Below are 72,089 nucleotides of genomic sequence, written 5' to 3' on the forward strand. Positions count from 1 at the left end.
ATAGGCCATTCGGCCCATCTAGTCAACGCTGCCATTTGATGTTGACTGATCCATTTCTCCCTCAACCCCATTCTTCTGCCTTCATAACCTTTCACTCACCTCCTTATCAGGAATCTATCAACCACCATCTTAAATACTTCCATGACCGGCCTCCACAGCTGTCTGTGGCAATGAATTCCACAGATTCACCACACTCTGGCTAAGAAATTTATCCTTCTCTCCATTCTAAATGAATGTGCTTCTATTCTGAGGTTGTGTCTTCTGACCCTAGACTCCCCCACTAGAGGAAAATACTTCCCCAGATCCACTCTATCCAGGCCTTTCAAGATTTGATAAGTTTCAATGAGACCCTCCCTCATTCTCCTTCCCTCAATGCTAGCGAGTACAGGCCAAGAACCATCAAATGCTCCTCATATGACAAGCCTTACATTCTTGGAAACATTTACGTGAACCACCTTTGAACACTGTCCAATGTCAGCACGTCCTTTCTGAGATAAGAGCTCCAAAACCACTCACAATACTCCAAGTGAGGCATCACCAGTACCTTATAAAGCCTCAGAATTACATCCTTGTTTTTATATTCTAGTCCTCTCCAAATGAATGCTAACATTACATTTTCTTTCCTCACCACCAACTCAATCTGCAATCTGCAAGCTAAACCTTCGGGAATCCTGCACGAGGACACCCAAGTCCCTTTGCACCTCTGATTTTTGAATTCCGTCACCATTTAGAAAATAGTCTATGCTTTTATTCCTTCTATCAAAGTGCATGACAACATACTTCCTGGCACTGAATTCCATCTGCCATTTCTTTACCCATTCTCCTAATCTTTTGCAGCCTCCCTGCTTCCTCAACCACCTGCCACTCCACCTGTCTTCATATCATCTGCAAACATGGCCAAAAGCCATAAACTCTATCGGTTAAGATGCCGCCTGCGTACAATGCTCCTTTGGTCAATATCTTCTGTATCGATCATGAAACCATATATTTCACTTATTTTATGTCATTTATGTTTGTTTTTCCTGTTGAATGTGATTCTGGAACTGTTGGAGCCTGGGATTAGTTGTTTGAGATAGTTTGGGTGTTTCAACGCTCTGCAGATACTAAGGGGACTCTGTGACGTAAAAGCAGACTGCAGGAACCTCATGGTGATAAGGCTGCGAGCAAATATGCAACTCTGTTTCACCAATAAAACATTGTTTGCTGTTTAAAGTGATGAGGGAGATTAGAATACCAGCTGATGCGTTGTTATTGCGGGAGGTTGCTTTGCTGCCAGAGAGGGGAAAATGCCTTCTTATCTGCTACATAGTGGGGGGACTACATTTTTGTCGCTCGCTCATGAGATTTCTCTGCTACAGAGTGGGGAGACGGCCTTTCCAAATGACTCTGCCACAGAGATGGAGAAAGTTTCCCAGGTTTTCTGTGTTTTTGGACGTGGACTTGGACTGCAGACATGTTTTTTTCAGCCTTTTTTTTTGTACTCTGTGTTTTTCGCCCAATCTTTTTCATTTTTTGTGTGTGCAGGACAGGGATTTGGGGGTCAACGTGCCTCTTCTGCTTTTGTTCATTTTTTTTGTGTGGGTTGATGATCTCACACCATTCTTTTCTTGCTTGGTTTCGTGGCTATCTGGAGAAGAGGAATTTCAGAGTTGCATACTTTGATAATAAATGAACCTTTCAATTCTGTCATGCAAATTATTGACATACAACTTAAAAAGAAGCAGGCCCAATGCCAACCCCTGTGGAACACCACTAGTTATTGGCAGCCAATCAGAATAGGCTCCCTTTATTCCTACCTTTTGTCTCCTGCCAATCAGCTAATGCTCTAACCATGCTAGTACCTACCTTGTAATTCCATGGGCTCTTATCTTGCTAAGAAGCCTTATGTGCAGGACCTTGTTAAAGGCCTTCTGAAAATCCAAGTGCATAACATCCGCCATAATCCTTTGTCAATGCTGCTTGTTATTTCCTCAAAGAATTCCCACTAATTTGTCAGGCAACATTTTTACTTAAGAAAACCATGCTGACTTTGGCTGTTTTATCATGTGCTTCCAAGTATTCCAAAACCTCATTCTTAGCAATTGGCTCCAAAGCCTTTCCAACCACTGAGGTCAGGCTAACTGGCCTATCATTCCTTTCTTCTGCCTCCTTCTCCTTTTGAAAAGTGGAGTAATAGTTGCATACCAGAATCTAGTAATTATTGAAAGATTATTACTGATGCCTCCACAATACCGTCAGCTACCTCTTTATGAAACCTGAGGTGTATTCCATCTGGTCTAGTTGATTTATCTAACTTCAGTTTTTTTAGTTACCCAAGCATTTTATCCCTAGTAATAGCAACTGCACTCACTTCTGTCCCCTGAAGCTTTTGAACCTTCAGCGTACTATACTGTCGCCTAAGGGTTCCTTTATCTTAAGCTCCCTAACCAAATCTGGTTCATTATACAATACCAAATCCAGAATTGTCTTTAACCATTTGTGTAGAGCTCAGCCACAAGCTGTTCTAAAAAGCTATCTCATAGGCATCCTACAAATTCTCTCTCTTGGTATCCAAAATTAACAACTATCAGATTTTCCCAATCTAAATGCATATTGAAATCTACCCTCCCCCCATTACTATTGTATCACTCATTGCCCTTCAGCCCAAATCCTGGCTACTGTTTGGAGGCCTGGATATACCACCCAGCAGGGCCTTTTTACCCTTTCATTTCCTTAACTCTACTCACAATGATTCTACATCTTCCGATCTTATCTCACATCTTTTTAAGGATTCATTGTCACTCACAATTGATCAGGATGACTCATGCCATTTCGTATACTACAACAAAATGTATTATTGAAGATTTGAGATCAATTTTCACATGATTGAGCTTCTCATCTATTGAGAGAATATGAAGATAAAGGATCACTGTTTAAAAATTAGGTATTACCTAGGAGAGGTAGGTACGAAGCAAACATTTCAGCTTTGAACATCTCTACCTCAAGAGCAATGGAAATTGAATTATTTCAAATCAAAGTCAAAGTACATTTATTATCAAAGTTTGTATACAGAATAAAAGTCTAAGATTCATCCTCCTGCAGGAAGCCATGAAAAAAAGAAACACCATGGAACCTGTTCAAGAAAACATCAAATGCCCAATGCATGGAAAAAAATGTGCGAACAGCAAAAAGTGAGCAAACAACACATAGTATATCAAACATCAAACCAGGATTCCAGTAGCGTTCGAGCATTCAGTTCGGCGCTACACCATCAGCCGACTGCAGGACACAGAGCCAGTCTTCACCAAGCACCCAGGTCCACTGATCAAACCACTAAAAATGGTAAAAAAAAATGAGGAACTAGAATCCAGAAACAGAAGCAACATGAACCTCATAATCCCCAAAATGATTCTACAGCTGATCTATCCTTGCAGTATGGATCCCAAGATGCCTGCACCTTCCAACAACAGCAGCTAGTGAGAGGGAGAGGATGACCAACCAAATGCAAGCAGATGGCAATGAATACCCACATATCCTCTGCTCTCGTCCTCATTGACTTCAACCGTGCTCAAAGCCTCAATTGAAGAGAAGCAATGGAGTCAATCACGGACCTGTGCCCCGTCTCCTGGCTTCCAGATCTTCAAGCCATACACTCCACTCCCAACCTCTCAGAACTTCCTCGGAAGCAGCAAAGAGCCAGATCGCTTACTTGGCCCAAAAATGTGCCATCAAAATATAAATCACAGGTTCTAATTTCACGTGGTTGAGTAGTAGAATCATATTTGAAAGAAGAAGAAGTAAATGAAGTAGTTTCACAAACTGCCTATAGGACATTGTCTTGGGTCATGTTGTTCGTTGGTGCCACTGTGAGAACAGTAGTAGAAAGATACTTAATAAGCAAGTCCATTAGTACTTACGTCCACAGAGATGAAGTGTTTTGAGAGGTTGGTGATGAAACACATCAACCCCGGCCTGAAAACCAACTTGGATCTGCTCCACAGCAGAGGCAATCTCACTGGCTCTTCACTCAACCCTGGAACATCCGGACAACAAAGATACATGCATCGGGATGCTCTTTATCGACTACAGCTCGGCATTCAATACCATAATCCCCTCAAAACAATATGCTTTAAGACTTTGTCTTCAATACCTCCTTGTGCATTTGGATCTTCAATCTCCTCACTTGCAGACTCCAGTCAGTTTGGATTGGCAACAACATCTCCTCCATGATCTTCCTCAGCACAGGCTGTGTGCTTAGACCCCTGCTCTGGTATCAGAGTCGACTGTGGTCGGGTGCTTCCAATGCATCAGCAGTTGTTGGTGCCTGGAGGTTTATGGCAGAGAGTCTCTCCCTTTGCCGCCTGCTATCAGGGACTCGAGAGTCAATCGACTCGGGACTTTGAGACTTTCTTTTACCGTGCCCATGGTCAGTTCTTTATCAAATTATGGTATTGTTTTGTACTGCTGTAACTATATGTTATAATTATGTGGTTCTGCCAGTGTTAGTCTTTGGTTTGTCCTGTTTTTCTGTGATATCACTCTGGAGGAACATTGTATCATTTCTTCATGCATACATGCATTTCTAAATGACAATAAACGAGGACTGAGTGTTCTCATAATCTAATCTAATCTACTGGCATTACACTTATGATTGTGTGGCTGAGCACAGCTCCAATGCCGTATTCAAGTTTGCTGATGACACAGCTGTCATCGGCCAAATCAAAGGTGGTGACAAATCAGCAGATAAGAGGGAGATTGAAAATCTAGCTGAGTGGTGTCATAACAACAACATCTTACTCAATGTCAGCAAGACCAAGGATCTGATTATTGACTTCAGGAGGAGAAAGCCAAAGGTCCATTGGCCAGTACTCAGAGGAGCAGAGGAGGAACAGGTCAGCAACTTCAAATTCTTCAGTGTTATCATTTCTGAGGACCTGGTCTGGGCCCAACACATACTGTAAGTGCAATTACGAAGAGAGCATGGCAGTACCTCTACTTCCTTCAGAGTGTGCAAAGGTTTGGCATGACTTCTAAAGCTTTGACAAACGTATATATAGACTTTGATATCAAATTTGCTTTGAACTCTGAAGAAAGATTCCTGTGGGCAAATGGGAATTGCAAGCCTAGGGTTACAGTCAGAACTGTCATGATCGTAGTAACTGCGAAGTGAGCTTGAGAGCACAAATGGCCTGCCTCAGTATTTCATGACATAATGCCTGACATCAGAAGGACTATCTTGAATAGTTGCTTATTCCTTTCTATTTCAGTGTTTTATGGAAGAAGATATTCAGCACACAATTATTTAATCATAATTTTCAGCACAGATTTGTGTAGCAAAGTGTTATGCAGTCATAGAATTGTACAGCACAGAAGCACATCCTTTTACCCAAATACATTATTTCCATTTGTACAGTGTTCACTTATGTATTCCCCATAGAATCTCGGTCTTAATGTTTCTTAACCTTAGTTAACAGGGAGGGAGGCAAAAGAGGTGGGGGTGTGGCACTGTTGATCGGAGATAGTGTCAGAGCTACAGGAAAGGTGGATGTCATGGAGGGATTGTCTACAGAGTCTCTGTGGGTGGTTAGGAACAGGAAGGGCTCAATAACTTTACTGGGTGTTTTTTTATAGCCTGCCCAATTGTAACAGGGATATCAAGGAGCAGATAGGGAAACAGATCCTAGAAAGGTGTAATAATAATAGAGTTGTCATGATGGGAGATTTTAATTTCCCAAATATCGATTGGCATCTCCCTAGAGAAAGGGGTTTAGATGGGGTGGAGTTCATTAGATGTGTTCAGGAAGGTTTTTTGACACAATATGTAGATAAGCCTACAAGAGGAGAGGCTGTACTTGATTTGGTACTGGGAAATGAACTTGGTCAAGTGTCCGATCTCTCAGTGGGAGAGCATTTTGGAGACAGTGATCATAATTCTATCTCCTTTACAACAGCATTGGAGAGAGATAGGAACAGACAATTTAGAAAAGTGTTTAATTGGAGTAAGGGGAGTTATAAGGCTATCAGGCAGGAAACTGGTGTCACAGAGGGTGCTGTGAGTGGACCCAAATGCAAGACACAGACATTGAAGTACTAGGATTAGGACTTGACTAAAGAGCTGGGTCAAGAACACAGACTTGGGCTAGGACATTGGCTAGGCAAGCAGGACCAGGACAAGGAACTGGGAACTAGGAGCCTGGGCTTGGACTCCGAGTTGGAGACTGGACAAGGACCTAGAACCTGGGTCTTGACTCGGGCTCAGACCCCGGAACTAGGCAAGGACATGACGTGGCTACAGGACTGGACATGGCTTGGGTTCTTCATGGTGAGGACATGATGAGGCTTGAGTTTGGACTCCAAGCCAGAGACTGGAAAGGATCCAGAACCTGTGCCTTGACTCGGGCCTGGACTCTGGAACTAGGCGAAGACATGACATGGTCTTGGAAGACAGGACAGGAACACAGAGCCTTAGTCTAGAGCACAGGAACATGGAGCCTTGGGCTTGGTCTAGACGAGGTTCTTGGACATGGCTTGGTCCAGACGAGGTACTCCTGGGCTGGGCAAGGCACAAGGACAGGACGAGACCCCAAAGCCTTGACTTGCTCTTGGGAGACAGGGACGCAGAACACAGAGCCGGGACCCCGCCTTAGGAACAGGACATAGGACCGGGACTCATACACAGGACACAGAGAGACAGTTCCTAACACAAGGTAGTGGCAAATGGCCAGACCTACCTAGCGAAGGAATGGACACAGACGGTACCTAACACAAGGCAGCAGCAAACAGCTGGACCTACCTAGCGAAGGCATGGACACAGAGACAGTTCCAAACAGTGAAAGATGGTTCCTATCTAGACACAGCAAGGCTCTGGTCTTGCTCCCATGGTAGAAGTTGGCAGCGAGAAGAGGCGAAGATGCAGGCAAGGGTTGCAGGGCAAGGCCTTAGGCAGAGGTTACAGGTAAGGCTTCACGAGGAAGGGAAGGGAACAGTCCGGCAACTGAAGCTGAACCCAGGAGCTGTTTATGTAGCCAGCCCAAGATGAGAATCATGTGCCTCAATTAAGGCACACACAGGGCAAGGGAAAACTAAAAAACCTAGAATAAGAATCAATGGACCGGACCGTGAACCGGAATGCAGACTTCACGGACCGGACTGTGAACCGGAATGCAGACTTCATGGACCGGACCATGACAATTGGAGGCTTAAATTGGAAACAGATGTTCACAGGGAAAAGTACAGAAGAAATGTGGCAAATATTCAGGGATATTTGTGTGGAGTTCTGCATAGGTAAGTTCCAATGAGAGAGGGAAGTTATGGTAGGATACAGGAACCGTGGTGTACATAGGCTGTAATAAATCTAGTTAAGAAGAAAAGAAAAGTTTACAAAAGGTTCAGAGAGCTAGGTAATGTTAGAGATCTGGAAGATTATGAGGCTAATAGGAAGGAGCATAAGAAGGAAGTTAGGAGAGCCAGAAGGGGCCATGAGAAGGCCTTGACGGGCAGGATTAAGGAAAACTCCAAGGCATTCTACAAGCATGTAAAGAGCAAGAGGATAGACATGAAAGAATAGGACCTATAAAGTGTGACAGTGGGTAAGTATGTGTGGAACCTGAAGAAATAGTAGAGGTACTTAATGAATACTTTACTTCAGTATTCACTATGGAAAAGGATATTTGTGACTTGCAGCAGACTGAAAAGCTTGAGCATGTAGACATTAAGAAAGAGGATGTGTTGGAGCTTTTGGAAAACATCAAGTTGGATAAGTCACTGGGACTGGATGAGATGTACCTCAGGCTACTGTGGAAGGTGAGGGAGGAGATTGCTGAGCCTCTGGCAATGATCTTTGTATCATCAATGGGGACGGAAGAGGTTCCGGAGGATTGGATTTTTGCGGATGTTGTTCCCTTATTCAAGAGAGGGAGTAGAGATAGCCCAGGAAATTACAGACCAGTGAATCTTACCTCAGTGGTTGGTAGACTGATGGAGAAGATCCTGAGAGGTAGGATTTATTAACATTTGGAGAGGTATAATATGATTAGGAGTAGTCCGCATGGCTTTGTCAAGGGCAGATCATGCCTTACGAGCCTGATTAAATTTTTGAGGATGTGTCTAAACACATTGATGAAGGAAGAACAGTAGATGTAGTGTATATGGATTTCAGAAAGGCATTTGATAAGGTACCCCATGCAAGGCTTATTGAGAAAGTAAGGAGACATGGGATCCAAGGGGACATTGATTTGTGGAACCAGAACTGGCTTGCCCATAGAAGGCAAACAGTGGTCGTAAAAGGGTCATATTCTGCATGGAGGTCGGTCACCAGTGGAGTGCCTCAGGGATCTGTTCTGGGACCCTTACTCTTTGTGATTTTTATAAATGATCTGGATGAGGAAGTGGAGGGATGGGTTAGTAAGTTTGCTGATGACACAAAGGTTGGAGGTTTGTGGAAGTGTGGAGGACTGTCAGATGTTACAGCAGGACATTGATAGGATGCAAAACTGGGCTGTGAAGTAGCAGATGGAGTTCAACCCAGATAAGAGTGAAGTGGTTCATTTTGGTAGGTCAAATATGATGGCAGAATATAGTATTAATGGCAAGACTCTTGGCAGTGTGGAGGATCAGAGGGATCTTGGGGTCCAAGTCGATAGGACACTCAAAGCTGCTGCGCAGGTTGACTCTGTGGTCAAGAAGTCGTACGGTGTATTGGCCTTCATCAATCGTGTAATTGAATTTAGGAGCTGAGAGATAATGTTACAGCTATATAGGACCCTCATCAGACCCCACTTGGAGTACCGTGCTCAGTTCTGGTCGCCTCACTACAGGAAAGATGTGGGAACCATAGAAAGGGTGTAGAGGAGATTTACAAGGATGTTGCTTGGATTGGGGAGCATGCCTTATGAGAATAGGTTGAGTGAACTCAGTCTTTTCTCCTTGGAGCAACAGAGGATGAGAGGTGACCTGATAGAGGTGTATAAGATGATGAAAGGCATAGATTGTGTGGATAGTCAGAGGCTTTTTCCCAGGGCTGAAGTGGTTGCCACAAGAGGACACAAGTTGAAGGTGCTGGGGTGTAGGTACAGAGGAGATGTCACAGGTAAGTTTTCTATTCAGAGAGTGGTGGGAGCATGGAATGGGCTGCCGGCAATGGTGGTGGAGGTGGGTACGATAGGGTCTTTTAAGAGACGTTCAGATAGGTACATGGAGCTTAGTGAAATAGAGGGCAATAGGTAAGCCTAGTAATTTCTAAGGTAGGGACATGTTCGGCACAACTCTGTCGGCCGAAGGGCCTGTATTGTGCTGTAGGTTTTCTATGTTTCAAAGACTCTACAGCTTGTGTTCTCAGTTTTTTATTGACTTATTTATCTATTATTATCATTATTATTATTTGTTATTTTTTTATTTGCACCAAATTTTTTCTTTGGCACATTGGTTGCTTGTCCGTCTTTGTGTGTAGTTTGTCATTGATTCTATTGTATTCCTTTGTTCTTCTGTGAATACCAGTAAAAAAAAGAATCTCAGAGTAGTGCATGGTGACACATGCATAGTTTGATAACAAATTTACTTTGAACCATTACCTATCATCAAGCCAATTGCTGATCCAATTAGCTAGCTTGCCTTGTTTCCCCTGTGGCTTGACCTTCTGGATCGGATTACTATATACGTATTGTATTGTCGAAAACAGTTTAGTAAGAATTGAAATACAAGCCCCTCAGAAATAGACATGACAGGACTGAGATATGGATTAGCAAATTTTCATGAAGTAGGTGAGGATAGGTAGAGTGAGCTAGGGCTTTTCTCTTTGGAGAGGAGGAGGATGAAATGTGATTTGATAGAGGTGTACAAGATGATAAGAGGAATGGACAGAATGGACAGCCACAGACATTCCCAGGATAGTAGATAATATGAGGGGCATAACTTTAATGTGTTTGGAGGAAAGTATAGCAGGTATATCAGAGGTAGTTTTTAAAAAAAACACAGAAAGTGGTAGGTACGTAGAACGTTCTACCAGGGAAGGTGGTGGGGAGAGATACATTAGAGACATTTAAGAAATTCTTAAATAGGCAAATGGATGATAGTAAAATGGAGTGATGTGTTGGAGGGAAGATGAGATTGATCATAGGTAAAATGTTGGCACAACATTGCGGGCTGAAGGGCCTGTATTGTACTCTAAAGTTCTTGTGGTACATTCTTCAACAGATCATATCAGTGAATATCTCCATTATAGGTTGGAGTTTAATTCAGCCAAATTTTGTAATGGATAAACACTGTCCATGGCCATGGGGCCTTTTTGCTTTCTGACACAGCACCTAACACTTCCAGAGATCAAAGAGTTGTTTCTGAGTAAGTTAAATTTCCAACTAATTTTCTTTGTTCAGCCTCTTGTTGTAAGTGGGAGCCAGTCTTGAGTTCTTAATGTAAATTGCATGCAATAATGAGTCCACAGCTAAAAGGACAACTTTGCAAACAAACAGCATTGTCAATAGAGCACAGACTACTGGTCCACAGCACAGGGCTAACAGCTCAGGAGATGCAATGTAAAATAATAGGGTTGTTAATTGATCTGTACCAAACCAGACAACACTGGTTAAGTTACTTAGATCAAGGAACCTCACAGACCAGATTGATACTATCACGTAGCACATCAAATAGCTGATCTATCAATATTTGGAAGATATGTGTATTCAGTGTCAGCATTCGCAGCATTAATTGTGGATATTTGGTACCTTTGTCACCAGATGTCCTTGGACTATTTGTGTGAAAAGGTATTTGAAAAAATATCAGATGTGTGTGAAGTCACTCAAGAAAAATGTATAAGTGAGCAGTCAGACTTGTTAGGAATGATCAAGGAATGATAAGAAGAATAACAGAAAACTGAAGTGACTAGAATCCATTCCACTGCCTTTAATTTCTGTGTCTGAAGAAGCTGAACAAAGAGAATTAGTTGGAAATTTAACTTACTCAGAAACAACTCTTTGATCTCTGGAAGTGTTAGGTGCTGTGTCAGAAAGCAAAAAGGCCCCATGGCCATGGACAGTGTATATCCATTACAAAATTTGGCTGAATAAAAATCTCTGTGAGTTTTAAATGTGTTTTAATAATTATATCTAAAATTATATATGTATCACTAAAAATAAATGAACTGTGTTTAAACTACCTGGTTAGCTGAAATTATCTCCATCAATTAGGGAGGGGGGACCCACCACTCAGACAGTGGGAATTATCAGCATATCTCTCCATGGAAGATAAACAGGGAAGTAATCTAGCCTGGCTCCCTTTAGTGAGGGTACCCTTACCCATCTATATTAGATAAGGCTTAAGATCTTCATTTGAGTTCAGAACTTCACAGACAGCAAACCTAATACCATCACAACATTGAGGAATGAGTGAAAGAGGAATAGTTGATAGAGATAGCTATGAGCCAAGTTAGGCAGAGGTATAATTCAATCATGGTAAATTTACATTGACAATACTTGAAAACAAATCTGAATGCATATATTGAATATTAGAAAGAAAGTTGAAGTTTGTGATACAAAGACATAACTTTTACAAATAGAAATTAAATCAGAACTGCACTTCTGAACACTTAATTTCATCAAGCCATATACAACAGGGTATTGAAAATTTATGCAATCATATGTGTGTTCGAGAAGTTGACCTAGTAGGAATGATAGAGGAAGTGAAAGAGGCCTTCCTCTGGTCAAGAAGTGTGAAGAACACGAACAGCACAAGTTCCTCCAAGAAGATCAGAGTGACACAGAAGAACTAAACAGGAGTGATCTTTTAAGGTGTGAATATAGCAATCACTTTTTCAAAAAATTGGAGGTAATGGAGTGTATGTAATGCTAACAGGTACTGGGTTAATAGGTAATATCATTTCTAAAAAGTGCCCAAGGAACATACGAGACAAAGCAGTTAATGATTACAATAGTTCGACTTCATGACTGTGATAAAGCTGGAAATATACAAGCTGTAAATGAAAATGTCAAAGAATAGGAGGAAGTAGAAAACAAAGTATCAATTCCTTGATACGATGCAGACCAATAAATGGAATTGGTAGCAGAATAGACAGAAAACGTGATGGGAGTACAAATGACTGCTAGAGCACTTTGCTGATGTGTTTGAAGGAATCGAGATGTTCGAAGGACAATACTGTACTATCCATTTTAGGTGAGACTATGCAGCTGGTAACACGTGTGCCAGCTTGAGTTCTAGTAGCTGCAAAAACAAGCTTGAAACATTGTTGGAGGCAGTGAGCACTCCTTGAGCTGAGATTTATAAGGCACTTGTCAGACTGCACTTGGAATTTTGTGAGCAGTTTTGGGCCACTTATCCAAGAAAGGATTTACTAACATTGGAGATGGTCCAGTGAAGGTTCATGAGAGTAATCCTGGGAATGAAAGAGTTAATTCTTTCATTAACTCTTTTTAATGCTCTGAGCCCATACTCAATTTAGAAGAATAAGGGGAGTCTTAAACACAAAATACTCTGCAGATGCTGGGGTCAAAGCAACACTCACAACACGCTGGAGGAACTCAGCAGGTCGGGCAGCATCCATGGAAATGATCAGTCAACGTTTCAGGCCGGAACCCTTCGTCAAGACTGAGGAGGAAAGGAGCAGAGGCCCTATAAAGAAGGTGGGGGGAGGGTGGGAAGGAGAAGGCTGGTAGGTTCCAGATGAAAAACCAGTAAGGGGAAAAATAAAGGGGTGGGGGAGGGGAAGCCGGGTAGTGATAGGCAGGAAAGGTGAAGAAGGAATAGGGGAAAACACAATGGGTAGTAGAAGGAGGCGGGACCATGAGGGAGGTGATAGGCAGCTGGGGGAGGGGGCAGAGTGAAATAGGGATAGGGGAAAGGAGGGGAAAGGAATTACCAGAAGTGAATCTCATTGAAATGTACCTAATATTGAAAGGCCTAGATAGAGTGGATGTAGAGAGATGTTTTTACAGTGGGGGAATCCAGGACCATAGGGCAAAGCCTCAGAATACAGGGATGTTTCTTTAGGACAGTGATGAGGAAGAATTGCTTTAGCCAGAGGGTGATGAATCTATGGAATTCATTGCTACTGTTGGCTCTGGAGGCCAAGTCATTGGGTATATTTAAAAAGGAAGTTGATGGCTTTTTTCACTAGTAAGGGCATCAAGTGTTATGGGGAGAAGACAAGAGAATGGCATTGAAAGGGATAATAATTCAGCCACGATGGAGCGGTGGAGCAAATTCAGTGAGCCGAATGGCCTAATTCTGCTACTATGTCTCATGGTATTATCAAGCTTGGTATAAATTGATAAAAGATACATACTGAGGATACACTTGATTCCATGGTCTGAGAAAGGTTGTGAAGAGGAATGGATATTCAATAAAGGTATTGGAATATATTCTTCCTCCTATGTGCTGGATGCCATGAAATGAATGTTCCTTGTAGAATTCAAGTGTCCGAGGTGGTTTTGAGAGGCTGGAAGCTAAGGATGTATTTTGGAATAATTAACACAATACCTGGAGAGTTTCAGTGAGGTTGGAACAAATGCTTAAAGCATTTGCTGAAATAAAGACCATGGTAATACTCTTGACTTTGGACAAGAGTGGATTGCTGCAAAACAGAAAATATCAGAGGATGAGTGGCTTAATAAACAAAGAGGGGGAAACTAAAACTGAGAAAGAAGAATGTTTCCTTCCTCGATCATATGGTCACCACAAAGTGACTCAGCTCAACTCCAGCAAAGGTGAAGGCAGATGGAATTCCTGAAGCTGACAGATATTGCTGAAATCCAGTGTTTATCTGGATTTGGTAATCGTCTATTCCATCTGATTGAGGCAATCAAGGAGGAAAGATGTTGAGTGATATTGGACATACATTTATGAATACATAAGTGATTCTTACAACACAGGCAGTTCTCTTCAGTGATAGAAACGAGCTGATGGAGATCGATCCTGTCATGACTCGTAAAGATCTTATATGTTTCAGTTCAATCTCCTCTCACCCTTCAATAGATACAAGCCTGTCCTTTCCCAGCTTTTCTCATGGCAACATATCTATCCCATTTTTCTTTCTGATAACACTTTCCGTTCAAGAACTCCAGTTAGGATGTGGTATTTCTGAAGATCCACCTTTGCTCTCGTGCCCCTGACCCTCTCTGAATGGCCAAGAATTATCCTAGAGACAACCCTAACAATGACTGCTAAAAATAGTATCACCTCCGAGACACCCATTGAATGACTCATCATGAATTGTTGCATGTTCTGTGAACTTTGGAAGACGTTTGAGCAGCTGACAATCAATTAAGAATTTGCTCAATCAGATCACATAACATCAACAGAGTGTCTCTTAAGTGGTGAGGGAAGTAACAAGCCAGTGTATGTGCTCCTAGTTCCATTGATAGCATTCCCCAGTGGTTGTAGGGTGTATCTTTAAGCTCCATTTTACATCGGGAAGGCCAGAAAGGGTGTTAATTAAATAGTGACACCATTACATATGTGTCAGACACCAGGAAAGTGTCAGCCACACTAAAGTGTTGGTCCAGGTTTACAAATTGCACAATTTCACCTGAAAATGATTGTTAGCCCCATCTATTCAGCGTTAAATTGACATGTGTGTGATCAGCACTTGTTTTTTTTTTGTGTGTTAACCAATTAAATTTCCAGGCTGAAACTTCTGAAGTAATGTACAAGTTACTTTTTGTGTAAGTAACAGAGAATTAATTTCTTTTAAGAGAATGCCTGCATCATCAGAGTGAGACAATTTCTGTTAAGATAAACTTCCGTTAAGAGATAAATATCTATTAAAATTTCTGTTCCTCAGCTACTCGTATAAAACCATTGATCTATCATTAAAGGTTATACAATATCTTGTTCAGCCAACTTGCACACTACTTCCCATTAGTACTAAAGCCCACTTCCCATCAGAAGGCTTTACAATGGATGATTCCTTCCATTGGCCCTTTAACGAAATTGGTTTGCTTCTGTCCTGATTGAAGTTTTTTTTATTCCATAGTGTTGATCAAATTTTCAGTCCAACTGGATTATGATATATCATCTGAAAGTTCAGAAAAAAAACAATATCAGCAAGTCTTACATCACTTATGCTTTCTCACATCACTTTCTTTTACTCTCATTGTGCATTTTTTATATTTTACAAAATCAATTGAAACAACCGAATTCTATCTTCATGGAAGCTCACCATCTCATTCAATTCAGCCTTGTATTGACTCGTCCTCCTTTTGCCCTTTTGTCTGTATTTAGGAGCAATCTTCCCCCGTTGCCTCTTCTCTCCTTTAAGATCCTCAGTCTTTAACCAAAGTGACTTTAAATAAGAGGTACATTGGTGGTTGAGGATACTGTAAATCTCTGTAAGAAGACATTAAGAGATTGACAATAAACACAAGAGATTGTGCAGATGCTGCAATCCAGCGTAGCATACACAGACCGCTGGAGGAACTCAGCAGGTCAGGCAGCATCTAAGGTGGGTGGGAGAGTGGGGATGAAGTGAGAAGCTGTAAGGTGATAAGTAGAAAAGGTAAATGGTTGAAGAAGATAGGAGAGGAGAGCGGACCATGGAAGACAGGAAAGGAGGAGGGGCACCAGAGGGAGGAGATAGGCAGTTGAGCAGAAGAGAAGAGGTAAGACCAGAGTCAGAATGAGAATTGGAAGAATAGAGAAGGGGGAGGGCAAGTAATTACTGAATGGGAAATTAATGTTCATGCCATCTGGTTTGTGGCTACCGAGATGAAAAACAAGGCTTTGCTTCTCCAGTCTGAGAGTGGTCTCATTATGGCAGTAGAGGAGGCCATGGACCTGTTGGAATGGGAATGGAAATTGGAATTAAAATGGTTTGCCATCGTCAAATCCTGGTCTTTGCAGATTGAGTGAAGGTGCTCAACAAAGCAGTCACTCAATCTATGCCAGGCTTGACAAAGTGATCCTCCAATCTGTAAATGAATTACAGGTCCCCCAATTAATGTAAATGATGTTCAAAAATTCAAAAATTAGTTTCTCCCAACTAAAAAACTACTAACTAAAGATACCATAAAAAGTGGCAAATAAATACTGATAATTGATAAATAAACAAACGTAACTTTACTGTCACCACGTGACAGAACAGTTAACCTAATCACGAGACAATTTACAATGACCAATGAATCTACATAGTCCTCCTTTCTACTGCAGGAGGAACCCAGAGCACCCGGGAAAAACCTCGCGTTCCGTTGGGAGGACGTACAGAAAATCCTTCCAGACACTGCCAGAATTGAACTCCAAGCTCTGATGCCACGAGCTGCAATAGTGTTGCGGTAAGCACTACACTACCATGGCGCCTGTAGGACAGCTCAGCACAGCATAGGAACAGGCCATTCTTCCCACAAGATTGGGCCGAACAAATTGAATCAGTAGTCAAATATCCAACTAAACTAATCCTTCCAGCCTACACGATGTCCTTATACTTCCATTTCCTGTACATTAACGTTGTTATGTAATAACCTCTGGAGCCCATTTATTGTATTTCCTTACATCACAACCCCAGGCAGCGCAGCCCAGGTTCTCGTGTCAAATCTACGCTCTGTTGAAGTCATGGTGTCTGAAATCCTGCATTAGATCTGACAGTGCAAGTTGGTAAAATCTGTTCATAATACTTAATAGGATTACTATTCTAATAATCTACATGAATGCAAGTGGTTATTGCAACTTTACCTCTTTGACTTCCATCACTGTGCATTTAAGATTCAAGATTGTTTAATGTCATCTCCAGTACACAAGTGTAAGGAGAATGAAATAATTGTTACTCCAGATCTTACACAGAATGAAAAAGAAGGACACACACATCAAGATAAAAAACATAATAATATATATATTTAAAAAACACAATAAATACAAATACATGAGCTTATAAACATAGATTGATTGCATGTCCATAAAATGACACTAGGCACAGGAGTGTCTGTACATAAGTTGACTGACAGGAAATGATAAAGTAGGGTGGGGTAGATTAGTGGGTGGAGGTGTTGATCAGCCTTACTGTTTGGGAAAAGTAACTGTTTTTCTGTGACGTCTAGTAGTCCTGGCATGGATGCTACACAGCATCCTCCCTGATGGGAGTGGGACAACAGGACCTAAACGGGAGAGGAAAATCTGTAGCAGTTCATCTTGACAGGCTATTTTCTCTTTGAAATAAGAACCATTTTTATATTTATATATTATATACATGCTGAACCACATCTAATAGTGCCCTCGGAAAGGAGGCAGTAATGCACAGTAGAATGCTTGAATATTAAGCTATTAAAACACATTGCACACATTCTATAAAATATGAACATAAGTCACACATTGTGCTGTCTGTACAGTTTTCTACAATTCTTTAGTCCATTACTGTGGAATACAATTTACTGTAACTTCATTTCCTGTGCCTAATGAGCCCCATGGACCTGTTGTGATGCCTTCATTTCAAGCCATACCACTGAATGTAATTTTGTTTAGTGAGGCATCTGGGCAAAGATTCTGCAACACTCTCACATTAAAGTTGAAAAATTAATGGGTAGAGACAGTTGTTATGTGAAACGATTAAGGGAGGAACCATGCATATATTAAGTGGAGAAAAGGGAAGGAATAAAAACACCGCAAACATACAAATGTTCTTCCTGAGAGTGCTGTGTAATGTCATCTTAAGAGCATATGACTATTTGCCAGTGTCTTGACCATCCTAATGGTTGCTCATAGTTGAAAATGAAATTGATATTCTACTGAATATTAAAAGCAATTCTCAGAGACCGCAAATAACTGTCTATATGTTTCAAAGAAGCAGTGATCACAAACAGGGTAGCTGCTTTGTTGGATTGGTTCCAATATAATTATAGTTAGCCCCTCTAGTGACTAGTTGTGTTGGCAGTTTGAAGCTGTTTATATTTAGCTGCAGCCGTACCTCAAGATAGCAGTGGTGATACAATGCTTTTATCCAACTGGAAGGAAAAACACAATTGCAGTTATATTCCACATGGAAATTTCACAGAAATCGGCAAGTGAATGTTACCAACAAGATGCTTTGCAGGCGTATGATTCGCAGATGTTTGCAGAAATTTGCATCTGCTGCCCCTGCATATTTAAAAAAAACAAGCCTTTTGTATCTGCCGAATTTTCATGGACTGTATCCCGCATGAAACATTCTATTGAGATTAAAGGTTACTCGTATTTTTCTACACAGAGTACTTAATGGGGTAATTACTATTACTGAATATCAATTATACTTCATGAAGCTAACGTGTAACATACACCATACCGACACTAATCCATTTCTACAACACTTCTGCATGTAACCATAAGGCCCGCAATGTTAACACTGACATCTGGAGCCAATTTGTGGGCTCAATAACTCTTCACTAAATTTCTTATGCATCTTGGCGATTATTAAAGAATAAATCTCACCACCAGGTCCTCATTAAGTGTAAAAGAAAATCAGTTAGAAAAGAATTATGATGGTCATTAATAAAGAGCTGTTAAATTTCTCAAAGTTGCTTCCGTTCCTCCGGCATTGCTGTGCATCTAAAATCCTGCGGGTCTCCTGTTTACACAGGGCCCAGCTATTGTTTGTTCATTTCTGACTATCTCTGTCACATTTTGAATGCCTTTGCTTAAACAGTGAGTGATGGTGACTTCTCTGGGTAGGGGGATGGGAAAGCGCTGATGTGAATCCATTTTAAGCTAAACAGCGCGAGGGAACTGAATTGAAATGATTGCTGATGCACCCCTGGGTTAATGACTATCCCTACCTGACATTAATCCAGCTTCGTCTCACTGTCACACTCTGTAAATTTCTTCCAAATGTTGTTCACAGATTTATATTCAGAGCTTTCCTCTTTAAGCTAATATTACATACTTTTTGTAACATTAGAATGCCAAAAGAAAGACAATGTTAAAATCAATTCACAACTGATTTGAATTTAAAACAGTTTTCTCCATACACCCTGTCCTATACCTTCCGATCTAAAGATTACCATTTATACTGCAGCAAAGTTCAGTACAATGGTCATTCTTATAATAGTGCCTATATAGTGAGTATAATAAGTTTTGTAATTCACGGATGTCCAAGTGGAGCCCTATTCACACCTGCAGTTAGCAGTATAAAGGCAGGAGGTATTAGATTAAATATTACTTCACATTTACTTAATAACTACTTAATCAATCACCCATGATCAAATAACGGAGCATAGTTGATGGGCCAAATGGCCTAATTCTGCTCTTATATTTTCTGTCCCATGAGTCAATTTGATTATTACTGACTGTTGATTCTGCAGTCCTTGAAAACAGAAGTCTTATCATTTATAGTTTTCCATTGGCTTCCAGCCACAATAGCCTTCTAAGGGAGATTTTTTTCCAGGTTTTACCTGCCTGGTGAATGTTTTCCAGCTAACATGAACTGCTTTCAATGCACCATCACAGCCATTCAACATCTGAGGAAAAGGATGACTGAAGATCAAAGACTCTGGTTCTGGTACAAAACTTGTGAGCTACTGGGCAGCAGTACTGCCAAATCCACTGGAAGGACGAATGAATAATATCTGTGTTGTGTCCCAGGTGAAAATTCCTAGTAACGAAACCCTGCTTGCGCTCACTCAGCTGTGTTGAACAGGACCCGTGATTTGCAGGCCTGACAGAGTCATGAAACAAACTTTCTATTCAAAGCTTCCTTGAAGAAATATAAAAACTTCACTGATTCTTGGAACTCTCAGGCCATTGACTACTCAAAGTGGAGCAGCAGCCGAAATAAGAAAGGTATATGGAAGACACACATTGCGAGCAGAGGTCCTGGGAAGAAGCACAGCATGTTATCCACTACCTATCTGTCCACTCAACAAGGCACCTTCTTTCCTGTCTGTTATCATATTGACTTTCTCAGGCACTCAGAAGCTGCCGGAGTGGAACCAAGTAATCCTCAGTCCCGAGGGACAGCCGAAGATGTAGTATGTTCAATAACTGGACCAGTAGGCAAAATTTTCCATCCCTAGTAAAATAACCATGTGGTAACTAAAGTATCCATCTGGTGAGCTGGACTGCCTCAGCTATCGTTTTACTGATTTACATGGCTCAGTGGCATAGGACCCTTGAGCACAGTCTTTTATCAGTGGTTTCTAAAATGGGATGATGAAGTTCTTCAGGATGCCAGTCTCCATGAAGAAGATCATGTTCAATCTACCATGTACAGTACTGTATGTGCCAACATGGAGCAGAGAGTGAGTTTGTAAATCTAGCGGAAGCAAAGGATGTTGGGAATGGCGAGCAAGGAGTGCCACAGGAAGGATGTGGGGCAGATGACAGAGGAGTGCCAGAGGCAGGGGATGGTGCAGGTGCAGACACACCCAGCCCTTTGACACCAGGCAAGGTAATTTGATTCCGAACAATTGGTTCATTGATCAGTACAGTATGTCTCTCTAGTGCTTCCCAATCCCTCCCCTCTCCCGTCCCCTTTTCCCAACCATAATTCCCTGTGCCCTTCCCACTTTCAGTCCACAATACAGACCCATATCAGAATCAGATTTATCAACACTCACACATGTCATATCAGGTTCAACGTATTGTGCGTTCTGAGATTATCTTCTGCACATCAACGTTGTAGTGTGTGGTTATTTGAGTTACTGTCACCTTCTTGTCAGCTTGAACCAGTCCTGCCATTCTCCTCCGACCTTTCTCATTAACAAGGCATTTTTGCCCAAAGAACTGCCACTCACTGGATTTTTAAAAATATTTTTCACACCATTCTCTGTGACCTCTAGAAAATGTTGTGCATGAAAATCACAGGAGATCAGCAGCTTCTGAGATATTCAAGCCACCCATTCTGGCACTAACAATTATTCCACGATCAAAGTCACTGAGATCACATTTCTTCCTTATTCTGAAGTTTGTCTGAACAACAACTGAACTTGACCATGTCTGTGTGCTTTTATGCACTGAGTTGCTGCCACATGATTAGCTGAATAGATATTTGCATTAACAATCAGGTGTCCCTAATAAAGTGGCCACTGAGTGTAGTAGGACAATGCAGTGCAGCTAAACAAATAAAGTGCAAGGGCTATAATTGGTTAGATTGGGAAACTGAGAATTCATTGTTGTACATATTACCTGGAAAAGTGAAAGGATCAGACATTAACTTGACTGACCATAATCCCAGATTAGAACGGAGTTGAGGAAAAACTTTTTCACCCAGAGAGTGGTGGATGTATGGAATGCTCTGCTCCAGAAGGCTGTGGAGGCCAAGTCTCTGGATGCTTTCAAGAAAGAGATGGATAGAGCTCTTAATGATAGTGGAATCAAAGGTAATGGGGATAAAATAGGAACTGGATACTGATTGTGGATGATCAGCCATGATCACAGTGAATGGCGGTGCTGGCTCAAAGGGCCGAATGGCCTACTCCTGCACCTATTGTCTATTGTCTATTGATTTAAAAAACAACAGTGGAAATACGCATTTGGTTTGGAACCATGTGTGAAGAGATAAACTGAGTTCTCCTGTTCCCATTCACGTCAACTGGAGACACTCAGATACCTGAATATTTTATATTTTATGTGAAATATTATATTTTATGTTTGATATTATCTTGAGAACTTAACTCAAAGATAATATCAGACCTAAACATTACAGATCACAATTAAAGGAAACATTTTTTAGGATATTAATGTAATAATATCAAACCCGATTATCAAAGACCATAAATGGGAAAATAAATATCCTTAACAGTAATAATCATAATAGAGGCTATATCATACATAGACCAAAACAGATCTCATGTCACAATGAATATCAGGGTGGAGAACATATAATGCATAAACATCATTGGACATAACTTATAACAATATTCTCCTCCGTCTTCTTTCCTTAACAAGGCATTTCCACCCACTGTATTGTCACCACTGGATGTTTTTTTGTTTTTGAACCATTCTTCGTAAACTCTAGAGACTGTTGTGTGTGAAAATCCCGGGTGATCAGCAGTTTCTGATTTACTCAAAGTATCCTATCCGGCAGCAACAATCATTCCAAGGTCAAGGGAACTTAGATAACATTTCTTCCCCATTCTGATGTTTGAGCTAAAAAAGCAACTGAATCTCTTGACCATGCTTTATTGCTGCCACATGATTGGTTGATTAGATAATTAGAAAAATATTTAATTAGATATTTGCATTGTTGAGAGGTGTACAGGTGTGCCTAATAAAATGGCTATTGAGTGTATATGACTACGAAGGGGTTAACCTATGAGGAGAGATTGAGTTGCCTGGGACTATACTCTCTGGAGTTCAGAAGTATGAGAGGGGATCTTATAGAAACACACAAAATTTTGAAAGGGATAGATAAGATAGAGATAGAAAGTTGTTTCCATTGGTAGGTGAGACTAGAACTAGGGGACATTGCCTCAAGATTCCGGGGAGAAGATTTAGGATGGAGATGAGGAGAAACTGTTTTTCCCAGAGAGTGGTGAATCTGTGGAATTCTCTGCCCAGGGAAGCAGTTGAGGCTTCTTCACTAAATATATTTAAGAAACAATTAGATAGGTTTTTACATAGTAAGGGGATTAAGGGTTATGGAGAAAAGGCAGGTAGATGGAGCTGAGATTACAGACAGATCAGCCATGATCTTATTGAATGGCGGGGCAGGTTCAATGGGCCGGATGGTCTACTCCTGCTGCTATTTCTTGTGTTATGTTATGTTCTATAAACTCAGTTGTTAATGAGAGAGATCAGAGTAGAATGGCCAGGAAGGCAGTGACACAAATGACCGTGCATCACAACAATGGTGTGCAAACGAGCATCATATTGAACCTTGAAATAGATAGGTTACAGCAGCACAAGACCACACCAGGTTCCACTGCTGTACCTGAGAAAGTGGCCACTGAGTTGCCCACACACGACTGCGACAAGAGCATCTACCCCATACACATATATAGGCATGGGTCATTGCCATTTCATGTACTGAAGAGTTACAACTGAAGTTGAACATTGTGTAAACATCAGTGAGCATCCCCACTTCTAACCTTGTGTTGGAAGGAAAATCATGAATGAAGCATATGAAGATGGTTGAGTCTAGAGTACTACCCTGATGCCCTAGAATGAGTGTGACAATCATAAACAATGTCTTTTGTGTGGTTTAATTCTGGTTATTGGAGAGTTTTCCCCTTTGTTTTCCAAGGACACCTTAATACCACATTTGCAGCAATCATCAATGCATCAGTCAGTCTCGCTTCACACTGGAATTCACATCTTCGCTCCACCTTTGGACAAAGGTTGTGATGAAGTCTGGCCAAACCAAGCTGGGCTTGTCTAAACTGGTTATTGGTAAGGGAGTGGCACTTGATAACACCTCAATCATTATTTTTATGTCATTGCTGATGGGTGAGATCAGACAGATTAGGCAGCAATTAGATGGATCAGATTTATCCTATTTCTTCTGACCAGGACATACATGGACAATCTTCCAGATGCTTCTGTATTTCATATGTAATTTTTTTTTGGTCCTGTACTATTTGCTGCATTTAGTGCTCTCAGCTGTCTCATAATATCACATGGAGTGGAACAAACAAGTTGAAGAGCAGCTTCTGTGTTGGTGAGACACACAAGAGGAAACCAGGTTGGATCATCCACAGGGCAGCTTTGGCTGAACACAGACACAAGTGCTTCATCCCTTAGTTTAACACTCAGATGGTGGACTCTGCTATCATTGAGCATGTGAGTACTGCTGGAGCATCTTCTACCTGTTATCTGCTTATTTGTCCATCGCTTCATGAATTGATGGAGGATTGCAGAACTGTGGTTTGCAAGCTTCTCTGCCTGATCTCCTGAGCTCCTCCGGCATTTTGTGTGTTGCTTTGGACTTGCAGACTTTCTCGTGTTTATAAGTTTCTCTGTACATTGCTTACTATATCTTGCTTATTAGCATGCAAGTACTTGTACTGGGATGATACGTTTTTCATTTTGCCATTCTGCCCTCCTCATTGAAACAGAGCAGCTCACCTGATTTGGTAGAAATTGTAGTCGTGAGGTTCTGGATTGTGGTTCTGTACATTTCTGCAGCTGATGGTCCATAGTGATTTGTTCTCAAAATTTCTGTGCTCAAATTTCACATTTAGTATGTTTGTACCGCCTTAAAACATGATGCAGAATATCACAATCAATATAAACGTGATCATCTCTGAACGCAGCTGGAGTTAACATTAACATCACAAACTACAACTTTGGGTGGCTGGATGGAGATATGCCTCTAACAGTGGAGGTGTAAGGCACTCCGGCCCTCTGTTAGCCTACAGATCACCCTTGGGTAAGACGTAGCACCCACTTAGCAACCCCACTCCCCTCCGATCAGGGTCACGTGAAGACATGGGAGCAGGTGGTGGATGGTCGTATGAGCAGCTGGTGAACATCACAAGTCCTGGTTATGCAACCACTGACGCCAACCAGACAATCTCTGAAGAGTATTGATAACGGCTGGGGTCACCCGTCTTGTAAAGGGGCTGCCCAGAAGACAATGGAAAACCACCTGTAGAAGATGTGCCAAGAGCAATCATGGTTGTGAGACCATAATCAGTCATATCATACGACACGGCAGATAATGATGATAATGATGATGATGATGAGCTACAACTGGGCATAAATTGGATACGATCATGACTGCATACAAATGTAATGTCACAAATCAGCAACAAACTGACTACGACTGGAGAGCATTTCAGGCATGAACATTGGTGAGGTGGATGCACACACCCTTATTGCCAGGTAAGGAAAATCAAAAACTAATGGGCAGATGTTAAAGCTGAGAGGGAAAAGACTTAAAAGGGACCTGAGGGGGACTTTTTCGTGGATGGTGCCCGTATGAAGGGAGCTGCCAGAGGAGATAGTTGATGCAGCTACAAGAGCAAGGCTTAAAAGACATTTGGGTAAGTATATGCTTAAGAAAGGTTCTGAGAAAATCGGCCAAATTCAGAAAAATTGAAGTACCTTAGGCGGATAGCTTGGATGAGATGGACAAGTTGGGACGGCACAGTAGTGTAGTGGTTAGCACATCCTTTATAATACCACAATCCTGGTTCAATTCCAACTGCTGCCTCTCCAGTTTCCTTCCACTGTCCAAAGATGTACTGATCGGTAGGTTATTTGGTCTTTGTAAGTTGTCCTGTGATTAGGCTAGGATTAAACCGGGGGATGTGGGCAGTGCGGCTCGAAGGGCCAGAAGTGCCTATTCTGTGGCGTAGCTCATTAAATCAATAAATAAAAGTTGCGGTGGGGGTCCTGTTTCGATGCTGTATGACTCTCTGACTATATTCAAATAACAACTGAAGATCTTACTACATGTAAACATCATTGGAAAAAACGGATATAAAATCGGGCACGAGCATATCTAAACACATTAGTGGACACACCATCAGATAAAAATATCACTGACCACTACTGGAGGTAATTTCAGACATTGACATTTCTGGCATTTAACGGTGATTTGATCTGATATGAATGTCACTGAGTACAAGTAAAGATGAAGGCAGATATGAATGATACTGGCCAGAACTGGAGAAAATATTAACCTGGACATCAGTGATCTCAGCTGAGACATTTTCAGGTGCAGACTATGCTGAGCTAAATTGGGTATAATATTGAAAAAGAACACCTCTGAAAACAACTGTAGATAATAGTGGATGTGAACCCCCTGACCACAGCTGGAAATAATAACATCACTGATCACTGTATGAAAATACATCGCTGACTACTACCAGAGGTAATTCGGAGATAAATTTTGCTGAATACATTTGGAGATAATATCAGACAGGCATATTAGTTAATACAACTGGTGGTAACATCCAACATACAGATTGCTGAACACAATAAGAGATTATTTCAGTGAAAATAAATTAAGATTTTCTTTCCTCTTTGTTATTTCTATAATATGTTCTAGGCACTAACCAATCTACACCCTTTAGGAATTAAAACTATTTGCACAGATTATTAATTGTGTTGTGTAAGTATGTCAATTGTGCCAACTCATTGGGTATATTTAAAGCGGAGGTTGATAGGTTCTTGATTAATCAGAGTATCAAAGGTTATAGGGAGAAGGTGGGAGAATGGGGTTGAGAGAGAAAATAAATCAACCATGATCAAACAATGGGGCAGACTCGATGGGTCAAATGGACTAATCCTGCTCCTGTGTCCTGTGTCAAAGCTCTATGAAATATGTATGTGTGGAGAACCAAGAGTGCATTTCTGTGTATTTTTACTTAGCTCAGAGTCATTCCCTCTCTCAGTAGCATTTACTGTATATTTGAAGAAAGCATCTCTGACGCTTAGTACTCTGGTGTAGCTGAATTGTGGTTTTTGCATTTCCGGATAACCATTGTCACAATCACATGGATTTACTGATCCGTGTGTATAGAGGTCACTGGCAAGCTATATTCAACAAAAATGATCTTGAAATCCAGAAGTATTTTCTTAAAATCCGGAAATACCTTCTCGTGCTTATGTTATTGACTATTGTGCTTGAACTTTACAGAAGAATTTGAAGTAGAAAGTGACCAAGTGGAGGTGGTGGATCGCTTCCTCACTCCACAGAGCAGAATAAACACTAATGGGGGATGCTCCAAAGAAACTCGAAGGAGGCTAATACTATCAAGACTGATAATGGCAGGCATGCTCAAGTTAACAAATGATAAAGCTTGTTACTGTAACTAATAAACATTGTTTTTTTTTCTAGTTATTTGTATAACAGACCAAGGGGAAGATGACTAATCCACTTTGAATACAGACGCAAGGAGATCTAGTCATACTGTTCTGCGACAAAGCCAGATTGTTCTTTTAAGACTACAATATTCAAGTAGAATCTGCTACATTCTCTTAAACTTGCTAGCTCTGGTTTCCTCCCTCATTCCAGATTTGTACAGATTAGTAGGTTATTTGTTCATATGGATGTAATTGGACAGCATGATCTCATTGGCCCAGAAGGGCCTGTTACCATGCTGTATCTCTAAATAAATATAATATCTTAGCTTTGCACAAGAAGACTACCCATTTCAGTAAGTTGGGGGATGTTTGGTACCACAATTGAAATCATACCTTCAAATGAATTAACCACATGCAGAAATGAGTAGTGGGTGTAAATGGAGCAGCGATCTGTTCCAATTATGTGCCGTTATGTGCTTGTAAGCAATGAAATGTGAGTTTGCTAAGTGATTCTGCATAATGATTCAATATAATGGATAGAAAGACCATTAAGTGATAAACCTCTGTTGGTTCTTTGTTCCCCTCTTTGATTTTCTTCTTAATTCATCTGAAATCTCTAACACTGCCAAATCTCCAGTGTGAGTCTTGGATCTGCTTAATATATCTTCACAGGATACTTGCAACACACACAAAATGCTGGAGGATCTCAGGCCAGGCAGCATCTATGGAAAAGAATACAGTTGACGTTTCAGGCTAAGGGTCTCGGCCCGAAACATCAACTTTTCTATAGATGCTGCCTGGCCTGCTGAGTTCCTCTTGCATTTTGTGTGTGTTGCTTTGGTTTCCAGCGCCTGCAGATTTTCTCTTGTTTGTTTACAGGATACTTTACATTTTAGTGTTTTATTTTGTGAGAGTTCGTTAACTCTTCCCCCAGTTATGCCATAATAAAGCTTAACCTTCTGCAATGCAGTAGCTGCTTTACACTGGTCTATGATAGGACAATGGGTGTAATTAGAATCTCTAAGACTATTTTTGTATTTGCTTACTCGGAAACATTGGAAGGGCTTATGATAAGAAATCAATTCAGTTAAAAGCACACTGTGAAATGCTCTGGTAAATCACCAGTGCTGAGAAGTAAGAGGTATTTGCATGATATTTTTAGCAAGGCGTTTGTTTCATTTATCTAGTGCAGGCCTTTGCAAAATGTGACATTTAATTCAGTAGTTGTGGATAACTTGCATGATGTTCTTTTGAGACTGAATGTAGGAGTTTTATTGTTGGCACTTAGCGATAGAAACCTGCTGTATTTGATATAAAAGCGATTACTACTTGAACAGGAAGTGACAGCGGCGTTTCATTCTTGGACCCGTCATGTTGACTGTCAGAACAATAATGCATCCAAAAAATAAAATCAATCCAGAAGAAGTGTTCCTGCTGTTTACTGGATAATTTTACACAAAATTTATACAATGTCTAAGGTTGCTACAAAGAAACTCGTCACTCTTTGTTTTAAAGTGCTCATTATAGTGAAGGATCACAGCTGGAAAATGCTAAGTATTTTTCCATTGCCCTTCATTGAAAGTACCAAGCACTCCTCAGTCACTTCTAGCACTAGGGTGTCCCATTAACATTTCACATTCAGATTGCAACTCGACTCTAACTTTGGGAATGCAACCCACTCAACAGAGCCACCATTTTTATTCCTGAACAAATTAATTTCTAGATCTCGCAGTCCAAACATTCATGGAACTGCGAACTTGCATTGGCCTTATTCAGAATGTGATGATGCATTTCAGTCATAGCAGGTCATTTTTAGAACTCCATTAGATCTGAAGGAGGCAACCTTGACTCATTGGCATTTGACTGATTGGTTGTCACTTTCAATTTTGGTTATTTGATGTTTGTGTCTGATAAATAATGGCTAAGACATAACGATTGCTCCCTAGTCCTACTTGGGATGAGTTTCATCCATGTAAGCAAGATATGCACTTCCAAGATATGCACTTATGACAGTGAAGTGCTCTCTCAGAATTGCAATCAAGAATCACTTGGATTCTTAAACACTATAGTCAGTGTGGATCAGTGATAAGATCTCCTTGCTGACAATCAACACAGGTACACCTCAACAATAAGCACTTAAGTGACTGCTCTACTCTCTCTATGCACTAAACACTCATGACTCTGTAGCTAAACACAGCTCAAACGTCATCCATAAATTTGATAATGACACCACTGTCGGTGGAATCTCAGATTCACTCCAGAAGCATACAGCAGTGAGCTAGATCAGCTGTTTGAGTGGTGTTGCCAAAATAGAAAACCTCACACTTAATATCAGCAAGAACAAGGAATGACCTGGGGACTTCTGGAAGGGGAAGTTGGGAGATCACACATCAGCCCCCAATGAGCGATTTGTGGTGGAAAAGTTCCTGGTGACAACATCTCAGAGCATCTATCCGGGGTCAAACCCACTGATGCAATTATGGTAAAGGCATGGCAGCAGCTTTACTTCATTAGAAGTCGGAGGAGATTTGGTACAAATTTCTACAGATGGTTGGTGGAGTTCATTCTGACTGGCTGCATCAGCACCTGGTATAGAGAGTACATTGCACGTGATTGCAAGAGGCTGCAAAGGGTTGTAGACTCAGCCAGCTCCATCATGAGTAAAACTCTTCCCACCATCTAGGGTATCTTTAAGAGGTGATGCCTCAACAAGGGGTAGAATCCAACATTAGAGACCCCACTATCCAAGACATGACCTCTTTTTATTACTACCATTGGGGTAAAGGTAGATGAGCCTGAAGAACTATACTCATGTACTTCATGAAACAGTGTCTTCATGTAAGGATGGTTTGGTGAGGCAAGGGAATGCCTTACAAGCAGGAAACTAAATGACTAACTATTCTATTAATTGCACTTTTTCTGGACTATGATCACTACAATCCACAGCCTGTAATTCCCCTTTGTAAGTTATGCATTTGAACTATCTATATGAATGTATTTTTCCGGTATCCTGAAGGATTCAGCAAACTAGACTCTCAAGAATGCAGGCATGGCCACAGTGGCCATTGCTGGAGTAGACTTTTGGGCCAGATTGAAGCAGTGGGGCCTGGAACCAACAGTGAAAAACAAAACTGTTTGGCCAATCTAAGCACTGAGCCGGATTAAAAAGATCAAGGCCAAGCGTGAAGGATGAACCAGTGTTCAGACCACTACTTCACAAGGTTTACTCACCTCAGCGCTGAACTGGTTCCATGGCTGTGGCAATCATGGTCTTTGACCATGTTTATTCTCAGCAAAACGTTCTACAGAAATGGTTCGCCATTGCCTTCTTTACAAGATGGGTGACCCCAGCCATTATAAATACTCTGTCTGCCTGGCGTCAGTGGTCGCATAACCAGGACCTGTGATGTGCACCAGCTGCTTGTAAGACCATCCACCATGGTTTCACATGACCCTGATCAGGGGGTAATCAGGTGCTACACCCTGCCCAAGGGTGACCTGTAGGCTAGCAGAGGGAATGGCTGCCTTACACATCCTTTGGTAGAGACATCACTACCCTGCTACCCAAACATAGTACACATACTTTAAACTTTGAACTTTGGATTTTGGAACTGTCCATGAACCCATGAATGTTGCTTTGTTATTCCTTCTTTATGCTAGTATTTTTGCAATTTATAGCAACTTTATGACTGTGCTACTGCTGTTAAAAAAAAACAAATTTCACATAATTTAATATGAACTCTGTTCTGGCTATCACATCACCAAAGGGCTGAAGTTGAGACATTCTGACTTGGAGGCAAACTAATACAATCATTGTGTTAACAATAAACGTTTCTTTGAAGTTCTTGGGCATTTGAATTTTGAACACAAATGTGAGACTTTGTCCATTTCTGGTCATAATACTTTAAAATATATATACTGGTACATGAGAGGGGAACAGAGAATTTACGGCTTCCAGAGATGAGAGATTTTAGCTACAAGTTTTAGAATGGAGAATTTCATCAGGTTGGGAGTAGATTTAGCAACGGTGATAAGGGTTGTGAGACATCTAGAGAATATACTGTAGATAATAAAATAAATGTTCCTGGTACTTTACGGTACAAGGACTATGGAACGCAAAGTCAAGGTTTCCATAGTTTCTCAGAGGGTTACAGGAGAACAAGAGGGAGAGCTTCTGTAGTCAGTGAGTGGCAATAACTTAGTGCTCAGTGTGTAGAAGGGTGATGGAAGTGGAGATCGTCAGTAACTTCAAAAGAAAATAGGTCAAACATTTGAAGGAACTATATTTACAGAGCTATAGAGAATGCGCAAGGGAATATGACTGAATTGAATGTTCCAAGAAGAGATAGTATGGGCACTATTATGAATTTGTAATGTACCAGCAGCAAGAAATGACAAATTGAGTCGGGTTTTAATATTAAAACCACTATATTTATTTATATCTACTCAAAAATATAGAAAATTAAATAAATTACTTTCTTAAACAGAGGTTAACAGTGCTATACATCTATAGTACCCTTACAGTCAAACTTAGAACCCATTCTTAACAAATCTTACTCAAGCACAGTCTTAAAGTGGCAGTTCAGAGAGTCCCAGTAATTCACGAAATAGGTGAGAGGAGAGACTTGTGGATTTAACTACTGCACAGAGTCTTGTCATCTTCAGAAGTTTTCTGATGACTCTGCCATAGTTGGATGCATCAGCAAGGGAGATGAGGCTGAGTACAGGGCTACGGTAGGAAACTTTGTCGCACGGTGTGAGCAGAATTATCTGCAGCTTAATGTGAAAAAGACTACGGAGCTGGTGGTGGACCTGAGGAGAGCTAAGGTACCGGTGACCCCTGTTTCCATCCAGGGGGTCAGTGTGGACATGGTGGAGGATTACAAGTACGTGGGGATACGAATTGACAATAAACTGGACTGGTCAAAGAGCACTGAGGCTGTCTACAAGAAGGGTCAGAACCGTCTCTATTTCTTGAGGAGACTGAGGTCCTTTAACATCTGCCAGACAATGCTGATGATGTTCTACGAGTCTGTGGTGGCCAGTGCGATCATGTTTGCTGTTGTGTGCTGGGGCAGCAGGCTGAGGGTGGCAGACACCAATAGAATCAACAAACTCATTCGTAAGGCCAGTAATGTTGTAGGGATGGAACTGGACTCTCTCACGGTGGTGTCTGAAAAGAGGATACTGTCTAAGTTGCATGCCATCTTGGTCAATGTCTCCCATCCACTACATAATGTACTGGTTGGGCACAGGAATACATTCAGCCAGAGACTCATTCCACCGAGATGCAGCCCTGAGCGTCATAGGAAGTCATTATTGCCTGTGGCCATCAAACTTTACAACTCCTCCCTTGGAGGGTCAGACATCCTGAGCCAACAGTCCCGGACTTATTTCATAATTTACTGGCATAATTTACATATTACTATTTAACTATTTATGGTTCTATTACTATTTATTATTTATGGCGCAGCTGTAATGAAAACCGATTTCCCCCTGGATTAATAATTCCCCCTGGACTATGACTATGACTGTGACTATTCACAGTGCAGCGATGAGGCGATCACGACGAATTCCAAAGATTCCACGGCTAGCGAACGAAGAAACAGTTACCGAAGATCCCAGCCGAGGGATACTGTTCCAAAGTCCACGAAGAGCAATTTCACAAAGTGACAGTCACAAAATCCACATCCATAGATTATACAAAGGACAGACACGTCTCCACAATTCACAGTGTGCCACTGATTAACCCAATCCTTTGGGTTTGGGTAAGCATTAGACTTTACCCTTCTCGATCGTGAGCTGTTCCCAGATAGCTCGAAGTGCAGTCTTCACTCTCTCTCTCTTTCCTTCGACTCCTTCTCAGCAAAATGTCCACGTTTCTTTTATAGCGTCGGCATACGTCATAAGGTAATGCTCACAGAAATGAAACTATGGACTCAAAGTAAAACGAAACTGGGGACACATGACGCCCACAGTAAATGAAACTATGGACTCCCAGTTAAACGAAGCAGTGGACATGTAACAGCACAATGACCTAAAGAGCCTGTTTCTGTGCTGTAATAATTAGTGTATAACTCTACACTATGTCAATTTTAAAGAAAGCATCGTTGATTGCTTCTGTAGAATTGTGCATGCAAAGAAAGGAGATTGGTAGAGCAAGTTAGTGACACAGAAGGAAAAATTAACAGGTCAATAATAATGGGATAACAATTCAGTTATTGTGGCAATTCAAGTTCAGATAATAACCTGGAATCAAATTGTCATTTGTAATGATGTCCATGAAATGGCTGGATTGCTATGAAACTCTAGTTAGTTCACAAATGCCTTTTATGAGAGCCGATTTGCCATGCTTGTCTAGACCAGTGCTTTCAGCTCTATGGAAAGTAGAGGATGAGGAAAGTAATAGTGGCTTAGTCAATGATTCCACCCCCCCCCCCCCACACACACACACACACACACAAAAGAGAGGAAGTAGCTTTGTGGTGCTTGTCCAGGCCACCATCTTGGGAGAAGGGTCACTTCAGATTTTGAGCTAATTCTGCCAAATTATTTATCCGATTCATAATCAGCTTTCAGAAGTTAATCTACAACAGCCCAGTATTTACATGGGGAACTTAAGCACAGTAAAAATGATTTATTTTGTAGCATCTCAACATCACTAGCAAAGCCAATATTTACCGCCCATCCCTAATCACCTTTGAAATGGTGGTACTGGGTCACTTCATGATCCATTGTAGCCCATCCGGTGACCATATTTTCACACAGCTGATGGAATGTGAGTTCCTCTGTTTAGACTCAACAAAGCTGTCAGGTCAGCAATGTATTTCCAAGACAGGATGGTGCGTAGCTGAAAGGGCAATCAGCAGGCAGTGGTGATCCTGTATGCCTCCTGTCCTTGTCCTTCATGATGGGAGATTCTGCAGGTTTTGAAGATAACATTTGGTTAATCTAGGCTTAACTCACTGCTTGTAGACAGCACACATTGCAGCCGGTGTACGTCAGCTGTGGAGAGAATGAATAACATTAGTGTAGTGCTTAAGTATCTGGGAGAGCAGGCAGCAGGCTTGATCCAGTGACAGGAGTTCAAATCCCACCTTGGCAGCTGGAGCATGAACAATACTGGGATCAATTGATAATTTGGCAGAGCAGACTCTATGGACCTAATTGCCTAATTCTGCTCCTCTTTTCTTATGATCTTATGGAATACTTTGGCCAATTAAGCGTGATATTTTCTCCTGAATAGGAAGTGTTGAAAAATGAAGATGTTGAAGTGTTGAAGAGGTAGATACTACAGTGTCTTTTAAGAGACTCTTAGATTGGTACATAGAACTTTGAAAAATAGAGGGCTAGCTGGTAGGGAAATTCTAGGCGGTTTCTAGAGTACGTTGCATGGTCGGCACAACATTGTGGGCCGAAGGGCCTGTAATGTGCTGCAGATTTCTATGTTCTATGTTCTATGCGTTGGGCAAGTGATGAGAAGAGAGGCCAATTCCATTATCAAGACAGCACTTCATTGGACCCGTGAAGGACAGAGGAAATATGGGAGACCAAAGACAACTGGGTGCTGTACCATAGAGGAATGAGGACCCTGAACCACACCTGGGACACAGTAGAGAGGATGGTCAAAGGACAGACTGAGATGAAAGACCTTCATTGCTTCACTAAATGCCAGCAGTATAACGGGCAGTAATTAACTAACTTTCTCCTTAATGGTATTAACGGCCTTAACAGTTGTTAGCATCACACTCACTTAGCCACATTGAGAATCTTCTATCATATTGTTGATTAAAGTCTTGCTGATGGTAGAAAGGTTTGGGGTGTCAGGAGGTAAGTTAGTCAGAGCAGGATACCCAGCTTCAGACCACTTGAGCACTCATAGCATCTCTATGGCTGGTCTAGTTGAGTTTCATGTGAATTGGGAACTTTAAAATGTGGAGTTGTGGGTCTTATCAATGGCAATAGCACTGAATCTCAAAGAGAGGACCTGGACTTTCTTTTGTTGGAGATGGTCAATGCCTGGCATTTCTGGAACACGAATGTTATTTGTCTCTATTAATGTAATTGAAACTCGTGCAATCCAAATGCTCCAAGTGCTTCATGGGGATATAATTCAACAATATAGAAAAAAAATCAGTGATAGGACAATATATTACAGTCAGCTACCAAAATCTTTTCAGATAGGTGGATTTGATGGAATTCCTTAAAGTAGGTATATGGGAAAAAATTCCCTAAATTAAGAACTGAGCTCCTTGTTTATCTACAGTGGGTACAGCCTCAGAATAGAGGGCCATCCATTTAGACTTGAAATGAAGAGGAATTTCTTTAGCCAGAGTCTGTGGAATTCATTGCCACAGGCGGCTGTGGAGGACAGGTCATTGGACGTATTTAAGGTGAAGATTAATAGTCACTTCATTAGTCAGGGTATGAAACGTTATAGGGAGAAGGCAGAAGAACGAGGTTGAGAGGGAAATGCATCAGCCACTATGAAATGGAACAGCAAACTCAAGAAGCTGAAAGGCCTAATTCTACTCCTATGTCTTATGGTCTAAAGCTTGTGTGCAATGTTAGGATGAGAGAAAATGGGATTGTACAAGAAGATTGTATTGGAGGACCAGGGCTAAAGGAAGTTTCAGAAGCAGAGAAATTTATATAATGTTATTTCATTGCGTGTTCTGCATATATTCATTAATTCCAGTCTATTAAAAATTATGACTTTGTCTACATTATCTATGATCCTCAAACTTAGCACAATAAAGCTGAGACAATAATACTAGAACAAGGAATGTGAAATTTGAATAAGGCAAAGAAGTAGAAATTAGAAATGGTGGCAAAGGAGACTGAGAAAATATTTCTGTGACCAATCTATTTAACATTGACTGAAAGCAGAGAATTAATGGATGTAAGTGCAAACATAGTGAGATTTAATTGAAATTATTTTAAATTCTATTTTCCCACAACTATTATTGACATGTTACAACAAAAAAGAACTGGCATTGCTGGATCATTTAGCTTTTTATTCAAAATAAGTAGAAGAGTTATCCAGTGAAGAATGATACTGAAAGGTTAGTATCAACAGGCATAATCAAATAGACCATGGAAGATCATAATTCCAGCGCACTGTGACCATCAAAATATCATCTGTGAAATGTAACTGATCATGGTTGAATGATACTGGTTGTAAAATAAGATATGATGTTCTATGGGTTTTATGTGCTTACCTTTGAGAAGCAGTGGGAAATTTTTAGAAACTCTCTTCAGGAGATTAAGAAGCTTGGACTGTGTCCAACTCCTTCTTGGAAAATGAGGCCGTACATGCCTGTATGTAGCGAAGTTCAAAGTCCAAAGTAAATTTATTATCAAAGTATGCAGATTATACCATATACTACCTTCAGATTCATTTTCTTGCAGGCACTTACAGGAAAATAAAGACATACAGTAGAATTTATGAAAAGTTATGCATAAATAAAGACTGACAAGCAATCAAGGTGCAAAAGGAGACAAATCGTGCAAATAAAAGCAAATAATACCAAAACATGAGCCGTAAAGGAAAGTGAATTATGAAATATGAGTCATAGAGCCAGTTCAGAGTTCCATCCAGTCAAGATGATGTGAGCTGCGATCTCCGTTGAAATCATGGTTCAGATCTAGTCGTTTTTTCAAGTTCGTAGGGATGGTTTTGGGGCCAGAGGAGGGAGTTACAGTGGCACTAGAAAGTTTGTGAACCCTGTAGAATTTTCTCTTTTTCTGAATAAAGCTGTCCTAAAATATGAGCGAATCTTCATGTAAGTCCTAACACTAAATAAAGCAAACCCAATTAAATAAATAACACAAAACACTATACTTCTTCATTTATTTCTTTATTGAGAAAAATGATCCAATATTACACGTTTTTGTTCAAAAAGTATGTAAAACTTTGCTTTCAGTAACTGGAATGACCGCATTGTAGAGCAATAACTTCAACCAAACATTTCCGATAACTGTTGATCAGCTATCGAGCCCACATTGAGCTAGCAGACCTTTCTGCGGAAAGCGTCTCCGTCCGTATGATGCCTGCTGTACCTTGTGTCAAATAAAGAAGCTGCTTTGTATCTACCAGTGACTCTGTCTCTCTGGTAATTTCATCCACGCTACAACATCTTGGAGGAATTTTAGGCCAGCCGTCCTTATGAAACTGCTTCAATTCTGGAATGTTTGTGGGCTTCCTAGCACGAACTGCTTGATTCAGGTCCTTCCATAACATTTCTATAAGATTAAGGTCCAGACTTTGACTTGGCTATTCCAAAACACAAATTTTCTTCTTCTTAAATCATTCTGTTGTTGATTTATTCTTGTCTTTTGGATCATTGTCTTGTTGCGTTATTCAACTTCTATTAAGATTCAGGTGATGGACTGCCACCCTAACATTCTCCTGTAAAATGTCTTGATACAACTTTGAATTCATTGTTCCCTCAATGATTGCAAGCTGTCCAGGCCCTAAGGCAGCAAAGCAGCCCCAAACCATGATGCTCATTCCACCATGCTTCACAGTTGGGATGAGGTTTTTGTGTTGGTGTGCAGTGCCCGTTTTCCTCCAAACATAGCAATGTGCATTTCTGCTATAAAGTTCAACTTTTGTCTCATCTGTCCACAGAACATTGTCCCAGAAGTGTGATAAAACATCCAGGAGGTATTTTACAAACTTGAGAGGTGGAGCAATATTTTTTTTAGGAAAGCAGTGGTTTCCTCCGTAGTGTCCTTCCATGAGCACCATTCGTCTTCAGTGTTTTTCTTATAGTGGACACATGAACAGAGTCTTTAGCAAATTCTAGAGATTTCTGCAAGTCTTTTGCTGTTACCCTTAGGTTCTTTATCACCTCCTTCAGCATTGCATGTTGTGCTCTTTGCAGGATGCCCACTCCTAGGGAGAGTAGCAACAGTACTAAGTTTCCTCTATTTGCAGAAAATTTCTCTTATTGTGGACTGATGAACACCCATATCTTTAGAAATGCTTTTGTAGCCTTTTCCAGCTTCATGTATTTCTACAATTCTTCACCTAAGGAAAGATACATACGTGGATAGAGCGTTGGCTGATTGGCAGGAAACAGAGAGTGGGAATAAAGGGATCCTATTCTGGTTGGCTGCCGGTTACCAGTGGTGTTCCACAGGGGTCCGTGTTGGGGCCGCTTCTTTTTACATTGTACATCAACGATCTGGATTATGGAATAGATGGCTTTGTGGCTAAGTTTGCTGACGATACGAAGATAGGTGGAGGGGCCGGTAGTGCTGAGGAAACGGAGAGTCTGCAGAGAGACTTGGATAGATTGGAAGAATGGGCAGAGAAGTGGCAAGTGAAGTACAATGTTGGAAAGTGTATGGTTATGCACTTTGGCAGAAAAAATAAACGGGCAGACTATTATTTAAATGGGGAAAGAATTCAAAGTTCTGAGATGCAACGGGACTTGGGAGTCCTCGTACAGGATATCCTTAAAGTTAACCTCCAGGTTGAGTCAGTGGTGAAGAATGCGAATGCAATGTTGGCATTCATTTCTAGAGGAATAGAGTATAGGAGCAGGGATGTGATGTTGAGGCTCTATAAGGCGCTGGTGAGACCTCTCTTGGAGTACTGTGGGCAGTTTTGGTCTCCTTATTTAAGAAAGGATGTGCTGACGTTGGAGAGGGTACAGAGAAGATTCACTAGAATGATTCCGGGAATGAGAGGGTTAACATATGAGGAATGTTTGTCTGCTCTTGGACTGTATTTCTTGGAGCTTAGAAGAATGAGGGGAGACCCATAGAAACATTTTGAATGTTAAAAGGCATGGACAGAGTGGATGTGGCAAAGTTGTTTCCCATGATGGGGGAGTCTAGTACGAGAGGGTATGACTTCAGGATTGAAGGGCGCCCTTTCAGAACAGAAATGCGAAAAAATTTTTTTAGTCAGAGGGTGGTGAATCTATGGAATTTGTTACCACGGGCAGCAGTGGAGGCCAAGTCATTGAGTGTCTTTAAGGCAGAGATTGATAGGTATCTGAGTAGCCAGGGCATCAAAGGTTATGGTGAGAAGGCGGGGCAGTGGGACTAAATAGGATAAAATGGATCAGCTCATGATAAAATGGCGGAGCAGACTCGATGGGCCGAATGGCCTACTTCTGCTCCTTTGTCTTATGGTCTTATGGTCCTCTGAAAGTTGTTTTGATCGAGGCATGGTCCACATAAACATATCTTTCTTGAGAAGGGCAGGCTCTGTCAGTAACCTGACTTTGTGTGTCTTTTTTTTAGGGCAGGGCACCTCTACAACCCACACCTCCAATCTCATCTCATTGATTGGAATACCTGACTCCAAATAACCTTTCGTAGAAGGCATTAACCCAGAAGTTCACATACTTTCTCCAACAAATACATGTAATACTGGATCATTTTCCTGAATAAATAAATGAACAAGTATAATATTTTTGTGTTATTTATTTAATTGGGTTCTCTTTGTCTAGTTGTAAGCCTTACATGAAGATCTGATCACATTTTAGGTCATATTTGTGCAGAAATAGAGAAAATTCTATAGGGTTCACAAACTTAATAGCACCACAGTAGATGTCAGATTGGAGCTTAAAGACAGGGATGTGGGGGAGTTAGAGATCAGATTAACATTGAAAGGCAGGGATGTGGAGGAGTTCAAGGTCAAAAAAGAGTCTAGGCCTCCATTTCACATTCAAAGACTAACAACGTGGACAGGTGACAGGACATCCAGAGTCCAGGCTTCTGTTCCTTGCTTGAAGTCTAAAAAATAGGATGGGTGACAAAGGACATCTGGAGTCCATGCCTCCATGCTTTAAGTCCAGAATGTGTCCCACAGTTTTTCTTAAATAAAGTTTAGAGGAATGAGGGAGGAATCTAACTGAAACCTTCTGAATATTGAAAGGACTAGATAGAGTAGGTATGCAGAGTATGTTTCCAATAGTGGGACAGTCTAGGACCAGAGGTCATGGTCACAGAATAGAAAAACGCCTCTTTAGAACAGAGATGAGGAGTTTTGTTGACTAAAGGGTAATGAATCTGTGGAATTCATTGCCGCAGAGGCAGTGGAGGCCAAATAATAGGGTATATTTGAAGCAAAGGTTGATAGTTTCTTGATTAGTAAGTGCATCAAAGGTTATGGTGAGAAGGCAGAAAAATAAGGTTGAGAGTGAAAATAAATCAACTATGATGGAAGGGTGCAAGAGACCTGATGTGCTGAATGGCCTAATTTTGCTCCTATCTTATAGTATTATGGTCAAATGATGGGTCTAGAGGCTTCTGAATACAGTAGCTGGTGCTGGTCTATGCATTGTTCATGGAGCTGTCATCCAATGAAGACAGTTATTGTCCTCATGATGGAAGGGATCCACAGGGACTCAGGGAGCAGTTCTCCAGTAGGAGAAAGCGATTGAGGAGAATCCTGGTAATGACATTAAGACAGCAGAGAGACACCTCTGTGGTTACCACAGTCCATCTTGTTTCCTTTCTAGATAATTGTCATCATTATGCCTTTGAGGGTTCAGTATTTCTATACTCTTCTCTTCCCAATTGTGGTGATGAACGTGTGGATTTGCAACTGAAGTTCTTCATCGCCATGGTTTAGGGTTTAATTGGAGATGCCATTCAAAATGTTGCTTCCTAACTCTTCACTCTCCAACTGAGGAATCATCTTCTCAACGCCTTCTCTTCAGTGAAGAATCATGTATGTTTCCTGGAGATCACCTCCTACCCCAGTGACAGTGAGTATAGTCCAGACATACTCAATCACCCCGCTTTCCAACAAGTCTCCCAACCCAAAAATCAGTCCAGTAAAATCCATTGCACTTCTTGCAAACCACTGAATTCAGAACTCAGCATACTGTCTTGTCAAAACCGTGCCCAATTAAAGTTGGAGTTCACGATGTTCACAATTTAGCCCCTTTGCAATGAAGGACAGAGTTATATTTGCCTTACTAATTGATTGCTGCAACAGCTGACTACTTGCTGTAGTTCATAAATCTACAAATTAAGATCCCTGCAAACATCTGGTCATGGGTTAAGGGTGAAAGGTAAAATGTTTAAGGGAACTTCTTTACTCGAGGATGCTGAACGTGTGGAATGAGCTGCCAATGGAATTGGTGGACATGGGTTCAATTTCAATATTTCAGAGGAATTTGGATACATACATATATGAGAAGTGTATGGAGGGTTATGGTCTGGGTGCAGGTCAATGGGATTAGACAGAATAATAGTTCAGCATGGACTTAATGGGATGAAGGGCCTGTTTCTGTGCTGTGGTGTCTTCTGAATCTATGACATGCTCTGACTTGTTTCTCATCTTTTCATTAACAAAACTCTGCTTTTCCTTTCCTCCCACCAAAGTAAATGGCATGTTCTTTGTACTATACCTGTTCCCCTCGTGCTTGATTTGTTCATGTTCCTGTTTAGAATCTTGACATCACACTTGAAATAAAACCCACAATACTGATTAATGTTGCATTTCATCCATAGCAGCCCCTCTATGAGCGCTGTAGATTGACATCAAATTTGGCATTGACAAGATGGGCTCTAAGGACGCATTTTGTGCTATACGTTTCTATAATTCAATCTATGAAACTTCACATGATACATTTACCATTATTTCTGAAAGGTAGTTGGGCCTGTATTTCCTGAGGTGGTTCATCCCTTGCAGTCGCCACATCCTCCTGAAAAACATTTCCAGATGCAGACGACTAAGCTCATTGATTCGAAGGTTATGGGATGGAGTAGGCAGACTAGAGAAAGCTTCGCCCACAAAAATCTTCTAAAAGAAGCCAGAAGTCCCTAAACCAGCTTTGTTATCTATTGAAGTGTTTCGTTGTTTCTGGATGGCTCGAAAAATTGAAGTGAATATTACAAAATAAAAACTAACCAGACAATTTTTAAAAATAAAAATAAGAATGAATAAACTCAGTTAAAGATATTTAGAAACACCTTGAAAGAATGAAGAAGATTAAACACAAATTTTAATATTGCAATTTCCAATATTCTTATTTTCTCATTAGACCCAACATCTTTGTGTTCAAGTGATCCTATTCCAGGTCCAAACTGGTACAAAGTCCAAGAGCAAATTCACCAGCATAAGCGCTAAGTGATATCAGCTGACACCTGATCCATTGTTGAGCTTCATAGACAAAAGGCAAAGCTCAAGTTGTAAATTTGGGGAATTCAGCTTTTTCGCAGAAGTGCCAGAACTTGCCCCCACTTGTACTGAGAAATGCTTGTACTTCCATGTTAAATTGCAGTCAAATCCATTAAAACTGCTCCAGAGGGTTACGCTCAGTGCAGGAATGCAGTGAAGCATTTTTATCTTACTCTTGCCTCACTCTCGCGCTCTCTGTTTTAACATCCATTATAATAAAATTGTAACACAGATTCCTTTAAATGAGCAACCAGCACGTAATGTTAATATTTTATTCATTATATCTTAGCCAAAGCTACTATAAGTTATTTACAGAAAATTGAATATGAAATCGTTGCATGATAGAAGGTGCAATTTCTCAGAACTGTGATTTCCTCGGGTAGGGGGAATGAGTTAACTGCATTGAGTTGACATCTTAATTGAACCCTAGAGGGCCATTTTCCACAGGATGGTCAGCAGGAGATTCATGACCATGTGCTCAGACCTTCTCCTAATCTCCCTGCTATCAGTGAATAAATGTCACTGCAATGCACAAATGTCCATCGAGCCGACCTTATTACGAAACAGATTTTCTAGTTTGTAAGACAGAAAGAAGGACTTGCTGCTATTGCCACCTACCTGTCAATTCACTTACTTGAGAAATAGATTTGTCTGTAAACGTTATATATCTGATCACTGTTAATGATGGGTCAGAAGACAAACTGTTTTGTAACATTAGGGGCTTAATCAGAAAATTTTAACACCAAAAATAAGAGGGAAAATTACAGAAATTACAAAATGTACGTGATGTCCTGTGATATACTGCTTGTTGAGGATCAGGTACTATACTGTCCTACATCAATGTGGCTTTCATGTATTTAACGTGAGGTGTCATCTGTTATCAGAGTCACGTGAACAGTAACTGAATAACTCAAATATTGGGTGTATTACATCCTGTTCTGGGGCTTTTACTGGTCCTTTGGCAAGATCTGCAAAACTCGATCCCCAGATTTTCTGTGGCACGGAAAACTTTTGCTCCCAGTTAGACTGAGTTGGCAACACGCGACAGGCAATTTTGTGCAAGACTTCATACCTCTGCATTAGACAGCCCCAAGCACATAACCGTCGTTTCCTTTCTCTCTCATGTGTTATCTAACTCCCCTAATGTGCTGGCATTAACTACTTTAAGAGTTACAGAGTTTGCACAGCACAGAAACAGGCCTTTTGGGCCAGCACAATGATGCCAGTCATTTAATCGTAATCCCATTTGCCTACATTAGGTCTGTTCCCCTTTAGGCTGTGCCTAATCAAGTGCCGCTCTAAACTCCCTTAAATGTAGTGATTGTATCTGGTTTTACCACTTCCACTGACAGAAAATTCCAGATATCAACCACTCTGCAACACAAACATTTCCCTCAAATGAAACACACACAAAATTCTGGAGGAACTCGGCAGATCAGGCAGCATCTATGGAAATGAATGAACAGTGGACGCATCAGGCCGAGACTTTTCATCAGGACAGTATTGTCCCTCAAGTACTTCCCTCTCACCTTCAAATTAAACCAAGTTTAATTGTCATTCAAACCAAACATAGATACAGCCAAATGAGGCAGCGTTCCTTAGGGACAATGGTGCTAAAGCATACCTGTGCATTCAAATAATGAGCAAGGACAAAGAAAGAACATAGTTACGTAAGAAGACAAATATTAGACCAAGTTCCTGACTTCCAAGTTCCAAGTCCTGCAAATTAATGGCTCCTGGCCGTTCAGCCTGTAATTTCACTGATCCGCCACTGGGGGCAGCACTGACAGGAGAGGCCATCCCCAACCAAGCCCGGATGCCACTCTACAACGCAAGCTCGAGGACTGAGGCCTACTTCTAGTTACTGTAGTGCTCTCGTGCAGTGTGTTGAAACTCTGACTAAACACCAAGTTAAACCGGAGCCAATGAAGACAGAGTTGTAGTAAGGTTAACCATTTACTGTTCACTCTTCCACATTAACATCGTATGGTGAAAACTGTTGATAAAAAAAAACAAACATATGCAGTGTCTGTTTCATTCTGGAGACCACGCACGATCTCTTCTTTTAGCGAGTGCCTCCAGCCGCCCCGAGTAGTGAGCGAGGGGGGGGCTCACGTCAAACCGCCATCGGGCTCGAGCCCACCCCGCGTTTGAAATTGAATAGCCGACACGCGCACCACCCAAACCGCCGCTTCCTTAACAGAAACTGCGTTAATATTTTTACTTCAAATACTTTCATAGGAACTTACGGTGTTTTTTCTATAATGTTTCTTTGTGGGTAGACACGGAGCTCTTCAAGATCATGCCACACGCATGGCACCCACCTTCACACCTTCTCTGAACTGGAAGTTACACATAAGACGCAGCGAAACCGGAGGTGATGTCATCACATGCCGCGATATACCATAGAAAATGAATTTACCTTTGTGAAACTGTAACATAATTATCAACTTTTAACTTTAACTAGAAAATAGTTACAAAGAAATCATTTAAAGCGTAGACCCATCAAAGTCAAATAAATGCCTTAAGGGCAACACAGTTACAACTGCGGTGACACTGCCTCCTCACCACCGGAACCCCACCAAACAAGAGAAGCAGGCCTGTAGCAATCAATGACCACCAGGGTCTTGTGATCGCAAAAAAACGTCCAAAACAGTTACTCACACCTACACTGCACACAGCCTTCGGGCAAACTCAAAGGCACCAACTCTGGTCTCCATCCAGGTCAGCTCTTCCGAACCAAATCCGGCTTCTCCTGCAGCCTAACAAGCCAACTCGAATCCCCCTGCCCAAAAGCCCTATTTGACATCCCCACCCCTACAGATGCCTCTTGTTTTTGATACTCATATCACTGGGGAGAAGAAATGATTTTGATCTTTTACCCTATCAACCTCCTATTGTCCTTCAGTTTAGGCAAAACATACCCAGCTAATGTAATTGCTCCCCACAACTGAAGTCCTCAAATTCAGGCAACATCCCGGGCAATCTCCTGTGCATTCTCTCCAATCAGTAATGTTTACATCAAAAATTACCTTAGAGTTGTGTTCTCAAGATAATATCAGACATAAGTATAATATTTCACATAAAATATAAAAATATTCAGGCACCTGAGTGTCTCCAGTTGTCATCAATGGGAACAGGAGAATTCAGTTTACCTCTTCACAGATGGTGCCTAACCTTGTCAGTATTGAATCAGGGATCATAGTCAGTCAAGTTAATGTCTAATCCAGCGAGTGGCAGTTTTGTAGCTGAAAACACCTTGTTAATGAGAACGGTCAGAAGAGAATAGCCAGACTGGGGATTCAAGCTGACAGTCAGGTGACAGTAACTCGAATAACTATGCATTACAACAGTGGTTTGCAGAAGAGTATCGCTGAACACACATGTCAAACCTTGAAGTGGATGGGCTACAGCAGCAGAAGACAACAAATATATACTCAGAAGTCACATTATTAAGTACAGGAGGTAGCTAATAAAGTGGCCACTGCGTGTATATCTATGGTTTTGATTAAAATGTAAATGGGTAGATTTAGTGCGTTTAAGGGTGATACCAAGATTGATGGAGAAAACTTCGCCTCCGACCAGCCCTCTGACACCGAGCACCCAGCACCATCCTCTGCCGAGCGCTTCGACTCCACCCCGGCCGCCGAGCAACAAACAAAGCCGAGGACTCGGGGCCCTCCCCTCCGGAGATTCCGGATCACACAGTAGCAGCGGCAGCGAAGCGAGCATTCCAGAAGTTTCACAGATGTTCCTCCGTGCTCTCACATCTGTCTCCACCAAATCAGGATTGTGCACGGCACCCTACTTGACAGATAACAGACATCACCACCAGAGTGGCCGCTACGAGCTGCGTCGTGCTGCCATCTTCTCCTCACGCCGGTTTAGGGTTGGGGTTAGGATTATCAGCGTGAGTTAATCAGTCTGATGGCCTGGTGGAAGGAGCTGTCCCGGAGCCTGTTTGTCCTGAATTATATGCTGCGGTACTGTTGTTCAGAAAGCTAGGTGTATCTTCATGAGAAGCCATTAAAAATTGCCATGCAGGTATAAATGGCAAAAGGAGAACACTACGTCACAAACCACCTGTCTGTCTGTCCCAGTAGGTGCACTCTGTCCCACTAGAAGATTTAAAGCTTCTCTTTATTTTTCACACGTGCATCAAAACATCATAACTTACGGCGAAACTCCTTGTTTGTGTTCAAACAGAGTCCAAGAATTGCGCTGGGCAGTCCACAATTGTCGTCACACATCTGGTGCCAACATAACAAACCCATAACTCACTAACTCTATCTGTACATTTTTGGAATGTGGGAGGAAACAGAGCACCTGGAGGAAACCCACTCGGTAATGGGGAGAACATACAAACTCCTCACAAAGAGTGGCAGGGATTGACCTTCGATTGGCGATTGCTGGTGCTCTAGAGCATTGCATTACCTGCTATACTACCATGCCACTCCAAATATGGCAGCACCTACATTGACCTCATTAGTTACTTCAGAAGCCACAGACATGGATTGAAAGCAAGTCATCCTTGAACTAGGACTGCCGAAGAAAAGAATGCAAGGCTGCCCTGAGGTTCCAGCCAAAAGTTTGTGCCCAAATACAAACTAAAAATCACAATGACTACCTGCTGACACAAGTGCTACCCTTGAGGAACCATTTTGGTTAGTAGCAAAATATCAGCCTGACGAAGTATTAGGCTCTACGTCTAGCCAAGTCTAACTTCTGTGCTTTTTGTAACTTGTTTGTGGGACAGCAACACATGCACTGTCAGATATTATGGGACTGATTGTAGTTCGTCTGCCCTCAGAAATTGAGGCAATGGTTCCATTTGAGAAGACTTCCTGCTGAGTGCGGAGCAGCTCGTTTCCAAATCAAAGAATTGCTTCGTTCATCAAAGGGAGTCAGAGGCAAAGGATACTTTGGAGGAGACTTTTCAGAGAAAGACTTTTTGGTCAAGTTCAAGTTCAGTTTATGGTCATTCATCGGTATACGTGTACAGTATACCACCGAAGGAAACAATGTTCCCCTGGACCAAGGTGCACAACACACTACATATAACTCACACACATAACACATAGATTAATATTATCACAGATAAATTAACATACAACAAGGTGCATATGAATGAATAAATGAATTGACTTTATTTCTTACATCCTTCACATACATGAGGAGTGAAAATCTTCACATTACATCTCCATCTAAATGTGCAATGTGCAATCACAGTAATTTATAATAAATAGAACAGTCAATATAACATAGAAATACACTCAAATCAGCGTGAGTTAATCAGTCTGATGGCCTGGTGGAAGAAGCTGTCCCGGAGCCTGTTTGTCCTGGATTATATGCTGCGGTACTGTTTCCGGGATGGTAGCAGCTGGAGTAGTTTGTGGCTGGGGTGACTCTGGTCCCCAGTGATCCTTCGGGCCCTTTTTTCACACCTGTCTTTGTAAATGTCCTGAATCATGGGAAGTTCTCAACTACAGATGTGCTGGGCTGTCCGCACCACGCTCTGCTGAGTCCTGCGATTAAGGGAGGTACAGTTCCCATACCAGGCAGTGATGCAGCCAGTCAGGATGCTCTCAATTGTGCCCCTGTAGAAAGTTCTTAGGATTTGGGGGTCCATACCAAACTTCTTCAACCATCTGAGGTGAAAGAAGCGCTGTTGTGCATTTTTCATCATATATCTGGTGTGCACAGACCATGTGAGGTCCTTGGAGATGTGGATACCGAGGAACTTAATGTTTACCCTCTCAACCCCAGATCCATTGATGTCAATAGGGGTTAGCCTGTCTCCATTCCTTCTGTAATCCACAACCATCTCCTTTGTTTTTGTGACACTGAGGGAGAGGTTATTTTCTTGACACCACTGTGTCAGAGAGATAATTTCCTCCCTGTAGGCCATCTCATTATTGTTTGAGATTAGGCCAATCAATGTAGTGTCGTTGGAAAATTTAATTAGCAGATTAGAGCTGTGGGTGGCAACACAGTCATGGGTATACAGGAATTAAAGGAGGGGAATCGGTATGCAGCCCTGAGGGGCTCCTGTATTGAGAGTCAAAGGGTTGGAGGTGAGGGAGCCCACTCTTACCACCTGCCGGTGATCTGACAAGAAGTCTAGGATCCAGCTGCACAAGGCAGAGACAAGGCTGAGGTCTCTGAACTTCTTGTCAAGCCTGGATGGAATTATGATGTTGAATGCTGAACTGTAGTCCAAGAACAACATTCTCACATAAGCATCCCTCTTCTCCAGATGTGTAAGGAGGGTATGTAGAGAAGTGGCTATTGTGTCATCTGTCGATCAATTGTGCCAATGATACACGTTGAAAAGTAAGTAGTATAACATTACTGGCGCTTCATACACGAAGATACCTGGACGGTGGCAAGGAGTCCAGTTGTCTTATGGCCTGGGGGAAGAAGCTGTTTCCCATCCAAACAGTTCTTGTCCTAATGCTACGGTATCTCCTGCCTGATGGTAGATGGTCAAAGAGATCGTTGGGTGGATGAGAGGGAACAATGCTAAGGCCCTGCATATGCAGCCTTCCTGATAAATATCACTAATGCATAAGAGAGACCCCGAGGATCCTCTCAGCCATCTTCATAAACGTTTTCAGGGATAAGTCAGATGCCTTGCAATTCCTGTATCAGACGGTGATGCAGCTGGCCAGGACACTCTCGACGGTGCTCCTGTAAAAACTGGTTAAAAAGGGAGTGGGGGAGAACCACCCACTTCAATGTCCTCAGAAGTGGAGTCACTGCTGTGCTTTCCTTACCAAGGAGATGGTGTTGAGGGACCAGGTGAGCTTACATGCACTCCCAGAAACTTGGTGCTCCTAATTTTTTCCTTGGAGGAGCCACGTATGTGCAATGAGGAGTGGTCAGCCTGCATTTTCCTAAAGTCCACAATCATCTCTTTCATCTTGCCCACATAGAGACTCAAGTTGTTGTGCTCACACTGTTCTACCAGCTGCTCTACCTCCTGCCTCTACGCTGTCTTGTCGTCACTGTTGATGAGGCCAACCACTGTTGCGTCATCAGCGAAATCGCTGATTCGGTTTCAACTAGGTGTAGGTGAACAGCAGCGGGCTGTGCTCGCGACCCAAGGGAGCGCTGATGCTCAGCGTGATGCAGCTGGAGAAGTTTCTGCCCACATGTAGTGATGGTGGCCTTTCTGTCAAGAAGTCCAGGATCCAGTTATAGAGAGAAGGGTTGAGACCCAACAAGGGCTGTTTATGCACTAGCTTCTGAGGGATAATCATATTAAACAATGAGCTGAGATCAATAAACAGCATCCTGGAGTGTGAGGAACCATTTTCCTGGTGAGATAGGAGAGAATGGGATGGAGTGCAGAGGCTATGGCTTCATAGAGTACAGAGAAGATTCACTTAGGGTACAGAGAAGATTCACTAGGGTGCAGAGAAGATTCACTAGAATGATTCCGGGAATGAGAGGGTTAACATATGAGGAACGTTTGTCCGCTCTTGGACTGTATTCCTTGGAGTTTAGAAGAATGAGGGGAGACCTTATAGAAACATTTCGAATGTTGAAAGGCATGGACAGAGTGGATGTGGCAAAGTTGCTTCCCATGATGGGGGAGTCTAGTACAAGAGGGCATGACTTAAGGATTGAAGGGCGCCCATTTCGAACAGAAATAGGAAGAAATTTTTTTAGTCAGAGGGTGGTGAATCTATGGAATTTGTTGCCATGGGCAGCAGTGGAGGCCAAGTCATTGGGTGTATTTAAGGTCGAGATTGATAGGTATCTGCGTAGCCAGGGCACCAAAGGTTATGGTGAGAAGGCAGGGGAGTGGGACTAAATGGGAGAATGGATCAGCTCATGATAAAATGGCGGAGCAGACTCGATGGGCCGAATGGCCTACTTCTGCTCCTTTGTCTTATGGTCTTCATCAGTGGACCGATTTGAGTGATAAGTGAATTGAAAAGGGTCCAATGTAGCAGGAAGATGAGATTTAATTCAATCCGTAATCGGATGCTCAAATCACTTCATCTTTGCTGAGGTTAGTGCCATAGGATAGTAGTCATTGAGGCAGGTTACAGTCGCCCTCTTGGGCACCGGGATAATGGTGGCCATCTTGAAGCCTGAGGAGACAGTTGACTATTCCAGAGAGATGTCATCTGGACTGTATCAGGCCCCGGGATTTTACAGGAGTTGATCCTGGCCAGTGTCCTCCTCACATCAACTGAAGCTAGAAAAAGTGACTGCTCCTCAAAGGGATAGGGGGCCTTCATCATTGATACATTGTTTCATGGATAGAATTGAGGGTAAAAGACTCCGGCCTATCAGAAAGAGAAGTGTCACTGTTGTTGACATGTAGGGTGGGCTTTTAGTCTGTCATGGTCTGAATACCTTGCGGCATGTGCTTCGTGTCTCTGAAGTCACAGAAATGTCTGAATATTCTTTGTGAAAATCCTGCTTTGCCTCCTGATGGCGCAGGAAAGCAGCTTTTGCTGACCTGAAGGTCTGACCAGATCCCCTGTCCTGGAGGCAGCATCCCGATCACATCTGTGGCCGGACCTCTGCTGTCAGCCATGGCTTCTGATTTTCCCTCACGTAGATGTGGTTAATAATGGTGACGTCCTCATTGCACTTCTCTACATAGCCAGTCACAGATCTCACATATTCATTGATGTTGACATGATAATCATAGGTAGCCACCTTCCTAAATATGCTCCAGTCCGTGTTTTCAAAGCGTTCCTGTAACGCTGAGGTTGCTCCTTCTAGCCAGGTTTTATATATACCTTCCTTTCTACTGGTTTAACTTGTTTAATCAGTGGTTAGTATGCAGGAATTAGCATAACAGATAAATGGTCAAGGTATCGAAGGTGGGGGCAAGGAGCAGTTTTGAATGCACCAGAGATGTTGGTAAAAACTGGGTCTAATGTGTTCTCACATCTGCTGGCAAAAAGTAAACATGCTGATAGACTTTAGGCAAGACTGTTTTTAAGTTAACATGGTTGAAGTCATCAGCAACAATAAAGAAACCATCGGGGTATGTGGTTTGCTAGTCACTTATGGCACCATTTTGTTCATGTAGCACTTCCCCAGCATTAGCACATGGGGAAGGGGGTGATGAACACAGCTAAAATCACAAAGCAATGAAATAGCAGGGAAGGGGCTGAACTCTACCACTGGTGAAGAATGTGTTATCACCACCGAAGCATTCACACAGCAGTTTTCATAAATGTAGATACGTACATCTCTACCGCTGGTCTTACCGGAGATATGGGAATTCTGTCAGCCTGAGAAGAGATGAAACTTTCTAGCTGGATGGTTGCTTCAGGGACGGTATCCTGAAGCCACATTTCCGATCAGAATGATCGCGCAGCTCTCCTTCAGCTCAAACTGATTCGGTGTCAGACATGGGTAATCTAGTTTATGAAAGCACGATGAACAGGTGAGATCATGGCTTGTAGTCATGGCGATGATCCACAAACCCGTTCTGCCCACCTGTTAAATACAAGACCCTGGTTAAAAGGGTTATTCTCAGCCATGACTTCCAGTTGTTGTCCAATATATCATTCTCTTCACAGGCTCAGTCCTTATACACAAAAATACAAGAATAATATAAGTGGAGCAGAATCGCAGGCATATAGCACCTTATAAGATCATAGGACACAGGAACAGAATTAGGCCGTTCACCCCTTGAGTCTGCTCCATCATCCAATCATGGCTGATTTATTTTCCCTCTCAACCCCATTCTCCTACCTTCTCCCTCCTTCTCCCCATAACCGTTGACACTCTAACCAATCAAGAATCTATCAAGTTATGTCTTAAATATACCCAGTAACTTGGCCTCCACAGCCGTCTGTGACAAGGAATTCCACAGATTCGCCAATCTCTGACTAAGGAAACACAAACAACATGTGAAAAAAACAGAAATCATATACGGTTTTTACAAGAAACAAGCACAATTAGAACAAAACAAAGACCATTTTAGTGCAAAGTGATCACGACTCCAAATCTCCACTTCTCCAAGTCTTATCTTAATCTGAACACACCGCCTTCAAACTTTACACTGCATCTATCTTCAGGTCATCTCTGAAGTACATATCTAAGCAAGGTTCTTGCAAATCACTGGGCAGAACAAACATCACCGGTAGGTTCCTGAGCTAACCATAAGACCATAAGGTATAGAAGCAGAATTAGGCCATTTGGCCCATTGTGTCTGCTGCACCATTTCATCTTGGCTGATCCAATTTTCCCCTCAGTCCCAATCTCCTAGCTTCTCTGAGTATCCCTTTTTGCCCTGACAAATCAAGAATCTATCAACCTCTACCTTAAATATGCATAAAAACTTGGCCTTCACAGCTGTGTATGGTAAAGAATTCCACAGATTCACCACTGTCTGCTTAAAGAAATTCCTCCTCATCTCCATTCTAAAAGGACAATCCTCTATTCTGAGGCTGTGTCCTCTAGTTTTAGACTCTCCCACCATAGGAAACATCCTCTCCACATCCATTCTATCAAGGCCTTTTAACATTCAATAGTTTCAATGAAGTCATCTCTCATTCTTCTGAATTCTATTGAATACAGGCCCAGTCCCATCAAACTCTCTTCATATGACAAGCCATACAATCCGGGAATCATTTTCATGAACCCCCTTTGAACCCTCTCAGTTTCAGCACTTCCTTTCTGTTGGCACTATTTTGACCAATCTGTTGGAGTTTTTCGAGGGGGTTACCAGGAAAGTGGATGAAGGGAAGGCAGTGGATATTGTCGACATGGACTTCAGTAAGGCCTTTGACAAGGTCCTGCATGGGAGGTTAGTTAGGAAAATTCAGTCGCTAGGTATACATGGAGAGGTGGTAAATTGGATTAGACATTGGCTCGATGGAAGAAGCCAGAGAGTGGTGGTAGAGAATTGCTTCTCTGAGTGGAGGCCTGTGACTAGTGGTGTGCCTCAGGGATCAGTGCTGGGTCCATTGTTATTTGTCATCTATATCAATGATCTGGATGATAATGTGGTAAATTGGATCAGCAAGTTTGCTGCTGATACAGAGATTGGAGATATAGTAGACAGTGAGGAAGGTTTTCAGAGCCTGCAGAGGGACCAGCTGGAAAAATGGGCTGAAAAATGGCAGATGGAGTTTAATACTGACAAGTGTGAGGTATTGCACATTGGAAGGACAAACCAAGGTAGAACATATAGGGTTAATGGTAAGGCACCGAGGAGTGCAGTGGAACAGAGGGATCTGGGAATACAGATACAAAATTCCCTAAAAGTGTCGTCACAGGTAGATAGGGTCGTAAAGAGAGCTTTTGGTACATTGGCCTTTATTAATCTAAGTATTGAGTATAAGAGCTGGAATGTTATGATGAGGTTGTATAAGGCATTGGTGAGGCCGAATCTGGAGTATTGTGTTCAGTTTTGGTCACCAAATTACAGGAAGGATATAAATAAGGTTGAAAGAGTGCAGAGAAGGCTTACAAGGATGTTGCCGGGATTTGAGAAACTCAGTTACAGAGAAAGGTTGAATAGGTTAGGACTTTATTCCCTGGAGCGTAGAAGAATGAGGGGAGATTTGATAGAGGTATATAAAATTATGATGGGTATAGATAGAATGAATGCAAGCAGGCTTTTTCCACTGAGGCAAGAGGAGAAAAAAAACCAGAGGACATTGGTTTAGGGTGAGGGGGGAAAAGTTTAAAGGGAACATTAGGGGGGGCTTCTTCACACAGAGAGTGGTGGGAGTGTGGAATGAGCTGCCAGACGAGGTGGTAAATGCGGGTTCTTTTTTAACATTTAAGAATAAATTGGACAGATACATGGATGGGTGGTGTATGGAGGGATATGGTCCGTGTGCAGGTCAGTGGGACTAGGCAGAAAATGGTTCGGCACAGCCAAGAAGGGCCAAAAGGCCTGTTTCTGTGCTGTAGTTTCTATGGTTTCTATGGTTTATAAGGAGCCCAAACCTGCTCACAATACTCCAAGTGAGGCCTAACAGGAAAGCACTTCCAAAGGAAGAATGGTGTGCAAACCTTTGTCACTTCAAGGCAATGCAGATTTTACTTTGAATAAGCTACCATAAGTTCCAATAAATCAGGAACTGGATTGTTTTCATGACTTGTGCCACAAGTGAATTGAAATGATCAAGTTCTGACCTACTTACAATTCTAGTTCTGAACAGCAGGTGTCAGTGTTGTAATGTTGATAACCTGTTTTCCATGTGACAATTGAAGCATGTCTGCCTGGAGGATTAACCTTATGCACTAACACAGGATTTTGCAGCAGGAGTGGCAATGAACCTGTCAATCCAACTCCACTGTTCAATAAAATCATGGATATTCTGACTTCAATCTCATCTCCAAATTCCCACATTCCCCTTAGTAAGCTTTACTCCACCACCACACCCCCCCACCCCCCACCACCACTTAACTTATGAAGTATTTAGTGTGGTCCGTGGGGTGGAAACTCCTCGAATATAATATTCACTAACCCCACCCCACTCCCCATTCGCAGCATTGCCTTCATGAACAATTTAGTAATTGAAGAAATTTCCAATAGGTTACAACCAATCAACAGAAATATTCAAAGCAACTGAAAGCCACGCACCTTTTACTTGTTATATCTATCTAGATTTGCTGCTATAGGAACCAAAGAAACTACGTATAAGCCAAAAAAAAATAGTCTGTGTAAGATTGTGAGTTTGAAAGCCGATAAATCCCAAATGCCTGATAATTTGAGAAAAAGGTGCTGGGTTTAGAGACAAGGGAGATTCTAGTTACCATTTGATAAAATTTGATAGACTCTGGAAATGCTCCTCTGGACTGGAAGGTGGGAAACGTGAAGGCAAGAAGCATCGCAGTGAGCTACCGTTCATTGTATATGTCCTAGCCTTACAAGCATTGGCAGAGTCACAGGTTATCTCTTCAAAGAGATAAATTAAAGATGCATTGGGCATTGTTACAGGCTTCTGTGATCACAGGATGGACCCAGGGGTGTCAGGTATCTTACAAAATGAATCACTTCATACCTTTCTGAAGTAACCATCTGCTCATCTTATCAACTCATCAATACTGTTCTGTAGTTGTTGCTCACTGTTAACAACAGCACCAATCTTCATGTCATCTGAAAGCTTGTTTATTCAGACCTAAATTTATATCCAGATTCTTATTGCATATACTGTAAGCAGCAAAAAATGGAGTCAGCACTGATCCTAATTGAACAGGCAAGTCACAAGCTACCAATTATCTTCTGCTTCCTAGCTGAAACCTCCAGCTCTGTTCTCAATTTCTCTTTCATTTTCTACTCTACTTTCCTTTTATTTTTACACTTCCCTGTGATTTGCCTATAATTTTGTTGCTGCAATGCTCTCCCAGCAAAGTGATTGCCTCTGTTCTCTTTCTAAGCTCCAGCTCTATGGTGTCATTTGAAGAACCTTTTGTGAAATCTTCCCTCACTGTTGCAGGAATAGACTCATTGATTAACACTGCAATGACAACTCCACTCTTACATCTGCCCCCATGCCCCCAACTATTTACCAAACTACTGAGTCCATCACTAATGAAAATAAAATAAAACCTTTAATTTTATCGTGAAAGTTCATCAGTCTTGAGCATTGCCCTTAGTCTTGCACACAAAACACAATCAAATGAAATGGTTCACATAATGTCGTCGAGCTCTACAGCAAAGAAACAGGCCTTTTGACCCATCCAGTCCATGCTGAACTGTTACTCTGCCTAATCCCGTCGACCTGGACTGTAGTTCTGCATACCATTCCCATCCATGTATTTTCCCAAACTTCTCTTAAATGTTGCAGTCGAACCCACGTCCACCAGTTCTGCTGGCAGCTCTTTCCACACTCGCACCACTCCCTGACTGAAGAAGGTGCCCCTTAAATATTTCACCTTTGATCATCAACTTATGTCCACTAGTTCTAGTCTCACTGAAGCATAGTGCAGACAAAAAGCCTGATTGTATTTACCCTATCTGTACCCCTCTGTCATGGTTCTGTTTGGTTGTTCCCCTTTAACGCTCCTTTCTCCCTGATTATGCCCTAATTTCAGTCATTAGATTTCCAATTGCTGCTAGTTTACTTAATTACAGTACACCTCGTTTTCATCAGAGACTGTGAAATAAGTACAATGGCGTCACTATCGCAGGTTACCAGTTTGTTGGTCTATTCTCGTGTGATACTTCGTCCTCTTGTCCGATTAGAACCGTTAGTTCTAAGTTTAGTTCCAAGTTCAGCTCTAGTTTCAAGATAGTCCCTGTAAATCCAATCTCCTTGTCAAGATTCCTTCGGGTTCCTGTTCTATGTTCATGTCTATGCCAGCATCCCCAACTCAGTCAATGTGCCGGTGTCCTGCACTTGGCTTCTCCTCAGTCATCCTGTGCAACAGAACAAGCTGCCCCCCCATGAACCCAGCGGACACGAATCCCCTGCAACAGGTCCTCACCAGCCAGGGCTCCCTACTGGGCGTGCATGATCGGCTGCTCCAGGAAGTCATGGAAAACCTCTGTTCCCTGTCAGTAAATGTAAGAAAGGTCAGTGAACAGGTCGACCGAGTATCCACCCATCTTACCCCGTTGACTCCGGGAACTCCGTCTGACCAACCCAGACAGTCTGTGTGGCGACGCCCGAGGCGTCAACAACACGTCCGCTAAGGGAGCCGCGCGTCCCCGAACCAGAACCCTACGCTGGGGATCTGGGGAAGTGCCGGGCTTTTCGGCTGCAATGCTCCTTGGTGTTCGAGCAGCAGCCATCCACGTACGCCACAGACAGATCTAAAATAGCTTACATTATAAGGTTGTTACGAGGAAATGCCTTAGCGTGGGCCACCGCGATTCGGGTTGATCAGCCAGAGACCTGCTCTTCCTTCCCCACCTTCAACTCAGAAATAAGGAAGATTTTTGACCATCCCATCTGCGGTAAAGATGCCGCTAAGTGGCTGCTCACCCTCCATCAAGGCTGACGCAGTTTTGCAAAATACTCCGTGGAGGTCCAGACGCTAGCGGCCGACTTGGGCCGGAATGATGAGGCACTCCAAGAGGAATTCCGGCAAGGCCTCTGTGACAAGGTAAAGGACGAGCTGGTGGCTAGGGATGACACTAACAGCCTGGATTCATTGATCTCCCTAGCTATCAGGCTGGACAACTGACTCCGAGAACATCAGAGAGAGAGAACCAGTTGTCCTACTCCTTTGGCCACCCCACGGCATGCTTTACCATCTACTCCCAGCCCTAACCTCTCTCCTCCTCCCGCTCCTACAGTAGCATCCGGCTCAGCCATTTCCACCACCCCGAGAGAGGAACCAATGCAGCTGGGACGGAGCCAGCTTTCTCCCACAGAGCGACTTCGGAGATTTAGAGCAGGGGATTGTTTCTATTGCGGTCGGTCTGGCAATTTTCATGCTATCTGTTCCCTTCAGGCAAAAGGGAGGGCTCACCAGTAGAAAGGGGGACCCTGGTGAGTCAGACCACATTCCCCTCTGTCCCCCAATCCCGGATGCAGATCCAAGCTACTGTAAGCTACAACCAACAGTAAAAAGCTACAACTAACAGTCCCTGTCCTTGTCTGCCTTAATAGACTCCAGTGCTGAGGGGAAGCTGTTGGATGAAGACACAGCTTCCCAGCCCGGAATTCCTTGGGAATTCCTTGAGTAGCCCTCTGGAAGCCTGGACACTGGACTGAAGACTTCTGGCCCGGGTCACTCACTGTACCCCACCACTGTCTTTGGTTCTCTCTGGGAACCATCGGGAACAGGTACAATTTAACTTAATTTCCTCTCCTCGAGCTCCTATAGTTCTTGGGTACCCCTGGTTAAGCCACCATAATCCTTACATTGATTGGTCCACTGGGAAGATAGCCAGCTGGAGTCCGGTTTGTCACGCCACTTGTCTGCAGTTGGCCCTTTCCCCTGTGTAAACCACCACGACCTCATCTGCCGTTGAACCCCCTGACTTGTCCAGTATTCCAGCAGAGTACCATGATCTGGGACACGTGTTTAGTGAACAACGCTCCCTTTCCCTGCCTCCACACCGACCATACGATTGTGCTATCAACCTTCTCCCAGGAGCTCCTCTGCCCAACAGTCGGCTGTATAACTTGTCCCGGCTAGAGAGGGAAGCAATGGGGGGTTACATCAGTGAATCTCTCGCGGCGGGCATTATCTGACCCTCATCCTCCCCGGTGGGCGCAGGGTTCTTCTTCGTGGGGAAGAAGGATGGTTCTCTCTGTCCTTGCATCGACTACCGAGGCCTAAGTCATATGACCATAAAGAACAAGTACCCACTGCCTCTGATAAGTTCTGCGTCCGAACCACTTCACGGAGCCACCATCTTCTCGAAGTTGGAACTACGAAGCGCCCACCATCTGGTCCGAATAAGGGAGGGGGACGAGTGGAAGGCGGCAATCAATACCCCTTTAGACCACTTCGAGTACTTGGTCATGCCTTTTGGCCTCACCAACGCCCCTGCCATCTTTCAAGCCTCGATTAACGATGTACTAAGAGACTTTATTAACTGCTTTGTGTTTGCGTATCTGGATGACATCCTAATCTTTTCCCTCAGTCTCCAGTAACACGGTCATCATGTCCGTCAAGTCCTGCAGAGGCTGGGGGAGAATAAATTATCTGTAAAGGCGGAGAAGTGCGAATTCCACGTCCCCTCGGTCAGCTTCCTAGGTTATATCATCGAGAGCGGACAGGTGAGGGCTGATCCCGAGAAGATCCGGGCTGTGACGGAGTGGCCCAAACCCACGGACCGCAAGCAACTCCAACGGTTCCCAGGATTTGGGAACTTCTATCGCCGGTTCATCAGAAACTGCAGTCAGGTGGCGACTCCTCTGAACCGACTTACCTCACCTGCCACACCTTTCCTTTGGAACTCCGAGGCGGACTCAGCATTCGCGGAACTAAAGAGGCGCTTCACGTCTGCTCCCGTTCTGATTCAACCGGACCCCTCCTGTCAATTCATTGTGGAGGTTGACGCCTCCGACTCCGGGGTGGGAGCGGTACTGTCCCAATGTTCCGGCCCAGATCAGAAACTATATTCCTGTGCTGCCTTCTCTCGCCGACTGTCTCCCGCTGAATGAAATTACAACGTGGGGAACCGGGAGCTACTGGCAGTCAAACTGGTGTTGGAAGAATGGAGACACTGGTTGGAGGGGGTGGAACACCCGTTCATCGTCTGGACAGACCATAAGAACCTTGAATATATCCAGACTGCCAAACGCCTGAATTCCCGCCAGGCCTGTTGGGCATTATTTTTTGGCTGGTTCAGGTTTACCCTCACCTATCGTCCAGGGTCCAAGAACAAGAAGCCCGATGCTCTCTCCCGTCAGTACGTTTCCGAGGAGGACCTTCCCAACCCCGAGACCATCCTTCCATCATCCTGTGTAGTGGCTGCCCTCACCTGGGAGATCGAGTCCAGAGTCAACAAGGCCCAACGGATTCAACCTGACCCAGGCATCGGACCTCCCAGTCGCCTCTTTGTACCCGATTCTGTTCAATTGCAGATTCTCCAGTGGGGGCACACTTCTCATTTCGCCTGCCATCGCGGTATCGATCGGACTCTGACCCTTCTGAAGAGACATTTCTGGTAGCCCTCCATGGACGCTGACACCTGTTCCTATGTCTCTGCATGTTCCATCTGCGCCCGTGGAAAAACCTCTCATCCGACACCTGCGGGATTGCTTCATCCCCCATGCGTCCCTGGTCGTCCCTTGTCACACACCGCTCTGGAGTTCGTCACCGGTCTACCCACTTCACGTGGAAACACTGCCGCACCCACTGTGGTAGACCGTTTCTTCAAGTCGGTGCATTTTGTAGCCCTTCCTAAACTCCCTTCCGTGAAGGAGACCGCAGACCTTCACAGAATTCCTTCGGATATTGTCTCCGATCGGGGACCTCAATTCATGTTGCAAGTTTGGAGATCTTTTTGTCGAGCTCTTGGTGCCTCAGTTAGCCTATCATCCAGTTTTCACCCACAAACGAACGGGCAAACGGAGCAGGTCAACCAGGAGTTGGAGGCGGCATTACGTTGTATAACAGCCAACAACCCGTCTACCTGGAGCAATCATCTGGCATGGGTAGAATACGCCCACAACCCTCTGGTCAGCAGCGCTACCAGAAAATCTCCTTTTGATGCTCTCTTGGTTATCAACCCCTGCTGTTTCCCGCCCAGGAAGAGGAGATTGCATTGCTGTCAGTCCAGGCCCATATACGCAGGTGACAAAAAATCTGGGAAGACACACGCACAGCCCTGCTTCGCTCAGCCAACCGTAACCAAAAAATTGCCAACCGCCATTGTACCCCTGCTCCTGAGTATCGACCTGGGCAGATGGTGTGGCTCTCGTCTAGAGACATTCCCCTCAAGAATGAGCCCAAGAAGCTCGCCCCCGCTTCCTGGCACCTTTCGAGATTGAGAGCATTATCAACCCCACGGCAATCTGGCTCAAGCTACCTAAGTCTATGCAGATCCATCCTACATTTCGCGTCTTCCAGTTAAAACCGGTTTCTGTCAGTCCCTTGTGCCCTCTGACCGAACACCCTCCCCGGATCATACACCGTCCGGTGGTTATTGGACGTCCGCCGTCAGGGCAGGGGTCTCCAATACCTGGTCAACTGGGAGGGGTACGGTCTGGAAGAACGTTCCTGGATTCCTCGCTCCTTCATCCTGGACCCTTCTCTTATTTCCATCGGGACCATCCAGACAAGCCTGGGGGATCGCCTGGAGGCTCCCATTGAGAGAGGGGTACTGTCATGGTTCTGTTTGGCTGTTCCCCTTTAACGCTGTTTTCTCCCTGATTATGCCCTAATTTTAATCATTAGATTTCCGATTGCTGCTAGTTTACTTAATTACAGTACACCTCATTTTCATCAGAGACTGTGAAATAAGTACAATGGCGTCACTATCACAGGTTACCAGTTTGTTGGTCTATTCTCATGTGATACTTTGTTCTCTTGTCCGATTAGAACTGATAGTTCTAAGGTTAGTTCTAAGTTCAGCTCTGTTTCAAGATAGTCCCTGTAAATCCCGTTTCCTTGTCAAGATTCCTCCGGTTTGCTGTCCTACATTCATGTCTACGCCAGCATCCCCAACTCAGTCGACGTCCCAGTGTCCTGCACTTGGGTTCTCCTCAGTCGCCCTGTGCAGCACCCTCATAATTTTGAATACATCTATCAAATCTCGTCTCATTCTCCTATGTCTAGAGCAAGGGTTCTTATGTTTTTTAATGCCATGGACCCCTACCATTAACTGAGGAGTCTGTGCATCCCAGCTTGGGAACCCATGCTCTAGAGAAAAATGTTCCAACCTTTTCCGATAACTCAGGTCCTCAGGTCCTGCCTTTTCCTACAACTTAGTTCCTCATGTTCCACTTTTCAAGTCCTCAAGTACATTAAAACTTAATATATTGAGTTTCACAGTAAGGTCCCTGGGACTTGTGGGTTCATCCTGTGATTTTAGGAAGGTTTAACAAGCCTACTTCACTATTTAGCTACAATCTATTGGGGGAACTCAGCAGGTCATGCAGCACCTGTGGAAAGAAAGGAATTGTCAACATTTCTGCCCTGATACTGGGTTTCTATTCAAAACATTGGCAATTTAATTTCTCCCACAGATGCTGTATGACCCACTGAGTTCCTCCAGAAGATTATTTGTTGCTCCAGGTTCCAGCATGTGTCGTCTCTTGTGTCGGTCAACTTCCATTTATCTTGTCGAAGGAGATAACAGCGTTGTGCTGTTTGCGATTGTTGATAACTGGTTTTGCACCTTGGCGCAGGAGAAACACTGTTTCATTTCGCTGCCTTCATGGGTATTCATGTATGGCTGAATGATTATTAAATTTGAACTTGAACTTGTAAATCTGCCCTTTAAAAGGCTTTCTTATTGTTGGCATTTCTGCCAAGGCCAGTACTTACATTCCATTATAAATCACTTCTTGATACGACGGTCTCGCTAGATCATTCTGGAGCAGGGCTTCCCAGCCTCTCTATGCTATGGAGCCTTACCATTAACCGAGGGATCCATGGACCCCAGATTGGGAACCCCTGTTCTAGAGCAGTTACAGTACAGGAAAGGGTTCTTTATCCCATGATGTTGCTGGTCAAGCTAAACTAAATATCTTACGCTTGCACGTGATTTGTATTCCTCCATTTCCTGCCCTTTCATGTGTCTATCTGAAATACTCAATAGCCAACCACATTGCTGTAAGTTACAAATAAGCTATCTGGGATTAGGATGGCTGATTTCCTTCTCCTGAACTCCTCAGTGGTGCGGCTGAACATACAACAGTATAGCACAGGAACAGGCCCTTGGGCATGGAACACACCTGTCCTGTACTCTGTGTAATTGGTCTTTAAGCATCCTCCGCGTGTCAGGTATGAACCTGTGGAAAAATACCCATACACCATTAACTCTCCCTTGTTCCTCCCTACTAACTTCATAACTTGCCCTCCTCCAACTTAATACTCTCCCACAAGGTCCATACTTATCCTTATCTACAGCTATATTGAAACATAAGGAATCAGAATGGCATATGTCGTGAAATTTGTTAACTCTGCAGTAGCAGTACAATGCTATACTTGGTAAACATAGAAAAAAACCTGAATTACAGTAAGTATATATGTATATTAAATTAAGTAAAATAAGTAGTGCAAAATCAGAAATGAATTTTTAAAAAGTAGTGAGGACGTGTTCATGGGTTCAATGTTCATTTAGAAATTGGATGGCAGAGGGGAAGAAGCTGTTCTTGACTTGCTGAGTGTGTGTCTTCAGGCTTCTGCCCCTGCTTCCTGATGGTAACAATGAGAAGAGGGTATGCCCTGCCCTGGGCGATAGGGGTCCTTAATTATGGACGCCGCCTTCCTGAGGCACCGCTCCTTGAAGATGTCTTGGATACTACTTAGGCTGGTACCCATGACTAATTTTACAATTTTCTGCAACTTACTTCGATCCTGTGCAGTAGCCACAACCCCCTCCCCCGTTACAGATGGTGATGCAGCCAATCAGAATGCTCTCTGCGGTACATCTGTTAAGCGTTTTCTGGTATTTTACGTTACAAACCAAATCCTCTCAAACTTCTAATAAAATATAACTATTCTCTCTCTAACTGCTCATCCATTGAAATATCGGCCACCTGGCCAGTCTCATTAACCAACAGCAGGTCCCCTCCTCTTGTCTATCTACATAATGCTTTAAGGAACTCTCCTGAATGCATCTAACCAATGGGATTATTTGATGCTCCTGTTTTGGGTATTATAACATTTTGATGACACTTACATGTTGTCAGCATTTCCGTCTGCCACGTAGTTGATACTTTCATCTGAGTTATTAATATAGATTGAAGACTGTAAATTGGTAAATTGTTTTATTATGTCACGTATAGTGATGTACCATTGAAAACTTTGTGTTACGTGCCATCCATATTGGTCATTTCACCAGATAAAGATAGTACAATAGAAAAATAACGAATGAAGTGTTACGCTTACAGATAAAGTGCAGTGGAAGCAGACAATAAGGTATGTGACTACAACGAGGCAGATTGTGAGGTTGAGTGTCCACCTTACCACGTCAACCAACTATTTACAAATTACCAACCTGAATATGATCCAGTTAATTTCAGCTGTTTGTGAAGGACATTTTGTTCTATGCCTTTTCAAGCTTTCTCATGGTTTAGTCCATGGTCATTCCTTTTATGTGCCATTTGATATGGAATTTAATATGTCTGTACTGAACCCCACTGTGCAATGGCTTTTAATCAATCATTATCAGAAATCCCATCACGAGGTTACTAATTAATAATTCTATTTGCATGACATCCAGTTTGATAGACTGCATCTTCCTCAAACTCTACAGATAACTCTGTAAAACAATTTATTTTCCCTTTGGTCAGGGGAGTCCAAGACCAGAGGGCACAGTCTCCAAATAGAGGGGCATCCTTTTAGAACGGAGATGAGGACGAATTCATTTAGCCAAAGAGTGGTGAACCTATGGAGTTTGTTACCACAGGTAGATGTGGAGGCCAAGTCTTTATGTATATTGAAGGTGGAGGTTGATGTATTCTTAATTGGTCAGGGCATGAAGGGAAATGGGGAGAAGACAGGAGATTAGGGCTAAGGGGGAAAATGGATCAGCCTTGATGAAATGGCAAAGAAGACTCGATGGGCCAAAGGGCTTAATTCTACTGCTATACCTTATGGTCTTACGGTCTAAGATAAAAACTACAGATGCTGAAAATGAGAAATAAATGCATAAAATGGTAGGGATGCCTGCCAACATCTGTGGAGAGAGAAGTCAATGGCCAGTCATCAAAATGGGAAAAGTTGGATAACAAACAACAATAGACCCAGCACCAGTCTCTGCAGCATTCCACTAGTAACAGGTTTCCAGTCAGGGAGGTAACCACCAACTACCATTCTTTGGCTTCTCCCACAAAGCCAATGTCTAACCAAACTTACTAGCTCGTCTTGAATGTCGAGTGACTGAACCTTGACCAACCTCCCATATGGGACCTTGTCAAATGCCTTTCAACCTGATGGCATGAACGTTGTCTTATCTAACTTCCGTTAATGCCCACCTCCCTTTCGTACTCCATCCCTTATTTATTTATTTCCCTCTCTATTTTCTCCCTCTGTCCCTCTCACTTTACCACTTGCCCATCCTCTGGACTTACCCCCCCCCCCCCCACTTTCTTTCTCCCTGGGCCTCCCGTCCCATGATCCTCTCATATCCCCTTTGCCAATCACCTGTCCAGCTCTTGGCTCCATCTCTCCCCCTCCTGTCTTCTATCATTTTGGGTCGCCCCCCCCCCACTCCTCCCACTCCCACTTTCAAATCTCTTGCTAGCTCTTCTTTCAGTTAGTCCTGACGAAGGGTCTCGGCCTGAATCGTCGACTGTTCCTCTTCCTATAGATGCTGCCTGGCCTGCTACGTTCACCAGCATATTTTTTGTATGTAACATGGATGTTGTGTTCTTACCTAACAGTAACTTGAACAGACTGTAGGAACAGTGATGACTGCCAGAACAGAAGGCAATGAATTGATGGTCTTTGCTACATGTTAAGATTCAAATAATACTTGTGATTCAGATTTCATTGTGTTTTGATCAGTACGCTGTATTGACATGCTGTAAGTTTATATTACGAAGGAATGATTGCAGGGGCATAAACAAAGGGATTGGCAAAGAAAATGGAAATATTTAGGATCCTGCCACAAGGGGGAGGCAGATCCTCAACCTTGCCCATGTTACTTCAAACATTTAACAGTGAGTATCTTGGACAGTCAGAGCAAGCAACCAACATGGGGTCAATGCGGAATCATTAGCTTGAGGATCAACGTGGGTTTGAGATACCCTCTAGAAAACTGAGCACAAGTTTGTGGCTGATGCTGAGGGGGTGCTGCCCTGGAAGAAGTGATGTTTTTCACGCGAAACTCTAAAATGAAGCCCTTCTTAGTTAGATGTTAAGAACCTGTGACATTTTGTGGAGAAGCGGGGTTGACCCTTCTGATGTTCAGGCTTACTTTTAACCATCAGCCAACATCACTGATTGATGTTAAAGTTTGTTGGCCATTTTGCTATTGAGTCTGGAAAAATGCTGCATGAGAATTTCAGGGGGAAGATAGCTTCAAATGCATGCAAGGTTATAAAAACATTGGCTTACATCACAGGAAAATCAGTTGGACTGCATTGGCACTTCCAAGGAATGCACAAGATTTATTGGAATCAGTTATAGAGTAAGGCAGAACAGAAGAAGTTTGTTCAATAACCCATGCTTATACGGACCAAGTATCCATCCATCCAAGAATCCAACAATACGAATCCAATTTGCATTTGGCTCATTACCTGCTATGACTTAGCATTTCAAATCCGCATCTTGCAGATTCTTACACATTCCAAGAGTCACTGCCTCTATCATTTACTCAGGTAGTGTCTTCCAGATACAATGCCATTTCTGGATGAGAGTTCCTCCTTAGATCCCCTTTAAACCTTCTGCCCCTTTACCCAAAAAACAATGTCCTCTAGTCTTATATCTACAAGATTGTATCAGATTAACTTTATTTCTTATATGTACATCAAAACTTACAGTGAAATGTGTCCTTTGCGTCAAACCAAATCAGCGAGGATTGTGCTGGGATTGTGCAAGATTTGCCACACTTCCAGCATCAGTATAGTATGCCTACAATTCACTAACCCTAAGCATACGTCCTTGGAGTATGGGAAGGAAGCTGGAGCACCCAGAAGAAACCCATGTGGTCAAGAGGAGAATGCACAAACTCCTTACAGACAGTTGCAGAATTGAACCCAGGTCACTAAATTGACCTTGCAAAGTTCAAAGTAAATTTATTATCAAAGTACATACATGTCACCATTGTGCAGTTGGATTCTGGATCTCCTCACTTGCAGACACCGGTCAGTTCAGATTGGCAAAAATATCTCTTCCACAATCTCCATCGGCACAGGTGCACCACAGGGATGTGTGCGTCGCCCCTGCTCTACTCGCTTTACATCTGTGACTGTGTGGCTAAGTGCAGCTCCAACACCATATTCAAGTCTGCTGAAAACAACTTAGCTGTGGGCCGCATCAGAGGTAATGGCAAATCAATATACAGAAGGGAGATTAGAAGTTAGGCTGAGTGGTGTCCTAATGACAACCTCTCACTCAGTGTCAGTAAGACCAAGGAAATGATTGTAGACTTTAGGAGAGGGAAACCAGAGACCCATGAGCCAGTCATCTTCAGAGGATCAGAAGTGGAGAGAGTCAGTCACTCTAAGTTCCTGAGTGTTACTCTCTCAGAGGACCTGTCCTGGACTCATCATGTAAATGTACAATAATTGCAAAGAAAGCACGATAGTGCCTTTACTTCCTTAATAGTCTGCTGAGATTTGGTATGACATCAAAAACTTTCACAAACTTTTATAGATGTGTAGAGGAAAGTATATTGACTGGCTGCATCACAGCCTGGTATGAAACACCAGTGACTTTGAACGGTAATGGATTTGGCCCAGTACATCACAGTTAAAGCCCTCCAAGCCTTTGAGCACATCCATATGAAACGCCGTCATAGGAAAGCAGCATCCATCATCAAAGGTCTTCACCACCCAGGCCATGCTGTTTTCTCACTGCCGCTATCAGGTAGAAGGTACAAGTTCCTCAGGACTCACACCACCAGGATCAAGAACAGTTATTACTCTTCAAACATCAGGCCCTTGAACAGAAGAGGATAGCTACACTCAACTATCCATTAAGATGTTTCCACAACAAATGACCTCACTTTAAAGACTCTTTATCTTGTTATTTCATGCTCTTGTTATTTATTGCTATTTATTTATATTTGTATTTGCACAGTTTGCTGTCCTCTATGCTCTACTTGATCTTTCATTGATCCTGTTTTCAATTACTATTCTATAGATTTGCTGAGTATTTCCCACAGGAAAATAAATCTCAGGGTTGTATGTGATGAAATATATTGTCTCTGATAATAAAATTTACTTTGAACTTTAAATTATACAACCCTCAGATTTCCTTGTAGGCAGTTGGAGTTAATACAAGTAGCACAACAGAATCTATGAAAGACCATATCCAAAAGGGCAGACGACAACCAACGTGCAAAATAAACCCAATATTCTGTGTAAATACAAAAAGAAGGAAAATAATAGTAAGAAGAAGAAGAAATATCGAGAATATGAGATGAAGAGTCCCTGAAAGTCAATCCAGTTCAGTGATGGGATGAGTGAAGTTATCCCCTCTGGTTCAAAAGCCCGATGGTTAAGGGTTCCTGAACCTGGTGGTGCAGTTCCTGAGGCTCCTGTACCTTCTTCCTGATGGCAGCAGAAAGAAGCGAGCATGGCCTGGATGGTGGGGGTCCTTGATGATGGATGCTGCTTTTCTGCAACTGCACTCCACGTAGATGTGCTCACTAGTGGGGAGGGCTTTACCATAATGGACTGGGCCACATCAGCCTCTTTTTGTAGACTTTTCTGTACAAGGGCATTGGTGTTTCCATACCAAACCATGACGCGAACAGTCAATATAAGCTTCATCACACATCTCTATATAAGTTTGTCAAAGCTTTAGATGACACGTCGAATCTTTGCAAGCTTCTAAGAAAGTAAAGGTGGTGATGTACTTTTTTCGTAATGGCACTTACGTGCTGGACCCATGACAAATCCTCTGAAATAATAAGACAAAGGAATTAAAAGTTCAATGGGAATTAGAGGATAGGTAAAATAGTGGTGGCTTTGCCAATGATCTCCACAGAAAAGAGAGGGAGGAGCTTTTTGCTGCCTGTCAATGTCACCATCCTAGGAAAGGGGTGTATGCTTCACTACGAATTGAAATCCGATCTTACAGCAGGCATTATAATCGCATTACGCTAACCCTTAACCGTTAGTCTACCACACTTCCTAGTGTCCACCCTATTTAAGCCCCTCATTATTTGAATGCTTCTGTTAGGCCATTCCCCCCCCCCAGTGAGTTTACTCTGCACTTTCCTTGGTGTAATCATTTTCTTTCTTCATTGGGGTGAACGTACACAGTTCTTCTGCGGCTCACCATAATTTTTAGAGTTGTGTCATGACCTCATTTCACTTATTCTAAGCCCTGACTCTTGAAGGTTAGAATCTCTCGTGCTTCCCTGCTGGATTCAGAGGACAGTTTTTATTAACACTGTGGGCGGATAGATCAGCTCACGTCCATAATGTTACCTTCCTGTTTCACTGATGATTGCAGTGGTGTACCAGTGCCCCTGCCTGTGTATTTACAACTGGTTTCAGCATTCTGATGCATCAAAGAGGTTTCCATTTAACACTCAGATTTTGTGAGGACACAAGCTGATGGTTTGACCATATTGCAGTGGATAAGCAAGCCTGCCAGGCCCACATGGTTGGAAACCACAAGTAGCTGTGCATGCTGGGATACCAGCAGACATGTTTGAAGGAAGCACAGGAAAATATTCCTACTGGCAGAAATGTTGATCCTTTTCTTCTTTGTCCTTGGGTCTTTTGATTGTGCAGAGAGTGCGCAAACATAGGAACATCCATTCAGGAGCAGCAAAGGCCTGTAAGAGAGTCCACCTAATCTTCCTTTCACAGAGTATGAAAGACACCATTCAGCCCATCATTTCCAAGCTAACGCTGAGGGAAAGATCGTCAACTCATGGAATGCACTGCCTGAGTCAGTGGTGGAGGCAGATACACTAGTGAAATTTAAGAGACTACTAGACAGGTATATGGAGGAATTTAAGATGGGGGGTTATATGGGAGGCAGGGTTTGAGGGTCGGCACGACAATGTGGGCCGAAGGGCCTGTACTATTCTATGTTCTATGTTAACTCACCATTTATATTTTTTTGATTTAGTGATGCACTCAGTGGCCACTTTTTTTACACCTGCTTATTACACTGTCTACCTGCTCGTTAATCCAAATATCTGACCAGCCAGTCATGGGCCAGCAACTCAATGCATAAAAGCATGCAGATGTGGTGGCGAGGTTCAGTTGTTTTTCAGACTAAACATCAAAATGAGGAAGAAATGTGATTTAAATGATTTTGGCCGCGGAATAATTGTTGGTGCCGGATGCGGTTTATTTGTATCTTAGGAACACTTGATCTCCTCGAGTTTACAGAGAATGGTGTGAAAAATGAAGAAAAAAACATCCAGTAAGTGGCAGTTCTGTGGGTAAACTCACCTTGTTAATGAGTGAGGTCTGAGGAGAATGGCCAGACTGGTTCACGTTGACAGGAAAGCAGCAGTAACCCAAATAACCACGCATTACAACAATGGTATGCAGAAGAGCATCTCTAAAAATACAACAGGTCAAACCTTATAGTGAATGGGCTGTAGCAGCAGAAGTCCATGGCAGGTTGTACACCTGTACCTAATAAAGCAGCCACTGTGTGTACAATACAATAACAGTCTCCTCCAGCCCAACTAACCCGCAGCACACAATTACACCCATCTGACCAACTGACCTCTGAACCGTACATCTTTGGAATGTGGAAGGAAAACTGAGCACCCAGAAGAAAGCCTCGGTCACAGGGAATGTTTACAAACTCCTTACAGACGGCAGTGGAAATGAACTTGGGTCGTGGATGATGCAATAGTGTTACGCTAATCGCTATGATAACCAGTTGAAATGTTCTTGTGACAATAATACATCAATTCCGAACATCTAATTCTCTGATTATCCCTTGAGGCAATCTACTCCCAATCATAATAGCCCAACCTGCCAAATAATTGCTCCACGTTTCCTTATTTGATCCTGCTCCTATTATTTTATCTCAGTGTGCTCTGGTTACTGATCTTTCTGCCAAGTGGAATTATCACCACTGGCAACATCATCATTATGCGCCATGTTGTATGACACCGACGATCATGGCCTTCCACCTTTGACAGAAGCTTCCATAAAAAATGAATGAAAACCTGGTATCCATCACTAGATCTATGGGCTCAACCCCTCCATGATCACCCACTACCCACCAAATTTCCTGTAGACACTGCACCCAAACAATGGAAAAAGCTGGAAGATCTACACACCAACCACTTTAGCCTGCCTCCCACCAACCCACCCTCACTAAGTTTGAGAAAACTATTCAACTACAGAAAACATTACGAGGGACTCCAGATCCTGGTCTCATACAACAGCTAAAACTTCAAAGCAGATTTCAAATTGGCAGCATACAAATCATGACAAGGATTTGGGGTAAAGTTATCACACTCTGGCCCCGGATAACTACACCCAATTTCTGCCAAATAATCTGAACTGAATTAGCCCAGGCCAGGATTATAAACATCAATTATGCATCGCGCTTGTTGCTCTGCTTCCTCCCAGCACAGGTAGTGCTGATACCAGTGTTCCAGAGACAGAGCCATTCCAACCTACACTCAGATTTGAAGTGTTCCAGTCACAGATTCTAAATGAAACAGTTCAACTGCCAGTCATCCAGGACTGAACATCAAAACATTGGTAGGTTACCTCAGCTAATATTTGATATTATTGACTATGTTATTGATAGTCATTTACAACCATTTTCATGTCATCAATAACCCCCTACTGCCATTACGTCCACATCTGCCAGTCCTTTCCACAGCCCCGCAGCACTCTTTACCTCCCCCGTGCTCTGCCACTTTACGCTTACACTCCACACCTCATACCTACGTCAACAGTGACTGCTCTACCCTGTTTTCATAAGCTCTGCTGCTACCTAGAGAGTTTTTCCAGTCTAGAGTCACTTTGCCACTTTATCATCTCCTGTTATGTTCAGATACTCCTGCACTTTGTACCATCTTATGTACCATCAGCCTATGCATATAAGCTTACCATGTATATATCACAGTCACACTCAACAGTTACTTGTACAAGAGTTTTAAAACTTGTCGTGTTTTCTTATGCTGCACTGACTTCAGAGTAACAATTAGTTCATTCTCCTTTACATTTGCGCATTGAAGAATGACAATACACAATGTTGAATCTTGAACAATCAGAATCAGTTTTACTATAACTGCGTTATATGACATAAAATTTGTTGCTTTGCTGTAGCCATGCAGGACAAAATGTTACTATATATTACAAAATAAACAAATAGTGCACAAACAAGGATAACGAAGTTATGTTCATGGGTTCAGGAACTGTTTAGAAATATGATGGTGAATGGGAAGAAGCTGTTCCTGAACCATCGGGTGTGGATCTTCAGGCTTCTGCATCTCCTCCCTGTTAGGAGTAATGAGAAGAGAGTGTCCTTCAAGATGAATGCCATCTTCTTGAGGTGCCACTTCTTGAAGACATCTCAATGATTGAGACTGTTGTGCCCATGATGGACCAGGCTGTGTCTGCAATCCTCTGTATCCTCTTGCAATGCCGTGCATTGGTGCCTCCATACCAGACTGTAATGTAACTGGTTAGAATGTTCTCTGCTGTACCTTTCTAGAAACTTGCAATAGTCTTTGGTGGCATAAAAAAAGTTCAGCTCAAACACCTAACAAGTCGAGCTGTTTGTATGTCTTCTTCATGATTGTATCAATGTGCTAGGCCCAAGATAGATCCTCCTAGGCAGACACCCATAAACTTCAAGCTGCATACCCTTTCAACCACTGACCCCCTCAATGACTATTGGTTGTGTTCTTCTGACTCCCCTTCCTGAAATCCATGTCAATTCCTTGGTCTTGTAGATGTTAAGTTCAAGGCTTTTGTTGCAACTCCACTCAATCAGCTGATCTATCTCACTCCTATATGCCTCCTTTTCACTGTCTGAGATTTTAGCAGCAACAGTGGTGCTTAGTACAGAGATGAGGAGGAATTTATTTACCCGGGGGTAGTGAAGCTGTGGAGGCCAA

This window comes from Mobula birostris, chromosome 4 (genome assembly GCF_030028105.1).
Source record: "Mobula birostris isolate sMobBir1 chromosome 4, sMobBir1.hap1, whole genome shotgun sequence".
In the NCBI taxonomy this organism is placed as follows: Eukaryota; Metazoa; Chordata; class Chondrichthyes; order Myliobatiformes; family Myliobatidae; genus Mobula; species Mobula birostris.